At 37.8% G+C, this 72089-nt stretch overlaps 4 protein-coding genes across 11 annotated transcripts in view; 2 read left to right on the top strand and 2 right to left on the bottom strand.

The window, feature by feature from the left end:
- The window catches only part of pcxa (pyruvate carboxylase a), a 169513-nt gene extending 162717 nt beyond the window's left edge, over positions 1-6796 (top strand). For 2 of the 4 annotated variants that reach the window (XM_083564517.1, XM_083564516.1), the window contains exons 19-21: positions 2032-2280; positions 2366-2506; positions 3201-6796. In XM_083564517.1, the coding sequence (XP_083420643.1) occupies positions 2032-2280; positions 2366-2506; positions 3201-3452 (642 nt within the window). In that variant the 3' untranslated portion in view covers positions 3453-6796. The remainder of the gene's footprint in view (positions 1-2031; positions 2281-2365; positions 2507-3200) is intronic. The other 2 variants (XR_014537208.1, XR_014537209.1) reach the window with 2 other exon arrangements.
- Positions 6797-20863: 14067 nt separating this feature from the next.
- fkbp2 (FKBP prolyl isomerase 2) lies at positions 20864-27185 on the top strand. 2 transcript variants are annotated; one of them, XM_083564659.1, is made up of 6 exons: positions 20864-21005; positions 22570-22730; positions 23908-24020; positions 24300-24346; positions 26176-26211; positions 27010-27185. In XM_083564659.1, the coding sequence occupies exons 2-6, from the start codon at positions 22572-22574 to the stop codon at positions 27069-27071; spliced, it is 417 nt and encodes a 138-aa protein (XP_083420785.1). In that variant the 5' UTR covers positions 20864-21005; positions 22570-22571; the 3' UTR covers positions 27072-27185. The 2 variants fall into 2 exon arrangements, 1 of the variants encoding a protein (XP_083420785.1); XR_014537223.1 differs by lacking the exons at positions 26176-26211; positions 27010-27185 and adding an exon at positions 25116-26143 and having other exon boundaries at positions 20949-21005; positions 24300-25044.
- A 70-nt stretch (positions 27186-27255) lies between these two features.
- Positions 27256-38457, bottom strand: ppp1r14ba (protein phosphatase 1, regulatory (inhibitor) subunit 14Ba). Its single transcript, XM_083564662.1, has 4 exons — positions 37754-38457; positions 32062-32145; positions 29013-29045; positions 27256-28483 (listed from the first exon to the last, which is right to left on the bottom strand). The coding sequence occupies exons 1-4, from the start codon at positions 37943-37945 to the stop codon at positions 28400-28402; spliced, it is 393 nt and encodes a 130-aa protein (XP_083420788.1). The 5' UTR covers positions 37946-38457; the 3' UTR covers positions 27256-28399.
- A 15308-nt stretch (positions 38458-53765) lies between these two features.
- slc8a4a (solute carrier family 8 member 4a) overlaps positions 53766-72089 on the bottom strand; it is a 93069-nt gene continuing 74745 nt past the window's right edge. For all 4 annotated transcript variants that reach the window (XM_083564524.1, XM_083564521.1, XM_083564523.1 and 1 more), the window contains 5 exons: positions 68934-69040; positions 66295-66419; positions 65071-65170; positions 64096-64368; positions 53766-60852 (listed from right to left, as the gene is read on the bottom strand). In XM_083564524.1, coding sequence (XP_083420650.1) covers positions 60473-60852; positions 64096-64368; positions 65071-65170; positions 66295-66419; positions 68934-69040 — 985 coding nt within the window. In that variant the 3' untranslated portion in view covers positions 53766-60472. The remainder of the gene's footprint in view (positions 60853-64095; positions 64369-65070; positions 65171-66294; positions 66420-68933; positions 69041-72089) is intronic.

Genomic DNA, 72089 nt, shown 5'->3' on the forward strand with positions numbered 1-72089 from the left:
CACTACTTCAGCAGCGCTTTTTGATGCATTATTCGCGTTTATAAAAATGCTTCCAGGGCATTGTAACCAAATTACTCTAAATCATAAGGACATCCATAAAGCTTTATGAGTACAGACAGAACAGAAAGTGGTAGCCAAGTTTATTTCTGCTCTGTTGAGGCACTTTATCTAGTTAGGGAAATAGATTGTTGTTCTGAGTGGGCCTGTCTGACTCACACTCACATCAATGTGCCAAAAAACAACTTTTTTTTTCTTTCTTTCTGTTCCCTTCTTAGACGACTTTATCACTCTATCTTAGTCAATTCATCTTTGTCTGTTTTTCTCCCCTCGGTTTCAATAAAATCGTTCTGTTTATAGCCATCACTTGCCTCTTTTGCTAGTCATTACGAAGTGTCGAGAAAAAGCTCGTCCTCCCCGTTTGCCATCCATGCCCCAATTACAAGCCACCTCTTTTGTGCAAGATCGATTGTTTCCCAGACAAACGTGCGTCCCTTTTACAGTTTGCCTAATTTATAGTATGCGCTGGTTTTAAAATAAATAGGGCAGCCGCTTAGCATGCTTTATGGATGACAAATATGTGCTTCCTGTATTGCCCTACATTCTTAGCCTATAAATGAAATATTGTGCAATTAAAATCAGAGAATTGTGATTTGTATAGCTTTCTTTTTTTTTATTATTTAAACCATAGACATTGTCTCAAAGCAGCTTTACACAGATAAAGCGGTTATAAGGTTGTATAAAAGAATGTGCGAGTTTAGTGGCTTCCTTTTTTTTTTTTTTGCTCATAATTGTTTATCCATAATGAGTGAGTCAGTGGTGAAAGTCTCCTTTGAGAGGAACCAGACTGAAAAGGGGACCCGTCCTCATCTGGGTGTCAACGAATGTCCATTCAATACAATTCCATTGTTAAGGTTTGCGGTAATTGGTGCTTAAAGTTGTATCTAAATGCCGAACTGTGCATGCAACATGTGGTCCTGAGCCACTGTGGTAGACCGAGATTAATTACAATCCAAATCCACCCTCATTTTTTTTTTTGAGTTACTGATTTTAGATTTTATTTTAGTGTTCACCTGTAGATCTATACGGACCACTATATGGATAAAAGTATTGGGACGCCTCACCTTTCGAAACATGTGGTTTTTCCCCAAACTGTTACCGCAAAATTCGAGGCACAGAGGTGTACAGGATGTATTTGAATGATGTAGAATGAAATTTGCCCTTCACTTTAGCTAGGAGACGAAGGCAAAGTTTTTTTTTTTTTTTTTTTTTTTTTTTTTTTTGCGCTAAGCGAACTCCATAAATATATACTTTGTAAGAATTGGAGTGAAAAATCTTAAATGGCCTTCTATAAAGCTCTGTCTTCCAATATTGTATTCCTTGGTGATGAACTAAAACTGAAACATCTTTTCTGAAGAATGGAGGCTATTATAACAGCAAATAGGGACTAAATGTGGAATAGGATGTTCAAAAAGCACGCACAACTGTTATGGTTGGGTGTCCACAAACTTTTGTCCATATATGATATATGAGGACGTGGTTTATTTTAGCCCTCAGCATGTTTTCAGGGCATTTTTCCTCCAGCAGGAGTAAGGTCGAAGCAAAATCCACATCAAATATTGAAGTGTTATTTATGCTTGTAACCCGACACTGCTCAAATGGATGTCCTTAAGGTGTGCTAAACAGCTGATTTATCTGGCCTCACAGATGGAGAGGAAAAGAAGAATTTATTGGGTATGCTGTATCGACTATCTGTCTGCCTGTCTGTCTTTTTATATATAAATATATATATGTGTGTGTGTGTGTTTGTGTGTGTGTGTGTGTGTGTGTGTTTATAAAATATTTGTGTGCCAGGCTCTGGGGGATTATAGGTACTCATCTCCAGACATATATGTACATATGGGCCCTCTATGCATGAGTGCTTGGAGTGGAAAACTTACAGTCTCTCAAAAGGAAGCTTTAAACTCTATTACATTTGAGTTGCCAATGTTGGCGTTAATCCTGTAATCATGTAACGCATGGTGTCTGGTGCAGGTGTTGAAAACATTGCCTCGTGTGGAGGGCCGTCCAGGTGCTTCCCTCCCTCCGATGGACTTCAAGAGTTTGGAGAAGCAGCTGCGCGAGACCCATGGCGATGACATCACTCCAGAGGACGTGATGTCGGCCGCCATGTACCCCAAAGTTTTCCAGGAGTTCAAGGAGTTCACCACCACCTTCGGACCCGTCGACTGCCTCAACACCCGCCTCTTCTTGGACGGGCCAAAGATCGCAGAGGAGTTTGAGGTGCTGCTCGGTTTCATATCCACCATGCAACATTGGTTATGTCTTTTCCACCACATGCTAAGATCTGTTTTAATATTTCATCCAGGTGGAGCTGGAGAGAGGGAAGACCCTCCATATTAAAGCTCTGGCACTGGGGGATCTGAATAAGGCCGGTCAGAGAGAGGTCTTCTTCGAGCTCAATGGTCAGCTGAGATCGGTGCTGGTCAAAGACACCGTGGCCTTGAAGGTATAAATAGCTTCATTAATCGACTAATATTTGACCACAGACTCGAATTCATGTTTAGTGCGTTGCTATTCTGTAGTCATGTCTAAAAGTAGTTAATACCTTATAGACCATGAATCCCACAATGTAATAGGTTTGCGTACCCTAGCTCTGACTCTATTTCCCTATAGAGCGACAATGAAGGGGAAAAGCCCAGATTTCATTTAAAAATCCATTACATAATTTAAAATTATATCAATTATTTAGTTACATAGTAATTAATCAGTATTATAAATTACTTCAAATTACTTAAATTGGCAGCTTAGTGGTTAAGACATTGGACTTTGGATCTGAAGGTTGTGTGTTCTAATCCCAGCCAAGTCAAACTGCTATTCCTGGGCTTCTTAAATGAAATAAATGTAAGTCGCTCTGGATAACGGCGTCATTGAACCTGACTTTACTAACACCCTTGAGTCTGTGTGAATGAGCATAAATCTCCACACGCACACTCCAAAATCTAGTGGAACATCTTCCCAGAAGAGTAGAGGGAATTATAAGAGCAAATTGGGACTAAATGTGGAATGCGAAGTGCAAAAAAGCACATACCGTACTTATGACCAGAAGGGTGCAAACTTTTAAAAATATAGTGTACGTCTCCTTGCATTTATACCCTTTCTCCTTCTAAAATGAAACTCCCTTGCTTTGTGTAATCCTGCAGGAGATGCACTTCCACCCCAAGGCTCTGAAGGACGTCCGGGGCCAGGTTGGAGCTCCCATGCCAGGCAAAGTGGTCGAGGTCAAGGTCAAGGAGGGCCAGAAGGTGGAGAAAGGCCAGCCTCTGTGCGTCCTCAGCGCCATGAAGATGGAGACGGTGGTGAACTCGCCGCTTTCCGGCACTGTCGCAAAAGTTTACGTCAAAGTCGACAGCAACCTGGAGGGTGACGACCTCATTCTGGAGATCAGCGAGTAAAGTCACCAAAACATATCCAGGGCACAGCTTGGAAATTGCTATCAGCTCCTGTATGGGGTTTTACACAAACACAGCCACATATACATATATACACACACATATACATATATACATACACACACACAAAACAAAAGCACACACACATTTCTAAAGCAGATGTATGCACAGATTTTGGAACTGACAGAGGTTCATTACTTAGTCTTAAACGATCCTCCACATAGTTATTACCGAATGTAACTGGAAACGAGTGTTTGTGCTCTGGGTGCGGAAGAATTCTTGTTTTTGTGTCATCTGAATCTATTTTACATAATCACCTGTCATGTTTAATCACGAGAGCTAATGATCCATGAGCTGGAAACTAGTGTTACATTAACATTGAGTGTCTGTGTTAATGTGGATGTCATTAGATCTTAGAAACGTGTAGAAATTGGATTGTGGCAGTAAGGAGATGTTTAATTATGGAGGGGAAAAAAGTATCGAGCAATAAATGAAAAGAGTACAATTATGAAATTACGCCTCTCACAGAAACAATTCGGAAAAACTATTAAACGAGTATCGGATTTCTTGTAGCATAACCTTTTGGATGTTGCCTTTTAATCATGCGGAAACCAAAAGAAAAAAAAAAGAATGTGACATGACCATGTAACTTCTGCACCTTTTTTTTTTTTCCTTTTTTTTTTGCATTCTGCCTTTGAGAGATACTGTTGAGACTTGTTATTGTTTGTGTAACGCCATTTCGGACATTGACTAAATATCCATTTCAAAAGTGAAATAATAGTGTCATGCCGAATGTGATGTATCGCCTTGTTAGCACCAAAAGCCTGAGAGCTCTGCTGTGGTTTACCCACAATGCATTAGTCAGAGTTAAAGACTTGACTGGCTAGCCTCTGATGCATTCTTGGCTGAGTTTCAGTTATTCACAATGAACACTGACGATGAGATGAAGTCCAGTGATACCCTAGAGCCCTCGGCGCTCATGAAGAATGCAGAGTTAGCAAGAACCTCGTTCCTAGACGCTGATCTCAAATTATTGTTCCAATTTGCCCCTGAATGTGAATATCACACCAGTCCTGTTACATTCCTCCTGGGACCAGGAGCACCATGTTTTGGCCTGCAGATCTGCTATCGCTGGCATTTTATTATTATTTTTTTTTTCTTCTTCTCCTCTGTTGCTACAGCAATACAGTACTACAGCACTGCCACTGGAGGTTTCTCATTTGAAGTGTTATCTTTTGTAGCTGGAAATCGAATGTGAGGTTCGTAAAAGAGCCTTCCATGGAGAGCACTCAACAACCGAGCGTTCGTACACTTGAATAGTGCCGAATCGGTAATCCATTAGGCAACACCTGGAGTGCCTCAGCTTGGGCTGTGGAGTACCTTTAAATTAGGGGCCGACGTTTGATCGGTATTGCTGTCTTTTAACCTCCTAACATTAACATCTCCACGCTGTTCAAGAGGTCTGCAGAAGCCATAGTGTAACCATGCTAATTTTAGTCGGAATCACTTGCTACAACTGGAAATTGATGTTGTCGAAGGAAAGGGCTTTATCCTGTCGTACGCTAGTTTAAAAAAAAACAATAATAATAATAAAATAAAAAAGTCAAGAAATGTTCACCTGTATGGTCCCACTAGAGCATCTGCAAAGCCTGTGTAGCGCTTACAAAGAAGAATTTAACACCGTTTCCCCTGTGCTGAGAAATCCACAGTCTAAAATCTAAATGCATTTCTATCGCACAATTTCACGAGTACAAAAAGAACAACCATTACACCAGCAATAAAGGTGCATTTATAAGACTTGGGTCAGGGAAGTCATAGCAAAGCTGTTTGCATGTGGATTTGTATACAGTTGGACAACACAGCAGGAAGATCATCATTTGTGGTATCTGTAAGCAGTCTCTTGAAAATAAGAATGGAAACTATTCTAGAAATGCGTTATAGAAGCAAAACCATTAAAAAACTAAGTCCACTTGTTTTACTAAACTTATTACAGCAGTAGGAAATTGTATACAGTTATTTTGGCGAAATGGTGGCATAGCAGGTTCCAGGGTCACAGTTCCACATTTTCTCTACATGCTCTCTACATGGGTTTACTCTGGGTTCACTGGTTTCCTCCTAACATCATCTCCAAATCTCTCAAAATCATGACATTAGTTGGTTTGGCTGCACTAAATTGTCTTCAGGTGTGCATTTATGTGAGTTCCTGGTATTCCATAACAAAGTGTATTTTCATGGATAGACCCTAGATTCACCGTGGACCCCATACTTACTTGAATTACACATACTGTTAATAATTCTTTAAAAAATTATTAACTGCCCCAAAAGCTACCCTTAGACTCCCATGGGTGTAGAGTTTTTTCCAAACTCTGTGGAAAAACATTTTGCGTTTGTTACTGTGTTGAGTAAACATTAACTTTAGAACAAAACCTGTACACCTGCTCTCATTCATGCAACTCTCCAGTCGCCGTCTCTCGGCTCTTCATCTGTCCAATTCCAGGCATAACCTCAAGATTCCTGTTCTTTGCTGACAGGCATGAAAATAAAAAAATGAAATGAAAATTGTGTATTTTGAGATGCTTTTCTGCTCATCGTGTTTAAGTGCAGTTATTTGAGTTACCGTGGACTTCCTGTCCGGCCAGTCATAGAAGCGCTTTGCATTTGATGCACTGCTGTCACATGATCGGCTGATTGGTTAATGGTTGCATGAATGGAGGAAGTTTAAGGTCAGGTATGTGGTAGATGAAGATTGGGGTGAACATTTTATATCTAACAATTTCAGCAGTAAAACTGACATACTAACAATAATGTTATACATAAATATACACACCTGAATGTGTTCAATGATATTCCTGAGGTGAAATGCTGAGGTGAAATGATATTCCTGAGGTGAAAAAATGCTACTTTATACATTAGAGAAAATCTTGACTGCTCTAACAGATGTTTTTATGAATAGGGTTTATGCGGCCAAAAGAACTATCATGTTTTAGGCAATCTATAAAGAGTTACTGAACAAATAATGTTTACTTACTGGTAAATGAGGGTTTTTATTGTAACATATAAAAACATGTTACTAAATTCTTGCACTTGTTTCAAATAGAAATTCAGCTTGCTAAATTATAGATATGTCAGCAATTATAATCAGGATCACGCTCTAGGGGAGTGGAACTAATCGTACAGGCTTGTTGGGAATGATCGATTTAATAGTGTTTGTTGTCTTGATGTGCATCTCTTTCCCTTCCATTTGTTATGTTAATGAATTGTAAGAGTTTATGCAAATTCTAGTTCACCACAACCTTTTGATCTATGTAGAAAGCAAAAAAAAAATCATAAATAAAAATTATAACAGACTAATGGCTTGTTTCTTATTTGATATATACATAGTGTAATAAGTTTGAATTCTGAAGCTGCATCCTTGATATTATGCACGAAAAGTATTCTAGCGCAACACTGTTATTGGAACACCTGATTTTTCCAGCCATATGTGGTTCTTCCCCAAACTGCTACCACAAAATTAGATATGAACAATTTTATACAATATCTTTTGATGTGATCACATGACATTTTTCCTTCACTTAGCACTAACATGGCAAAGCCAGCTCCATGAACATATGGTTTATGAGATGGAGTGGAAGACCTTAAGTGTCCTACTATAAAGCCCTGACCACAACCCTACTGAAAACTCTTGGGGAATAATCGACTTCACCACAGGTCTCCTTACCTCACCTACACCAGTACCTGACTTTACTAACTCTTTTGTATCTGAATGAGCATTAATTCAATTCAAAAAGCTTTACACAGATAATGTAGTAAGAAACAGTGCATAAGTCTGTTACTTTTAAGTGTAAGTTTGTCCCTAATGAGCGAGCCGGTAGCGACTGTAGCAAAGAAAAACTCCTCTAGTTGACATGGGGAAGAAACCTTGAGAAGAACCTGACTTAAAACGGAACCCATCTTCATCTGGGTGCCACCGAATGTCCATTTATTACAGTTAAACAATGTTGAGGTGTGTAGTGATGATCGAATCCAAACGTCCAGAGTCATTGTAGCAGACTGTTGACGTTAAGTCAAATCCAAATCCATCCTTAAAGTTCCTGTGTCAGAGAGTGGCCTCCAATTGAAGAGAACCGCATTCAGAGGCAGTCCGGGATGAAGTGGGCAGATCCAAGAAGGGGAGAGGAGCAGGAACACTGGTCACTGGTACCTCAGGAGGATGTTTAACTCAACCGAGAGAGACAACTGGTGAGAACGTGAGGGAGAGATGATTATTAAATTTCCTTGTTGTTGAATAAAAGGTAAAGACACTGTGCAGTTGGGGGACTGGCAAAACTCGCTATGGCAGCATAACTAAGAGAGAGCCAGAAGGGAACACAGAAATGAGGGATCACTGGGATAAGAGACGGCCCACCACATCACGGTCAACAAACCTGAGTGAACGTGTGAAATAGAGCGGACGACAGCATACACATATCTCAGTTCACTAAACACTATATACATGATTCCTCAAGATCTTCTCCTTTATCTAAAAAAAAAAACCTTGACTAAATATGTTTTCAGCCTTGACTTGAACGATGAGACTCAGAGTCCAGAACATTAATTGGAAGGTTGTTCCATAACTGTGGGGCTTGATAAGAGAAATAGCTACAAACAAATAGACTGCACCTTTTGGTCTAAGGTGTGAGGGATCATAATGGTATAGATGTTCACTAATATTACAAGACTTGGGAGCAAGTGTAGACTGATTAAAACAGGGGTGATGTGGTCATATTTTCTAGATATAGTAAGGACTCGCTGCTGCATTCTGTACTTATTGAAGCTTATTTATGCACTTATTTGAACATCCAAACAGTAAAGTGTTACAGTAGTCTAATGTAGATGTAACAAAAGCATCAACTAGTTTTTCTGCATCCTGCAATGACGAATCTCCACAAACAAACTCCAAAATCTAGTGGAACATTTTCCCAAAATAGAGTGGAGGGTATTATAAGAGCAACTTGGGACCAAATGTGGAATGGGATGTTCAGAAAGCACATAAATCTTGTCTTATCTAGTCTTGTCTAGTGAGGTGTCCACAAACCTTTGTCCATATAGTGTACTAAGACATCAGGTTACTCACATTGCCACCACAGATAAACCCCTGGTCGCAATTAATCTTTTTTTTAATTAATTATTATTTATACAAATTATACTATATAAATGACATGGTTCCCTGGTGGTCTAGTGGTTAGGATGCGGCGGGAGGGTTGCGTTAGGAAGGGCATCCAGCGTAAAAACGTGCCAAATCAAACATGCGGATGATCCGCTGTGGCGACCCCTAAAAGGAGAAGCCGAAAGAAATACTATATAAATGACACTTCCCTTAATTTATGTTTTCACAATTCATATGCACCTGTCTAAAATCCTCCTGTGAAGCAAAACAGTCGAAAAACTCCTGCTGCCCCATGCACAGCGTTGTGGGTCATATTAGCTAAACAAAAGAAAAAAAAAGGTTTCCGTGGATCCATGATTGAAAAATCGACCTGAAATTGTTCTGGTATATTTATTTCAACATACAGTACTACAATGTGGGACATTAAGTCTTATCTTCGAAAGTGACACACTTTATGGTGGATAGTGGGGGAACTGGGATGCAGCAGGAGACCATTTTGTATTCGTTTGAAGCTTGGATTTGTATAACTGACATGAATTTGAGATCGTCCCTCTTTTGCATTAAAGACTCCGTGTGCACTCAAACTGATATAAACAACGAAGAAGCAAGGATAAGACTCCAGGAGGTTAACAATGTTTTCGTTATTGTTTTAAAGTGTGTTGATTTAGGCTTCTTAAAACTTGTTTGTTTTAGTGTGATTTGGTAGCTCAGTGGTTAAGGCTCTGGGTTACTGATTGGCATGTCTGGGATTCAAGCCCTGTTGTTGCCAAGCCGCCACTCTTCGGACCCCTGCGCAAGGTGCTTAACCCTCCTTGCTCCAGGGGTGCTGTAACATGGCTGACCCCAGCCTTAACAGAGTTAACAGAGTTGATTATTACGCCCCAACTAACCCATTGTTTATTAAAATGAATGCATTGAAATTACAGGATTTGGTTGATCTAAGCACAGCTGTAATGATGTATAAGGTTCACAATCTTAAGATCCCAGTCTGTATTCAGGAGAGGTTTAAGCCAAGAGAGACTCGATATAATTTGAGAGGAATCGGGGTCTATCAAAAAAATAAAGTTAGGACCAATACTAAAGCGAGGTGTTTCTCAGTTAGAGGAGTCAATCTATGGAATAGTCTGGAGGACAAAATAAAACAATCTATATCAATAAAGGTGTTTAAAAAAATTAAATGTGATTGGTAGTTATATTGCATTAGAATGATATTGTTCAGTTTAGTTTAAAGATCATTAAAACTAGTAGAAGGCCGGTGTATTATGTAATGATATATGGCAGTATTAGGGTAATGGAATGTTTAGAGGATAATAGACAAGGTGATTTGTGTAATGTTATTAGTAATGGATTATATTTGAAAAATATTTGTATTAATATGTTATTTGTATGAGCTGTTCATATATAGCTGGTAATATTCTTATATCTGTTTTCACTTTGCTGCTTTCTGATTACTGTTGCCTCATGTTGGGTATTTAAAATTGGTTGTAAATAGGGTTAGGCATCAATAAGTGTTTTACTTCAGCCTAAACCCCTTCAGTCATTGCTGTACTATAAAAATTCTGTTTGTGTATGTTGTTATGTTTAAATGACTGAAGAAAAAATAAACTAACTAATTAACATTGCTGGGATAAGTGGTGGACAGTAACGAAGAAAATAAAATTACTGTACTTAAGTAGCTATTTCGTGTATTTCTACTTTACTGAAGTATTTCCATTTGGGTAGACTTTTACTTTAACTTCACTACATTTCATATACAAATATCTTACATTTTACTCAACTATATTTTGCGAAACCAGTCGTTTCTTTTTATTTATGAGTGAATAAAAACTTAACTGGTCAAACACACGGCAATCCACCAATTAGGGTCGAGCGCGTGCTCTGCTTTCAACTTGTTCTGATTGGCGCTTGGTGTATCTTCTTATCACCAACATACAGTTCAGTATCAGTTCAACAGCAAACAGAACATTTTGAGAGAAATAAATAATGGAAGAAACTTCAGACTCGAACTCACCACAACACCTTATAAAACCTGAGATTTATAAAAGTAGCTGAAAAGAAGGTTTTGGGCTCATGATCATTTTAATAAATATTAATCAATGAATCATTAATATCATTTTAATAATAGATGGATGTGCTAAGCGTAACGTTAGAATCTTTTCACATAAACCGAGTTAAGTAAAAGTCATATATAAAAATGATAAAAAAGATCAAAATGATAATAGGAACATTAAAGCCATAATAAATCATGATATGTCGGATACTTAAGTACATTTGAAGGCAAATACTTTTGTACTTTTATTTAAGTGAAAGGGAGCGCTTTTAATGAGGTAATATTTTACATACTGTATCTTGTTTCTCAATACATAGTTTGTGTACTTTATCCACCACTAGCTTGGAAATGCAAAGAAAGAATTTCGCTGTGCAGTACAGTACATGTGACAATTATAAAGCACGTTTGATTCTTTACTAAATTTTTTTACATTTGATGTAAAAGGTATGAGGAGTAGTCCTCAGGTAGGAATATTTGATGCAACATAGATGGGGACATAACAGGAAAAACATTCAGAAACATCGTAATGATGGTGCAGTTGCAAAAAGTGGGTGTTATTACTGCTTCGTTGACCAGCGTCCTTGTGGTCACATTATCTGTAACGGCTGAGGGGGGTTTATCGATCAATTGTCAGCCTGGTAGTCCCTTTAGCTGTGGAAATCTTGAAAAGTGAGAGCATATGAGAGAGAGTAAGGGAGAGATCGGGGCATAAATCACAGTGTATATTAGCAGGGGCGACCTTAAAAACATCAAAATGCACTGTGTGTGTGTGTGTGTGTGTGTGTGTGTGTGTGTGTGTGTGTGTGTGTGTGTGTGTGTGTGTGTGTGTGTGTGTGTGTGTGTGTGTGTGTGTGTGTGTGTGTGTGTGTGTGTGTGTGTGTGTGTGTGTGTGTGTGTGTAAGTGTGTGTGTGTAAGTGTGTGTGAGAATCAGAACGAGCCACTTCTGCTCAATTAGAAGTTCTTTATGATTGCCAGAGATGACTAAAATGATGCATCCAAGAGCGCAGTCTGACAGGAAGCGTGGGGTTTAGTTAGAAATGATGGATGGCTCCTCCAGTCACGGAATACCTGTGGGGGTCAGGCTGAGAAATCTATCTGGAAAACGAGTGCAGGTTTGATCTCAGGAACCTTCTCTTTCTTTTTTTTATTAAACAGAAGCTCCACAGCAAATATAGATTATGCAGATGAAATAAGAACGTGGCGGACAAATACAAAAGGGTGATTTTTTTGAGAGGTGTTTTTGTTTGTGTTTTTTATTAAAATAGCAGTTTTGTTTGAAATGAAAGCAGGTCAGGATTAAAAATAGAGTGTTTCAATGTAAATATGGGCAAAAAAAATGTATAGAATGACAGGAAAGAAGCAGATGCTGGAAAATTGAATGATCTGAACAAAAGCCCAAAAGGATTAGTCACCATTCCTCTATCATATACACTATTTGGAAAAACATTTGTGGACACATGAGCATTAGATTGGTATATGCTTTTTGGACATTCCATTCACACATTTAGTTCCACATTTAGACCCCTACTGATGTAGGTGAGGTGAGGAAGCTTGGGGTGCAGTCAGCTTTCCAGTTCAACCCAAAGATTTTCAATATGGTTGACATCAGCGCTCTACAGCAGAAGATCTTACACTCTCAATCTTTATGGACCTGGTTTGGTGCACATTATCATGCTGGAAAATGATTTGGGTCTTCTAGTTCAAGTGAGGGGAAAATTGAATGCATATAAGTAGTATACAAAATGTTCAAGTTCCAGTTTATTTCTATAGTGTTTTTTTTTATAATGAAATTGTCTCAAAGCAGCTTTACAGAATATAAGAGTAATTGTTTGAAAAAAGGTAAAAAATAAGTGAATTATGTGTATTTATCGCTGATGAGCAAGCCTGGGGCGACTGTGGCAAGGAAATACTCCCTTAGATGGTATGGGAAAGAAACCTTGAGAGGATCCAAACTAAAAAGGGGGGACCCCATCCTCATTTGGGTGATTGATTTGCATCCATGCTAATGAAATTCTGATATTAAGGGTTTTATAAAAAAGGGATTTATAAATAAAATATCTATAATTTATACATTGATTAATATGAATATGAGCTTTAAATATTGCACTATTATGTTTGTATATTCCGCTTGCTTTATTGAAGTCTAAAGTTCTGTTCGAATAATTAAAGCACAATGAGTAAAAGTGAAAAACGGAACTGTGTTGAGAAAAGAAACAATCCTCTTCTTATTTCATCCAGCGTAGCACATGGACGGGATTGTGGCCTAGCAACGTGACACATCCGAGTGTAAAACATGACTGTGTGATAAGTGATTATCTCTCTATCTGATTATCTCGCTCTGCTGTAACACTTGAGGATTAGAGCGAGTTGGTCTTTCGCCTTCGGCTGCTTCGTCAACCATATCAGCAGACGCTCACATCAATGCTCCTCACCCCAAGTTTGTCACTACAGATCAGCTATAATGATCCCATCCTGCTGTCTCTTGCTTTCATCTTTCAATGCCATCCGTTCTTCGTTATCCATTCTCTTTCCCCTCCTCTCTCTTTTTCTCCTCCCCCTCCTTCTCCCGAATCGTTCTAGCTCTGCAGGCCGCCGTCTTTCAGCTCTCATTAAGTATTCAAGGATGCTAAGGATTACTCGGCAGCACCTGTAGCTACAATGATGAATTAGATATGAATATTCAGAGTGTAACCCTGTCACTGTCTAATGACCCCGTTGTCGGTTATTCAAATATTTATGACCCCCAAGTAAGCCGAGCCGCACTTTCAGAGCGCCACGAGCCCCTGCTGCACGCTGCACTCGAGTAAAATCGATGAAAAATCGATTAAAGCCACAGTCGATAACTGCATGGCTCTGTGGCAATTCTCTTATAATAAAAGGCTTTTTAAATATGTGTTCCCTGTTGCGGTTACTTTTTAAATTTTGGGGAATTATGATGGACTCTTCTCTGGTTCACACAAAATGCTTAGGTCTCTACACCTAAGAGTAGTCTGCAATGGTTTACATGAACCACAGTCCATTTTATAGGGGTACGTGTACACAATCAGTTAAGACAATGGACTTTTCATCAAAAGTTTGAGAGTTCAAATCCCATGCACTGCCAAGCTGCCACTTCTGATCCCTTAAGCCAGGATTTCAGGGCCCCTAACCTTCAACTGCACAGTTATATAATAAAATAATTGTAAATCATTGTGGATAAGGGCACATAACAAACACCATATATGTAAATGTAAACTTATTTCCACCTCATGTTACTATGTATTAAACCATCCCCTACCCCTAACCAAACCACATCAACACTCAATCCTGTTCAACCCAAGACTCTAGGAGAAGAGTCACTTTCTCTAAAGTCACAGCTAAGCCATTTGCGAGCAAATAAGTTGTGAAAAATTTGCAACCACACAATTTTAAATCACAGTTGCGTGACATTAACTCGCATTTGTGCGCTTCACAATTACGCAATAAAAAAGGTAATTTGAGCATTTGAGCTGTAGTTTAGTAGTTAAGATGTTGGCCATCTAATAGTAAGATCATAAGATTAAGTCCCAGCACCACCAAGCTGCCACTGCTGGACCCCTGAGCAATGTGAATGTAAACTGAGTGATCTCTGCATTTGGTTCTTTTGTTTTGAGATTACTGTCAATACTGGAAACAGAAACAATTTTACAATTGTGTGATATTCACATTCACGACATCTTCATCTTCTTTTGGCTGCTCCCATTAGGGGTCGCCACAGTGGATCATTTGTCTCTATACTACTCTGTCTTCTACTTCTGCCTCTTTTCAAACCAACTACCTGCATGTCTTTCTGGTGTGAGAATTTACGGAATTTGGCAGATGTGCTTATCCAGAGCGACTTACAGTTATCTCATACATACAATTGAGCAGCTGAGGGTTAAGGACCCAGCAGTGGCAGCTTGGTGGTGTTGGGATTTGAACTTATGACCTTCAGATCATAAGTTCAACATCGCTGAGCTACAACTTTCCCATAACAAGTAACTGTGGAATAAAACGTTTGTGGACCTGACTGTTAGATTCATAAGTGCTTTTTGAACATCCCCTTCCACATGTAGTCTCCAGTCACTGTTAAAATAACCTCCACTTTTCTGAGAAGATGCTCTGCCAAATTTTGGAGTGTGCTTGTGAAGATTTGTGCTGATTCAATTAGAAGAGTGTTAGTAAAGTCAGGTAATGATGTAGGTGAGGAGGCCTGGGGTGCAGCGTTTTAATTTAAGCCAAAGATTTTCAGTAGGCTTGAGGTCAGAGCTCTATAGCAGGCCACTCAAGATCTTTCACTCCAACCAGTGGAAACCACATTTTTATGAAGCTGAGCACAAGGGCATTGTCATGCTGGAGCAGGTTTAGGTTTTGTAATTCAAATGAGGGGAAAATGTAATGCTAACACATTTAAAGACATCCTATACAATTGTGTGCCTCCTAAGAGTTTGGGAAACATTCACATATGGCTGGAAAAGTGGCCCAATAATTGATATCTTGCAATTTGCAAGATAAACAATGAAAATAGTAAAATATTACCTCACAGATATGGGATACTATAGTCACAACTGTATGATATCAAGAAGTAGTTGTGAGATATCAATTGTGCGACAAGTTTCTTTCTTTGTTTAATTGAAAATCAAATATATACAAAATATTAATTCACACCTGTAAAACACTTCGAGATTCACGATTTCTATTTGTTACAAACATTATTATCTTTATTTTCTCTAAATAAACTTTAAAGATAAAATCGTCATACTGATTCACGGTTGATGGCATCTATTGGGAGATATTTTCAACTGGCAGGAAAATAACTCGTAATTACGAGATAGGTAACAGTAACTGGGTGACGGTAACTCGCAATAGATAAACAGTCAATACAGCATTTGTAAGATAAATCTGTGTGAAAATGTTAGCCCAAAACAGGCTATTATCTACAAGCAAAATGTGTGTGTGTGTGCTGTGTTTATTTGTGTGGGCACACATGCAAGGACGAGATAATGCGATAATGTTTTTTTTTCCCCTCTTGCCCTCAAGGAAAGCTGGCTGCACTATTCAGTAATCCGTTGTGAGACAGACCTGCTCTCCTCCCATGCCCTATTTTTCTGGCTTGTCATTATTACATGCTTGACTCAAATTATTGTGGTGCAGCTCTGGTCAGTGGGCCATAGGGTTTTGTTTAGAAAAAAAAGAAGGAGGACCCAACTTAACAGCATGTGAGTGACCTGCTGGAGGAGGGCTAAAGGGCTAAAGAACCTGCGCTGTCTCACTGGAGGGCAAATACCTAATTTGCTTTATTTGTTTGCTTTCACTATGCACCCATTTGCTTAATTTTCATTTGTGACAGCCAATTTGTGAGCTTTGTTTTCATGCTTTCACATGCAAGCAGCTCTCTGTGTGCACCGGTGCTCAGATGGAAAAGGTCATGCTGTGCATTAACACTCTGGCTGAGGGCTGTGTGGAGACGAGTGGTGTAGGCGTGTTGGAGTTTTTTCTTTTTTATAACGACACATTTGATTGCTCAGAGCTCCCATACACATCTCTTTTGATTTCTTCACATAGCCACTCTTTTCCTGCATATGCAATTTTGTTCCTGATTTTTGAACCCAAGCGGTCAGGGGCAGAACTTTTTTTTCCGCTTTAGCAGCAATTTCGACGTAATTACTACCAAGTTGTTTTAAAGTCAGTCAAGCGGCCCTAGCTTAATTTGCAGATAATTGTTTGATTCTCACCTGCATATCATATTTATTACAAAGAAAAAGCTATGCTGTCTGGTGAACCCTAATCGTTGCGATTCAAGGCACGCTTGGCTCCAACGTTTAATTAGTCGTTTGCCATAAGATCTGCTGGAGTGCTAAGGGGAGGTCATCGTTCCAGACCTGCTCTTGAACATGAAGCGAGTGTTTGGGATAAGTGAGTATTAGAGTTAATTAAGTCTTCCAGAATAATACATCATCCTCATATTTATGACACACCATGCAACTCTGTGTTCTTCACCCTGATGTGGATTATTCCAAAATTTACCTTTCAGTTATAAGCTTGGTGGAAACACACAATGGAACACACAGTTGCTACTGTAGTATTGTCACTTGAGTCATAATAAAAGGAATCAAGAAATAAGTAACTTAGCAAAAAACCTATGGAGGTTTTTTTTCTTGGGGTACACATCTACAGCTGAAAGATTTTTTTTATATGGTTGCTGGTAGCAGAAATGCAGATTGTATCCCTGCGACACTGTCATCGGGCTTGACTGCTCTGTTCCATCCCTGTCCATTGGTGGTATCATTTGTAAAGCATTACCCTTGACAACTGCTCAACATTCGTTGGCATGACCCTTCAAAAGCGGTGCAGGTGGAACAGGTCATTGCTCTGTTTAGCCCCAACGTCACAAGATGGATGGATTGATGATTATGTACTATCTATGGAGGATCATGTACCAACTAAGGGCCTTAAATTGTGAATTATATGAATTGTGCAAACTTGTCAGGCAGAACCTTTGGTGGCATGAAAAGAAAAAATACAAGCTATTGGACAACAGAAAAGGGAAGATTTCATATAGCAGCTCCAGGTTAATTAAGGCTTAGTCTACACTAATCCAGATCAATTTTAAAATGGCGTTTTCATCTAAAAACGTTCTGCGTTCACACTTTCGTTGTTTTAATCGTTTCCCAAAAGATGCTCATCTACACTGAAATGTCTGAAAATGCTTACGTCAGTGAAAACATCGCTTTTTGAAAATGTACTCTTAAGTGGATTCATTTGAAAACGGCCACTTTTTGAACATTTTATTATACCACCAAATTTTCATACACCACATATCCATTCATTCATTCATTTTCTCCCAATCCAATTCAATTTTGCCCAATCCTCACAGCACCGTCCCTTACGGTCCCTCCTGCAGGTGGTGAGCCCACGGGAAGGCGGCCCCACGTCACGGACCTTGATATTTCCCTCGTAAGGGACCCCCGGAGCATAGAGGGTTAAGGGCCTTGCTCAAGGGCCCAAGAGTGGCAGCCTGGCGATACCGGGGCTCGAACCCCAGACCTTCCGATCGGCAACCCAGCGCCTTAACCGCTGAAGCCACCACTCCCCCTACACCACATATCACATTTTTAAATGTATCCACTTTGGAGAGCGTTTTCAAAAAGCTACATTTTCCTAAGACCAAAGAGCAAAGCAGATTGATAAATATGCGTTTTCAAATAAAAATGTATTAGTATGGACATAGCCTGAGAGTTGCCTCATATTCTGACCAAGGTCTTTAATTGATAGGAGAACTCTTATGGTGTTCATCTGGTCTCCCACAGTTCAATGGGCTGATGATTTATTCAAAAAGAAATACACTTGAGACTGGGTAGAACTACGCAAATGAGGGCAAAGAAATTTGCTCAAGAGCCCACCAATGCCTACTTGGATGCTGGAACTTTCTGAGCAGTTGCCCAGTGCCAGACCCAAAGAGCCAGCAATGCCCACAGAAGTTAAAAAGCTAACATACTACCTTTGAGTACTACAAACACAATGCAGCCTCACAAGTGCTCAGTAGAACATGAATTGTGTGTCTACATTTAGCACTTAGGCAGCACCAATCTGGACATAGTGCTTTGTTGACTGGTGTTATTCTCTGGCCTTTGAGTCACAACCAGCATTATTGCCTTCTTCTCCTCAGTGCTGGTGTAGTATCTGACACCCTGCAGCTCAATTCAGTTTATTAGTTTTACAGCCAAGTGCAGGAAGTCTGATTTGCGCCGGCATCAGCCCATTATCTTTTGCACGCATTGTTCTCCGAGGTTGCAGGTGTCTAAAAATAGTCAGCACCTCGAGTTAATCGTGATTAATATCTGCGAGGTCTTTTTTGTGTGAAAATTACTAATTTTCTCTTACTGTATCAAGGGGAAACGTGCAGCAGAGCCTTGGTTTAGAGAAGGACAGAGCGAGATTGTGTCTTTCTTTGGTCACCCACAGCAACAGGAGCGTTTGTATTGCAGCCACGTACCTTACAATCCCACATTACAATGACTTATGAGATTTAAATGAAGAAAAAAAAACGGTTCAGGAAGAATGGAAGGATTAGAGTTATGAGCTGCTGTTCCACGTCCTTTCGCATGGCTTTATAATAATGTGCTACTGTGGAGGAGGGGAGAGGGTTACATCCTCGGTATCTTTAATAAATCCTCATTAGGCTGGCTGGATAAGAGGTTCTAATGGGGATGGGTTAGAGTTTATGTTTGTGAGCACTACGTTTTTGCACTGTTCCATTGTTCATGAATTGAAAAAAAAAAATTCCCATCACTGGTTTTAGCCCTTTTTTGTTTTGCCATGACCACAAACAGCCAACTCAGGAGTGCAAAACATGAGTAGCACAGCAGCTCCTCCAGGTGGTTACCTCCAATCTACACTTTTGTAAAAAGCTTTTGGAAGCTTCCCACAATGCTGAGCTAATTAGGTGCTGCCATCTTAGATAGGTCAACTATGCAGGTTTGAAAGCATTGGTGACGGCTTGACATGTTTTAGCATTAGTTGGATACAATTTGATCCAAGTTCTTGGACAGTAATTTTTTATTTGGTACTTGAAGTTCATTTTGTGGATTTATTTCTGCATAGCATTACTGCACTGTGAAATCAAGTAGGCTTTATTGTCATTCCAACCATGACCAACCAAACATTCCCCCAGGTCCGAGGTCATAACACAAGTAGACGCAGTTATTGTCAAAAACAGTAAACACAGCATCACTGTAGCACTGATCAGTACAGTACAGAAGGTTGTGCATGTGGATTGTCTGATTAGGAATAAAAAGTTGTACAAAAACAAATACTACATTACATTCAGCAGGTGTGCAAACAGCAATTTTGTGCAAACAATTTTTTCTTTTTTTTGCTGTTTATATATGTGTGTGTATGTGTGTATCAGTCCAGCTCCTTTCATGTTGAGAAGTCTGATGGCTTGTAGAAAGTAACTGGTACCCAATCTGTACGGGAGGGCACGAACGCTTCAGTAGCTTTTTCCAGATGTGTTTGTAAGAAGTGTGTGTAGTCAGCCGCAATGCTGGTGGCTTTACTGTGTGTTGTAGATGTCCATGATGGACGGAAGTGGGACCCTGATTATCTGCTCAGCCGTCTTCATCCGCTGTAGCCTCTTGTGATCCGAGACACTGCAATTCCCAAATCAGGCAGCGATGCACCCTGGACACAACATCTTTCAACTCCTCCCATCTAGCAGGCGCTACAGAACTACCAGACACAGTTTCTTTCCCCAAGCAAAGACCCTCAGTAACAACTGACCTTATTACATGCCCTGCTTCATATCTATAAGTACTGCATTATCAGTACAGCTAGTCATCACATCATCCCCATATGTTACACACACTATATTTGTGTTTTGTGTATTGTCTTGCACTGTCCTGTGTTGTGTCTGCACTGTCCTGTGTTGTCTCTGCACTGTCTTCTGTTATCTCTGCACTGTCCTGTGTTGTCTCTGCACTGTCTTGTGTTGTCTTGAACTGTCTTGTGTGGTTGCACTGTTTGCACCAGGTTGCACACATGCACTTTATGTGGCGAGGACACTTACTAGTCCTTAGCCCTGTGTTTTCTATTTCTGTGATTGTTGTTGTATGTAGCATCAGGGTTCTGTAGGAACGTTGTTTCATTTCACTGTGTACTGCGTCAGCTATATATGATAGAAAAATGACAATAATAGCTTCTTGACTTTTGACACTATTGCTGCTGTATATTGTACGAAAGGTAAAAAGTAACCTCTTTATCTTACAATACTGCTATTTGCACTACCGTGCACTCACACTTTATGTACATTATTGATCTGTAATATACTCTGTATATTGTGTTATTTATTCTGTATTGTCTTGTATAGTCTAAGATAAATGTATCGTATTTATGTCTGTACTTTGGAGAGTCACCAACAACTGGAACCCAATTCCTTGTGTGCGTGTGTGAACACACTTGGCCAATAAACCTGATTCTGATTGACCTCGAGCTTCAATTTTAAATTCTACAGACCCTCCCAATATGGCGAATGTATTGACGTATCCCAGTCGCTAGACGTAGCAATGGCGTCGACCGGGTCATATGATTTGCTTGTCATAAAAAAAGTCTCCTAGTGGCACATCCTTTATTACATTAAACAAAAACAGCGGAAACGAAACACAGAGCACGTAAATATCGTTATATACCAAAGGAAAAGTATTAATATTAAGTTTTATTAATATTTAAGTCGATAGTGTACGTTTTTATTTTAAATCTGAAATGTCTGATTATTAAAATGTCTGGCTTCACAACAGAGTTCGCCACTTCCCTCTGTGGTGTAAGGAAACTGATCGGAAGACTGAAGTTTCATCCCTATTACAGGTAATGCGTGAATAAAATGATTGTTTTCTCCTCCGCATTCTTTTTTATAATATACAGAATAAAAAGACATTTATAGCCGAATTTCGATCTTTCAGGTTCGCTAGGAAGTCAGCATTATCACAACCGTCCGAGTGTCTCTACTTGTGCATATTACCAATCATTTTTTAATTAAATAAAACTGCAGACTGGTTCCTTGTTTGCTTTTAATAAATAATTAACATGCAGGGGACTGGGTTTAGAAACCAGCTTTACTATTAAATTCTTTACCGTAAATTCTATACGGTGTAGATACCGAGCTAGTGGCTAAACTCGCTGTAGAATAAATACAACGATGAACATAACCGATTTACTTAAATAGTTAATTAATGTATATATATATATATATATATATATATATATATATATATATATATATATATATATATATATTACTGAAATAATTTAATAATCGTGATTCTCTTTTAACGCTAATCATCGCGCATGCTAATTCATTTGTTTATGATAACGTGTCCTAAGATTGCGCATGCGCATTGCATTCTCTTGATTAAAACTTTTTTGTAGTCTTTTTTGGACAGGGATACTGCGCATGTGCCTCGCGTCATCGGCATCATCCATGCGCATGCGCAATATCCCTGTCAGGAAGGCTACAGAAAGTAGTTTACAAATCGCTTCAGTGGATCGCAGACAGACACAACCGCCTTCGATTGAGCCCAAAATAAGCCCTGAGATATTAATGGCATTGATTCCACAAGATGTTGGAAATGTTTATTTTGAGTTTCTTTGAATCTTTAGTTCTACCACAAAGGTGGTGTCCTGGATTCAGAGCCAGTAACTGGCACAGTCAATACACTCACAGATGATATTTGCCTTGTTATCTATCTCTGTCTGTCTGTCTGTCTGTCTGTCTGTCTGTCTGTCAAAAAAGGTCGGTTGTGGGCATGCACATGGTCAGCAACAACACTCAAACAGTCTGTGACGTTCAACCAATAATTGACTGGCATTTACAAACCCAAATTGTATCAAAAAAACATTCCTCACACCATTACACCACCTCCCCCAGGCAGGACTGTGGACTGTTCACACTGGGACACACTGGGTCTATCGATTCATTCAAATTCAGACCATAACGTCCTTGTTGACATTCATCACACCAGGATAGAGTTTTCCTGGTCTTCAGCTGTCTGGGTTTGATGAGTCTGTTTCAACTTCTACCTCTGTTCTTGGCTGATGGAAGTGGAACCTGATGTAGTCTTTGGTGTTTCATGTGTTGTGCATTCTGAGAGGCTTTTCAGCTCAACACAGTTGTACAGAGTGGTTATCTGAGTTACTGTATCTTTTCTGTGAGCTCATACAAGCTTCCAAGAAATCCAGGAAAGACCCTTTTCTCTGTCATGTTTGTCTGCAGTCCTTCCCACTCATTTGAGTGACATGAACACCGTTTTATAGCCTAAAAAAAACCCTCAGAATCTGTCAAATTAATATGTAGACTTTTTTTTATTTATTTATTTGTTAAAGGCTTTGTGCCCCCTAATTTTTACTGTAGCCCTGTACTTTTCTTTTCCAGATATGAGGCTGTATTTGTTTCTAGTCTTGACCCTGATGAGCCTTCTCACAGAGGTGGTCTACGGTGCTGACAAGAAGAAGCTCCAAATTGGGATAAAGAAGAGAGTGGAAAACTGCCCCATCAAGTCCCGGAAAGGGGACGTACTGAACATGCATTACACTGTAGGTTTCCTACGTACTGTACACTATCTGTCTTCAGAACATACTTATGGATGAATGTGGGATTTCTTATTTACTTCCAATCAGAACCCTTACATGCATTATAATTTTTGTTATAATATACAACCAAAACCTTCTAAAAACCCGAATCGTTTTTGAAACGTTACGTTTATGGCATTTTGGTGGATGCCCTTATCCAGAGCAACTTACATTATCTAATTTATATAACTGAGCAGTTGAGGGTAAAGGGACTTGCTCGAGGGCCCAGGGGTGGTAGTTGATTGCTGGAACTATCAGCTATCTGCAAAAAAACATACTGATAGTTTTTCCGGGTTGCATTATACAGTACGAGAGTGGCCTCTAGTGGTAAATCACTGATGCTACGTGCTGTTTATTTTGAAGTGTCGTTTTTCATTTTGGATTTCACTTTGTATGTTCTTATTTATTTGATGTAACTCTTTGTTTTGTTGAGTTTTCTTCAGTCTTTTATTTTCTTTTAATATTAATTAATGTCATTTAATATATGCATATTTATTTCATTTAGCACATTTTCATAAATCAATACTGCTGTTTTTTTTTTTTTGTTTGTTTGTTTGTTTGTTTTTTGTAATAAAAGTTCAGTAGCATTTTACATGTGATGGTGGAACAGGTTCGGAAGTCTTAGTTCCAATGAAGGGAAAATTGAACACAACAAAATATCAAGACTTTCTCTACAATTGTGTGCTTTCAGCTCTGTGGGTGTAATGGTCAGGTGTCCACGTGTTGTTTTTCTTGTATCCCTATAATTGAACACTTGCTTTTTCCTTAAGGTTGAAGTAAGGACCCGTACACGACAGGGTGCATTATGATAGAAAAATAACCATTAGTGTTAGCAATTTCGGTTTGTGTTGGATCACCTGTCACTCTAAAGTTGATAATTTTCCTATCATGACATGTCAAGTGCTTACCACATTACTATATGGCGATACTAGAAAACTTTATGGTTGTGCAAAGTCTGCAAGACATTAGTTTTTAGTATTGCTTGCATTACTGCATAGCAACCACCAAACTCTACTATTAATGGCGCGTCTGCCAAGCAAACCCACTGTAAATAAGCTGTTGGTGTATATGGTATAATAGAACGCCATTACTTGTGCAATATCTCATACTTGATTTTCTGAATAAATAAATTTTTTTTAAGGGAAAGCTGGAGGACCAGACTGAATTTGACAGCAGCATACCGAGGAATCAGCCGTTCACCTTCACCCTGGGAACCGGGCAGGTGATAAAAGGCTGGGACCAGGGACTGCTAGGGTGAGACTGACTGCACGTCTGGCATTCGGCAGATGCCCTCATCTAGAGGGACTTAGATTTGATCTCATTCATTCAACTGAGCAACTATGAGTTTAAGGGCATTGCTCAGGGGCCCAGGAGTGGCAGCTTGGTGCTCATTACTGCTGTATGTGTTGGGATTTGGCTTGATGTTCAGTCCTAGCAAGAGTTAGAGTCACTGATCTGAAGTCTAGAGGTTTTAAATGTCTAGCTATGTGTGTGATACCTCTTACACTTTCTCTCACTCTTTCTTTTCTGCAGTATGTGTGAGGGAGAGAAGAGGAAGCTGGTCATCCCGTCCGAGCTTGGTCAGTATATTACACTTTTTTTCTAAACAGATTCATGGTCCTAAATGGCCACCTTTTACCTAAGAGCAGGGGTCCGTAACCACTGGGCTACTGATCTTTTAGTAGCGGGTTGCAGGGATAAAATAAAACATTTAACATTTTTATTTCATTTATTAGTGGTCGACTGATTTTACCGATACCGATAGCTAGACTGGATTGTATATGCTGATAACCGATTAATCAACCAATATTTATTTTAATAAATACTGAAAAAAACACACACTCCATGTAAAATAGTACTGAACTCAATGTACTAAATGAAATAAATATGATTATAACAATTAATAAATAGAATTGTATAAACAAATTATAAATAATAAATATAGCACTTTCCGTGCAGCGCTCCATCTCGCGTGTAAAAACAAACTGCACGTAATGTCAGCGATTCACCTCTAGAGGCCGCTCTCATAATGACAGCAAACCAGAAGCCTGAAATTTATTTTTGCCATGGATAGTTCCAGCAATGGTGGAGATTATCGGTGCAGATTATTTGGCAAAACGGATTAATTAGTCGATCTCTCATTTTCATTTGATTGACTTTTGCGGTCTGAAGGGTAAAATAACCATTTCCGCCTACGCTATTTCCTGCACTTGTTTTAGTCGCAGTTTTTTCCTTTGCATCGATAATTTAAGCTCCCACTGATTCCGCATTATAGCAGGCTGTTAGATTTTCATCATCTATATAATCATTCATCATACAATATGTACAATAGTAATATAATATGCGAAGTGATATAATATGAGACAACCTCCTTCTTCTGTCCATGGAAAAATTGTATTGAAAGAACCTGGTCCATGGTGCAAAAAAAAAAATGTTGAGGACCACTGCCTTAGAGGCTTGAAATCGATGTATTCCAGTTGCTCGATCAGTCTGTAACCTGGTTTTTGAATGCACGTGGCACTTTCCAGAAGGTTGTTAGAATTCCAGCACATTTACAGGAAGATCTTGAAATGTGTCTGCAGCTGAGAAGCTGAATTTGATCAGGATGATCGCCATCTTAGTTGAGAAGAGATCAGATTTTCATGGTTTTTGAACAGTTTCCTCTTCTTAAAATGCTCATTTTATTCCTCATCAACCTCAGTAATGCTTATATTTATTATCATTTTAACGTTTTAAACTTATTTGTAGTTACATGTAATATTGTAGAAACTATTTTGTTCCTGTTACATTTTGCTGTTAAGGATTTCATGGTCAAATGAAAACTAGTCAGCAAATGAGCAAGAATACAACAAATAGTGTGGATCTTTTCTTTCCATGACTTGTTTCAGGCACGTTTTGATGACATTTTGTACACACAGACACACACGTATATTGTCTTGGTACATTTCAAGCATTCTAATGATGATCTTAACGATTGAGACCGTCAAAGTGAATTTCGTTGGTTCCTGCTTTTTTTCTTTTCTTTTTTCCCTCCATTCACACACACACCACTGCAGCAAAAGCTAACGAGAAAATGATGTCAAATGAAAGTCTCAGGAGTGCATTGCTTCGGTGTTTCATTCTTGGTCGTTTTCTGATCTGCCCATTAAAAGCTTTATATTTGCACCCCCCCCCCCCCCCCCCCCCGCCACTTTAACTCTATTGTTAAAGATTTATTTTTTCAAATCCTTTTACTTGTTATCTTTTCACGCTGTCCTGTTTTGTATTTTGGCTCGATGATACATTTAGACTCTGACCTACTAAACTATCCCGAGGCTCTGCAGTCCTATAAAGCATGCTGGATTACTTCTCTCATATCGAGGGTATATTCGCCTGTATTTTTGACTAATTATGTTCTGTATTTTGTTAGGGTATGGAGAGCGTGGCGCACCACCCAAAATCCCAGGTAATTATAAATATATACACAATCTATAAAGGGTCTGTAAGCTAAAAAAAAAAAAGTTTGTGGACACCTGACCATAAGATAAAAAAAAACTCATTCCACATTTAGTCCCAATTCAATGTTATAATAACCTCCACTCTTCTGGGAAGATGTTCCACTAGATTTTGTTTAGAAAGATTTGTGTGTGTTCAGACACAAGGCTGTTGGTTAAGTCAGATGTAGGTGAAGTGAGAAGGCCTGGGGTGCAGTTCGTTTCCAATTTATCCCTCAGGTGTTCAAAAGGGTTGAGGTCAGAGCTCTGTAGCAGGAAGATCTTCCCATGCAGAGCATATCTTCATGGCGCTTGCTTTGTGCATGGAAGCATTGTCATGCTGGTATAGGTTTGGGTCTCCTAGTTCAAGTCAGCATTCACATTTATTTAAAAAAAAAAAAAAAAGGTGTTCAATAGGGTTGAGGTCAGAGCTATATAACAGGCCACTCAAGATCTTCCCAATACTTTTGCCCATATAGTGTATTATTATAGTCTATAGTGTTTTTTTTAAACAAGGTTTCTGCAGGTTTTTAAATGTAAGATTATTTTAAGACCATCAAGATTAAAATTAAGACCTACATCACCACATCAAAACACGAATAATTGAGCAACTGGCCTTATCCGAGCCCTAAACGAGCATTAAAGGTAGCATTACGTGGACATTACGTGGACAACTTTTGACCCGTTTGAAATTATTTAAGCATCGCACAGTGAATTTGACTTTAAGACCGTGTGGAAACCCTGACAAATATACCTTTTCCATCCTCTAGGTGGCGCCACTCTCATCTTCGAGGTCGAACTGTTGAGCATTGAAAGAAGGTCTGATTTATAGTGCACAAAACCCAAAGCCCTGAATTTAGACCGTACCTGCACTGAAGATAGCCGCTCGCTGCTGCTCTGGAGATGAGAATCAGAAACCAGATTTTTTTTGTTTTTGTTTTGGTTTTTTTTCCAAAGAAAAAAATCTCACATTAAATAAAATTTGACATGATATAAATAATCGCAGTAGCCGGGTGTTTTCAGCACCATTCTTTATTTTCTTAACAATCTTACTACACACACTTGGATGTGAGAGTGCATACAGTACAGGACTTCATTCCAGCACACAGGGATTGCGTTTACTTCTTTACTGTCTAAAAAAACGTTTGGAGTTTAAATTGTTGAGTCGAATAAAAATTTTATGTACAAAAAAAGTGTCTTTTTTTTTTTTTTCCTATTGGGGATCTATGACTTATTTACTAGTGCTGTCCAAACATTTCACTCTGGTATCATTGAAGAAACGGTTCAAGCTGCATTTATATATATATATATATATATATATATATATATATATATATATATATATATATATATATATATATATATATAAATAAAATGCACATGGCGGCTGGTTGAAAACCATAACACAAAAAAAGCACTCTTGAATGTATTGCTACAGTTCGGATTGAATTTGTTGATCTAGACATTGATCTTCTGGTTTAAAAAAGCACCCAGAAAGCAACAAAGTTTACAAAGCGAAGAGATTCGTGGTTCTTGTCCTAAACTCCTACAAAAATGGGGGGAAAAAAAATCTCAAACACGCAAAAGCCCTGTTTTTCCCTTGTTCCCCTGTTTGCTTCGAAATACGTCGCAACCCAAGAAGCTTCGTTTGATTTAAAACAACGTCACTCTCTCATTGTTGTGTCCAATAGCTGCCGTAGCCCGAGTGTTATTTATGAAGGAACAAGAGTTAGAAAAAAGGGAAAAATAAACCCAAAGACGTCCGATGAGAGCTACAGGGATGGGAATAAAAAAAGCCGTAACCTAATTTTCTACTCAATTACAGATGCACTTAGTGTATAAGCGTACAAAAATTGATTAACACTAACCATTTCACAACACGTCCTGCCCCTTCCAGTACGTATAAGCTAATAAAGGGACACTAGCACACACTGTATGGGAATAATATAGTAAGGAAACGGTAATTAAAACAAAGTAAGACAGGTGGCGTGATTAACCTGCAGCTGAGATTGGCTTGGCTGAGCTCCTCGCTCATTTCCATTTGACACACCGGAGAGGAATAGTACGGTCCGTGTGTCCTTCTCCACCGTGCATGGTTGGAGGAACAGAGTAACGGTGGTGGTGGTGGTGGTGTTTGTAGTGGAGGAGCTTCTGGATGCTTCATGGGGTTATGTCCCCCTTCTTCTGTGGGGTGTTGAGCTTCTGCATGCCTCGCACTTTCTCCAACAGCGCAGCCACAAAGTCCTGCAGGAACGCAGGGGGGTTTACAGGTAGTACCAAAAACAACACACGTTAGCAAGTGTTCGATTTTTTGAGTGCGTGGTTTTGGCATGCAGTTTTCATGCTCTGTTGTCATTACTTGTTAGCCATAGATATATACAATAATAAAGACAAATCAGTTCCACCATTTCAGGTTTAGGAACAGTATTGAAAAGTGTTCAGGAACTGCTTGCTGGTAAATGAGTAATTAATAATTACTCATTATGAGTAAAATATAAGTCAAAAAAACATTCTTGTGACATTTTGATCGTATCTGAGCTGCTAACCAGCAAAGGAATAAACAAATTTGATCACTTTCGATTCATCACCAGTAACAATCATGTTTATTCGAAAGTGACCCTGTTTTTAAATTACTGTATATTTACATATGATAAACGTGTCTACTGTTAGATTAACATATTCATTGAAATATTAAAAACTCAAAGCTTTCTCCAGTCCCATGACAGATAGTGTTTATGGAGAAAATAAACAAAAATCCGATCTAAGCACTTACATCATTAGGTTTGTAACAGTCAACAAGCAGCATCTGGAATAAAAAAAAAGAAAAAACATTTTTTAAAGTCTGTTAAAAAACAATTGTGATAGAAATGGTAAAGACATTATTCTGCAAATCAACGTTCTGCTGCTACTATAATCATAAAGACTATAATCCCAGGACTACAGGAACTCTTCATCCCCAGGACATTAGAATAAGTACACAGGGGTCAGGAAATTAAATGTAGTGAGGGTTTAATACAGAAATTGAACAGATCCGAATTCAGACCAGCCAATTTCTCTCCACTGCTTCTCTTTCTCTCCCCATTCCGAGGCTTCCTGAGGTTTGGCCAGCTCCAGTCACGTCCCACCTCATGAAGATTATGGACCTTTGAAGAAGTAGATGCTCGCAAACATCCCGAAACATCTAGAGACCTACCAGTGCCAATTGGATCCCACTACATGTGTGGAGTTTTGACATTGGACCTCCTGGAGTGTTTAAAGGCTCTGGCATGGAGAAGCTGTTGCTGGATTTGTGATGATCACAAATGTTGAGCTCAGTAGCTCCTAGTTTTATAACCATAAATACTGTAGAAGGAACATTACTTATAATCTTATACTCCAGTACTCATGTTAGTTCTCTCTCTCCAGTGTTCTGTATTGTTGAAAGATTTATGATCAAACTCTTGATGTCACCCAAATGAGGATGGGTTCCCCTTTTGAGTCTGGTTCCCCCCAAGGTTTCTTCCTCATTACATCTAAGGGAGTTTTTCCTTGCCACAGTCGCCATGGCTGCTCATCAGGGATAAACACACACCATTCACCTTAACTGGTGATTTCTGTAAAGCTGTTTTAAGACAATTTCTGTTGTGAAAAGCGCTATAGAAATAAATTTGACTTGACTTGACCTTAATCTTAATCTTAATCAGGTTTTGTGTGTGTGCGGAAGTCTGAATGTAACGTAGGCATGTCTCAGTTACAGACTATTCTGTAATTAGACTGGGTGTTGAATATTCTCCAGCATCACTGTCTGAGAGTTTGATGTGATGCATAATGTCACACTGACATTTAATTAAATTTAATATTTGAACACTTTCAACAATGGACAATGTCACAAAGCAGCTTTACGGAAATTCACTGGTACAGAGGATTTACACCAAAGGCTCTAGCTGTGAGGAAAAACTCCTGGAGACGACACGGGGAAGAAACCTTGAGAGGAACCACATGCAAAAAGGATATCTGTCCTCATCTGGGTGTCACTGATTATAAATGCGATCGTACAACCCTGATTAAAAAGTCGGGACGCTGTGATAAAACAAAATAAAAACTGAATGCAATGATTTCAAAACCTCATAAGCGCATATTATTCTCATGATTGAACATAGAAGATGTATTAAATGTTTAAACTAAGGAAATGTACCATTTTAAGAAAAATAATTCAGGCACGAGATTTTGAAGTTGGGGTTGCAGATAAATCCCTTCTAACTGCGTATGTGATCAAAAACTGAAATTGTGCAAACAGGAAATTTATTATAGCTTTAACATGGATGGAAAACTGTAACAACTGCAGTTTTTAACTATTGTATTAAAACTGTTATTCATATTCATGGTTTCTAAGTGATCGATTTCCACAGTAATCTCATGTATCATCAAGCTGTCCACATTCATCATACTCAGTATAAGCCAGTACTTCCCAAGTGATGATTACTCCAAACATTCAAATTTAAGTTTATGGCTAATTAACTACACTAATTAACTACTGAATACCATTAGCCAACAATATATACATGAATATGACCCTATTTATTAACAATGCCTTTCCACACAGAGGACATTAGAGGAGATAGCATCTTAAGACATTATAAGTAGAGGTTGACAGATTCGTCAGTTTTGCTAATTAATTGTCTCGATAGATGAAAACTGTTAGACTTATCCATACCCACAGTTTTTCCGGGTCGCGTCTCTGGCTGGAGTGGCTGAAAAGGTCCGCTGTCATTATACAGTACAAGAGTGCCCTCTATAGGTGAATTCACTGACTTGATCACTGACATGCCTTTTGTTGGTGGTTTTTTATTTTGATTTTTTAAATTGTAACTGGTTTTAGATATTTGGAAAGTAACTTTTTGTTTCAGTTTGAATGCATGTCTTTTATTTTCCTGAATATTTATTGATATAGTTCATATATTCATATTTATTTAATTTAACATGTTTTCATGATTTAGTACTGTTTTATTATTTTTGTAATACAGTACAGTAACTATTTTACATGAAGTGTGTTTTTTTTTTTTTTCTATGTGTTTATATCTAGCATCCATTAAAAAAAACAGTTGATTAATCGTTTATAGTCAAGTAGGATCCAACCTAGCTATGGATATTGGTACCTCTCGTGACCTCAATCACTTTTTACATATAATTCATTAGCATTATCGGAAAACCTAATTCTATTTGAACAGCTTTGCAGTAATCAAGATGGAGCTTTAGATCCGAAGAAAAGTTGTATGAAACTATAATAATATGATTTGCATTTCTGCATGAGGAAATCAAAAATTCAGAAAAAGCTGAACTTTTCTGGTGTTTATACTGACCTATTGCGAAGACGCCACAATATGTTCACTTTGAACTTTCTTCAAATAATAAGTACACTTTGTCCTCACTTCTCACACCTGAGCATTGTGATTGGTTGAGAAGAGCCACGGTTTCTTTTTGAGGTTGGTTGCCTGCATGTGGCTCAATGCAAATTTGCTTAGTGATAACATGTATTGTTTACAACATAAATAAAACAGAATTGGCTTATTCAGGACTGATTTGGACATTAACATTTTGTTCCCAGGTTTGGACCTCAGTTTGAATTAGAAACAGCGGCATTCTGTAGTCATGCAAAATAAAAAATTCCTAAATGCTGCGTGGAACAATATCTTTCAGACCCTGAAGGCAGGAATAATGTCATGGTGGGTGGGTGGTATTTTTCTACATTAAGCAAGACAAAATGTCAAATTAGCATAGGTATGCATGCATTATTCAGCAAGATCTTTGAAGCTTAAGACGATAAATATCTCAAAGGCTTGAACCTTTACTCTGATGGCTCTCTCGACGTCACTGGCCAGGTCCAGCAGCTCGTCCACATCAATCTCCAGCTCAGGAACTTCGTCTTCCTGCAGTGAGAGAGAAAAGAACTGCTGAGGAAGGTTGGAGAAACAACAATGGAGCAGGATGGAAAAAAAGGTGCTCAGCAATTATAAGGATATAATTTGGGGAGTAGGAGTGCAGAGTCTGCCATGATACATCACCCCTGGACCATAGAGGGCTACAGGCCTTGCTAAAGAAGCCAACAGTGGGCTTGAACCCCAAAACTTTTCATCAGTAAAACAGAGCCTTGAAATTAAATCCACTAGCACTCCTAAAACATATGGTCAAACAAAGGCAGCAGGAACCCTCACTGTATCCTCAGTAACCCAGAGCCACTGAACCACTCGTGCCCTACTGTTACTGCTGCTGTTGAAGCTTCTAATCCAAATTCACTCAGAGTGTTCCCTTGACAAGAATATAAGTATAAGACTTAAAGTTCTTTGTTTGTATTACATATGAAGGAAAATGTTGACATTATAACTGGCTAGCATCTTTATTTTTATGTTTAGGTTTAACAGTTAGAGGAAATATTTACTATTTTAGTTGAAATTTTCAGATATAATGCCTTTTTCCTTAGTCCAAAAATGTGTTTATAATTAATTGCGGCATTTGGCAGACGCTTTTACCAGAGCAACTTAAAATGATCTCATTTACAACTGAGCAGTTGAGGGTTAAGATCTTGCTCAAGGGCCAAGACGTGGGAGTTTGGCAGTTAGACACCTGCACTGGATGGATTTTTTCAGACCCGCTTTCGCAAAAATTGTATTTTCTCCCACAAAACTTTTATTTTCTCCCACAAAAAATAAAAAATAAAAAAATTCTCCCGCAAAAATTTTTATTTTCTCCTGCAAAAATAATTTATTTTCTCCCGCAAAAAAAAAAAGATTTTCTCCTGCTCCCACCGCAATTTTTAAGTTTAGTTCCGCTCCCTATCTTTTATTTCCAGTGTATTGACTGCTTCTTCCCGCTACTCTGCTTTTTTTGTGTTTGTTTCATTTGCTTCCTTTTTGAATACGGATAAAGAAAGGAACGAAAAATGAACAACTAAGTTAAATTTGAGTTTGACTTTGTGTAAATGATGAACATGGACATTAACAAGAACCTTTTCAGAACATCAACTCATATGATATAAAAACAAGCCAAGGTTGTGTTGTGTTGTTTGTTCCTTTCTTTAATAATGAAGTGATATCTGTAGCACTCGGTGATTCATCTTTGTCCTGCGCTTCAGACGTTTGGACGTTGCAGAAGACTTTATGTTTATATGCCAACATGCTTCATATCAAGTCAGCTGAGAGAAGTGGTTATTTTGCACAATATCTAACTAACCAGACGGGGACTATTTAAACGCATCAAAATAGAGCACCACAAAAAACATTTTTGACAAATACAGCTTTTATGACATCTGCAGTAAGAAGTAATTTGCTTTTTGCGATTTAAATTGGACCCTCTTGCTCAGTGGCCTCAAGTGCGGCAGCTTTGGCAATACCCGGGGTTCTTCCGAGCTGTAACGCAGAGTCTTAACCACTGACCTTCACCTCCTCCATGCGATTCTCCTCGGACCCGTTGCCATAAATGTGTAAGAACACTGAAGATTTGTACATTTGTAAGAACATAAATTCTTCATGATGTAGAATTACAATTTCCCTTGAGTAAAATGAAACAGCTCAAGCCTGTCCCAGAACGACAGGGTCCCAGTGCACAAAGCGAGCTCTATGGTTTAAGAATAAGGTTGTGTGAGAGTAAAAGAACCTGACTGTCCTACAGAGCCCTGACCTCACCCCACTGGACACCTTTGGGATAAACTGGAATGCTGACTGCACACCGGTCCTCTTCTAATATTCTTGTTGAAGAATTAACACAAATCCCCAGAGGGACACCCAGCTGAAAGGCTTTCCAGAAGTCTGGAGCGTATTAATATACCAAAGGGACTGAATATGGCCTGGGATCTTTAGAAAGCACAAACATTTGACCAAACTATAACAAAACAAGTGTGTGTTTTGTCTATATATGGCCTATGAGATCAAATCTTAAATTTAGCTCGTCCCATCCCTTCTTCCTTTCATAAGATTACAAAATTACCTTTACAGATGGCTAACACAGGCATGAATAACCCAACTTTCTACAGTCTTTGTCCCTGATTTCCTCCTAACACAAAACAGGATGAGCTAAATCCACGGTATTCGAGAGTGTCAAAGTCTGCATAAACAAGGACACAATGTGTCCGCGTGTCCCTGCTTTCTGCAAACCCAGTTGAATGAACCCTCTCTCTTCTTTACTGCAACAGCACACTTCAGCGGAACTTTCTCTTACAGCGAAACTGTTATTGCTAATATAATGATGCCACATATCCAGTCATTAGCCGTTTCCGCCATCTCGGCCTTGCTCTTTTTTTTTGTTGAATGCGAGAGCTCTTTTAGATCTGTGCCATTTCCTTTCCCTCTGCTTCATAATCTTCACAGCTTTCAAGGACAGCTGTCATTGCACCTGGCTTTAAATAACTATTGCTGTCCATCACACATGAAGACACACATGTTCACAATGCTGTGCTACTGGGCAATGTTCAGTTCAGTGTACAGTACATGCAGAAAGAGACAAAAATGCAACTTCCTGGGCAAGAAAAATATAGATTATTGTACAGCCAGCATTCCACTACAACAAGCAACATGTATATATACGTATATATACACACACACATATATATATATATATATATATATATATATATATATATATATATATATATATATATATATATATATATATATATATATATATATGAGCATGATTTTATCAGTCAACTCGTGCATAATCGCAACTTTATCACACATTTTTATCTTTTCTAAATGTAGCTTAAATTAATACCTTTCAAGTTTTTAAAACTCTAATCAACATGGGCATGGACAAAAATGTTTTATGTAAATTTATGTTTATTTTTAGTGAAACCAAAATGAAGCATGAAGACAAAATTTTCTTGTAAGTGTTTAAAAGTAATTATGGTGTTTTAAATCATCTCAAAGGTGTTTAATAGGTTTGAGGTCTATAGCAGGATACTCGATATCTTCAACTCCAACCCATGTGAATCATTAAACTCACTTCATGCACAGGGGCATTGTCATGTTGGAACAGGTTCGGGTCTCCCACTTCAACTGAAGAAAGACTTTTATGCTACCACATACAATAACACCCTAAAAAGCTTTTTGTACAGTATATGGCTCAAAACATCAGGTGTCCCAATGCTTTTGTACAGACACCGATCAGGCATAACATTATGACAGTATAACATTATGCCCAGTGAAGTGAATAACACTGATTATCTCTTCATCATGGCACCTGTTAGTGTGTGGGATTTATTAGGAAGCAAGTAAATATTTTGTCCTCAAAGTTGATGTGTTAGGATCAGGAAAAATGTTTTGACAGGTCAGAACTGTTTTGGCAGCAAAAAGGGTCCAACACAATATTAGGCAGGTGGCCATATAAAAAAAGCCTATAGTGTGAACGTAATTATTTATTACTGTGTTTTAAACACAGGAAGTTGTAATACTGTAGAGAAAAGAAATCATAAGGTTGACTGTAGAAGTAAAATAACATCCAGAAAAAAAATCTAATTATAAGCTGCCTAGTTCTTCTCACCTCAGGATCACGTTCGTGATGATAATCAGTACACGAGAGCAGTCAGTGAGAAATCAGAAACGTGACCATGTGAGTGCAGAAGTTTGAATTAATTCATGCTGAGCACCAACACCACGTTGATTTTGGGCCAACGTAATGAAGCTCACATCCTGCCTTTAAAAGTGACTGACTCTGTGGGAAACTCTTTATCCCTAATGATCACTTAACAGCCATAAACATTATTAGAGGTGTTATTCTCCTAGCAACGTAATAAAACTCATACACACTGAAGCATTACATTACATACTATTTATAGCACATGCATTTTGCACTACATACCGTATTCAAACTGTTTTAATAAAAAAAAAATTATGCACAATTTGAAGGTCAGTAAGTGCAACAGCGAGCTCTTCCCCATGACACCAATTTTGAAGGCATCTAATTTGCCGTACTGTGAAAAAGGAAATGAGTCATACCAGGCTACAGTGGTAATAAAGATTATAGTTATTTGCAGGCCAAACGATGGTCTTCTCCCAAACCTCTGAAGAGAAAAAAAACAAAACAAGTTCCGTATGATGTCACTGTGCAATTCTCTTTGTTGCACCTTCAGCTAGGCTACATTTGACATTAATTAGGGTTTTTGTTTGTTGTGATATAACGTTCATTCCCAAATGATGACTAAATTACAGAAAAAAATTTTTTTGGACAGGACCAATTTTCTGGATTTTTAAGAGATTATGACTACTAGAATACAAAAACAAAAAACAAATGGTCCTGATGTTTGTGCCATATAATTAGCTTTCTGATTGGCCAGTGTCTGATTAGTCCATGTACGATTACTTTTCCCATCCAAAAAAAGATGAGCAAATAATAATCAGTGAATGTCAGAGTTTATTGTGATTTCAGTATTTCATGTGTGACTCCTCGATCGCTGGTATGTTAAAGACGCGTCAGCCAAAATAGAGATAAAATCTAGAAAATGTATCAATAAACTGACATAACTGTTACATATATGCTGCATGTATCTACACTCTGGGCTGGAAAGAAATAAGCCCCAGCATCTTTCCTTACTTTTATGTGCTCTTCAATGCTGCTGCTGCTTTCAGTCACACAAAAGAGAATAAGACAAAAGAAAAAGGCGTCCCTGAATGTTACAGTATGTGGGGGGAATGACCCCTACGCTGAATCCAATAAGAAAAAATTATTTCTAATGTATTCTATGCTAAAAGATCTGGCGTTTACCTGGGACAGGTAGTCAGATGAGGACAAAGGGCTAAGACAACGTGGCATGGTTTTGAGGTCTTACACTGCGTAACAAAAACGAAACAAACTAATAAATAAATCCCAGTTCAAGAAGTGCAGAATGAGAGAACAATGCTCCTGTGTTCATGCCAATAATCTGGGTCGGAGTTGTTCACCCACTATTTCCAGCAGGCTTTGCATTTTCCGATCAGATGACATCACCTCTGGATGAAGGAGGCTTTTTCTGAATCAGTTTCTTGCACACAAGCAGGACATTTAGCTTCACATGTAATGATTATCAGTCGGATAGATACGTAGGGAGATGGAGATAAGGGAGATAAGATGACTGCTTTTTGATTATTGGGCATGTTGTATTTATCTAAAAAAAATTGTTTAACAGTGTAGATAGCATTGTAATGTAATGATAATTTAAGGTTTGGACCTGAATCGAATGATCAGGATGAATACTGAGCGGAAGCGAAAGCTGGTGTCATGCTTTCCATCATCACCTGCATGGTCACCTTTGTTTTATGGCTTTGTCTGGAGTTGGATGTGGCCACACCCTTCCATGAAGATCCAGAGCAAAAAATAAAAAAAAAGTCACATATGGGATCAATTAAATTGCAATATTAAGGTACATATAAAATAAATAAAAAAACATATAAAGCCTAACATTTTGGATATAAATTAGATTGGGGAAAATGAGAAAAGACAGGACTCTCTACAACAAAGGATTCCCACAGTGCCAAAGCAAAGTGATGCTGATGCTGAACCGGTTCCTACCTCACAGTCGTATAAATTCATTAATTGGCTCACTATCCATTCTTCCAGATTCAGCCTCCTCCGGAGCTCCTTTCGGTCATATTTCACCGTCACTCGTCCTTGCTTCTGGGGAACTTCTTCTTCGGTACCGGGAGGCGTCTGGAAGTAGACGCGGGGTTGAGCGCTCGATTCCGGGCTCGTTACCGCCGCCATTGTCCGGTCCGTCGGAGCTCGATTAAGCAACCAAAACTCACGGTTTATTCAATAATTTTTTTGTTAATATCGTTTTTTATTTCGCGTTCACGTCAGTTTAAAACATCAAGCAAATCAATTAATCAATCAATTAAACCAATTACTTAAAACCAGTCAATCGATTTCACTTCGCTTCTTCTGCCCTGCGCATCGCCTCCATTCGTGGCTTCCTGTTAAGAAGCGTATTGTGTCCGCTGACTGTCCACAGTACGATATAGAAACGCGATCAACTCGCCGGCGATGTTCTCGCCATGTGAAAGTCCATCTTGCAGCATCCGGCTCGAGGCGTCACTCAGCTCGCGGCTTGTGGGCGCCTCCAAGTGACGGTGGACACAAAGACACCACAAAATCAATAAAACTAACGTTCACATGGTTTCACTGAATGATGTACATTCTTTTGTTGATCCGTCATAAATATTTGACTGATATTTTCCACGAACACGTATTATTTTATTTAATAATTAAAGCGTGATCCCGCATCCCCCCTCTGCCGGGTCCCGTTTGGTCTCTTCCACCAAATCGAATCTTTCCCCGTCTGCTCTTCTGCACGGCGGCGCGCGCTGCTAAACCCGAATTAGCTTCTATTCACATTCAGGTTTTATTTACATTCATTTCACATGACACACTATATGCATACAGCATGCAGTAAAATGCCTTTTATTTCTAATCATTTAAAGTTGAAGAATAAAAATGCATTATAATAGAAACAAATAATATGGTTACAAATAGAAATAAAAATGTGTGCACATCATATATTGAATATCTAATATTATATGCATATATAATTATAACATTAACCGTTTAACAAATAACATTCTACATATGCAGTTTCTCCATCACTGAACATTTAAAGGCTCTGGAATGGAGAAGTTGTTGTTGGATCTATAATGATTTGAGATGTTGAGCTATTTTATGAGTTGCTCAGTTCCACAACTTCAGCTGACTGTATTAGACTGTAGAAAGGACATTACCTTTATAGTCACACTTCTCTCTTTCCGGTGTTTTGTATTGTTTTTAAGATTTATAATCACACCCTTGATATCACCCAAATGAGGATGGGTTTCCCGTTTAAGTCTGGTTCCTCTCAATGTTTCTTCCTCATACCATCTTAGATTTTCCTTGCCAAAGTCTGCATAGTTCTGCATAATTCACTTATATTTAGAAGCCATTATGTCCATTATAAATAGAAATATATAGAAATAAACTTGAACATATTGGAACGACCCCAAACACACTGTCAAGATGACAACTGCTTTGCTGAGGAAGGTGAAGGTGAATATGATGGAGTGGCCAAGTATGTCTCCAGACCTGAACCCTGTTGAGCACCTGTGGTGCCTCCTCAGCAAAAGGTGGTGATGCACAATGTGTCCAGCAGCTTTGTGATGTCATTATGGAGGGGTGGAAGAGGTTCCCAGCAACAACCTGTGCAGCTCTGGTAAATTCCATGCCCAGGAGGATTAAGGCAGTGCTGGATAACAATAGTGCTCACACAAAATAATGACATTTTGGACACAGTTTTGACATGTTCACATAGGGTGTACTCACTTATGTTTGCAGCTATTTAGACAGCTGTATGTTGAGTTATTTTCAGAGGACAGTAAATATGTACTGCTATACAAACTACATAGCTCTCTGACCATCCAATCAAAGGATGTGAAATCCAAACAATACTGTACGCCTGCAAGATGGCCCTGGTGTCGCCAATTCAAAATCTGATTGGTTAAAGCAACATAAAGGATTCGCAGCAGATTCTTTTGACCCTGGTGACATGTGAAATAATGGCTGAAATATGATTGGATAGAAACTCGAAAATATACATGCACTACTTGAAGCAGCGCAACCGAAAGAAAAGCTATAAAATTTAGAGAACAGACTATTCTGAATAATTTACATGTCATTTACATATTCATGAAAACATTTCTTATATTTGCAACCTTTTTTTCTGTCTTTCTATTCTTTTACATAAACATAATTTTATTGTTATATTCTATTTTTAATTTTACTTTAAATTTTGAAATGTAAACACTACATGTTGTGCTGTATATGGTATTATACATGTATATAAATCTGAATCTGTATAGACGCTAATACATATAAAGGCATATAAAGTGTAAAATTTAGTAACCTAATAAAGTGCAACTGTATAAAATGTGCAGTTTGAATTTGATGGGTGTGCAAAAGGCAGGATGAGGTGATGTGCATTTGAGTCAGGCCATTTATGTTCTCCTGGTTGCGAGTTTGAATTGCCTGCAGGAAGAAGCTCCTCCTAGTTCTCTCTGTGCTGGCTTTCAGGGAGCGGAAACAGTTTCCTGACCTCAACAGGGAGAACAGTCCATTTTAATCACATTTCCATTGTGTAAGCAGGTTCAACCTAATTTAACTCACTTAGCAGATAAATAACCTCATTACTTTCTCTTGTTCTTTTCACTAGCATGTGATGAAGAATTACTGTTTTGGACATTTAAATGTAGTGTTCTCTGTCTGTGTATGTTGATTTTGAAAGCTCAGCATTCCTTATGAAGCTGTTTGGGTGTGAAACATAATACATGAAATCTGAAATATCATAAATTCCTTTAACTTCAGCCAAATAATAGATCTTTGACCTTTACTGTAAAAAAAATCAACAATATCTCACTATAAGACTCTGCACACGAAGGAGTATTTTTGAACAGAACTGTAGATATCACAGTCAAGCTTTGTCAATGAATTGCTGATTTCCTCGCAGGAACTTTTTGCATTGAATTTTTAAATTGCATTTATTCATGCAAATGTGGCTTTTCTAATTAAAAATGCATAAATCTGCATAGTTAATACACCAGACAATCTAGCTGTTGAATTATGTTACAACTGAAATCCTAATGTCTTTGTGCACACATTTATCAGAGACAGAATTTTTACACAACAACTTGCTGGTTTTTTATTCATTTTCCCTTTGAACATTTGTGCCATGTGCCATTTCCCCCTAAAAACAGAAATAGATGACATTGTGAGAAAATAACATCGTGAGAAATCCCCACCACTTGAAGCTTCTAAATAAGCGTTTATGTAAGAAAATCACGAATGCAGATGATTAGAACAAAGAAAACTAAATTGATTATATAAAAAGAAATACAATTAAATGTAGTTCTATAGTAGTAAGTATGGTTTTATAAGGTTTATAAAAGAAACTAGTAAATGTCATCACATATCAAGAGCACTTACTTTAGATCGGATGTTTTTAATACAGCGCATTGACTAAGTCTCGGCTAAGTGGGGCTGAGGATAACATCTGTCAACATTTCTAATGCTACAACCTGGAACTAAAATGGACTTCTAGTTGTTTCTCTAAATAATCTTTTCTTCATCCATTCTTGGAGTTTTTGCTGGTGTCTTGCCCTTGTTACAACTCTGTACAATTCCTAATAATGAATTTGATAATATTAAAAGATTCGAATATTCTGTATAACCAAACAATAACTGACACTTTGTAGTCAGCTCCACAACACCCACTGTATTTATATTGAGATCCTGTGGCAGTCTAATTACCAACAGGTCATATCATTCAACTAATTATAATTATAGACTTCTAAGAACTAATTAAAGCAGTTTCACAGCAAGTGGGGGTGAATACTTATGCAATCATGACTGAGCATTTCAATTTCCTTGGTAGACAACTAAACAAAGTTATATAGAGCCCACGATTACCTTTGTAATGTGGCATATTCAGTGTACATTCTAGAAATTATAACTTATTATTATTTTGTATTTAATTGTGGGGTTTGACAACAAGTGGGGAAGAGGAATATTCTCCTAACAGTGACTTGCCATGTTTTCTTTTTTTTAAAAGATTTTTTATCTGGAGCCAGTCCCAGGAAACGTAGAAAAACATAGCAACATCTGACACACACACACACACACACACACACACACACACACACACACACACACACACACACACACACACACACACACACACACACACAATTATTAAAATACATTGCAGTGGCTCCCTGGATTCTTCTTCTGGTACTGTATATATTACTTTGGGGGCGATATATTTTCCAAAGACCAAAACATTTCTTACTCGTCAAGTGCAATGTTGATTGCATGGGTCAGTGGAGTAGCAATGACAAACAAGTTAAAATAATCAGTCAAAACAATATTGGTGAAGTAAAACAATAGAAAAAATGTACTGCCAGAATAAGTAGTAGAGCCTAAATAATATTCACATCAAGGTTCACATGATGTGCAAAAATCCCAGTGTAGTTGTTTAAGAGCTTTGGGAGAGAGCAATATTGCTTTCAAACATAATTTCCTTCAAACCATGATGGTGGAGGAATTGATATTGCATAAAGCAGAACATTTGGCCACGTGTGTGTACGTCTATCTACACTCAATATTCAGTCACTGTCTATGAGAGATGAACAGACAAAGATCTTTTTGCATGTGAGAGAAGAGATTTGCTGTTTTTTATTTTCAGATTTGGCTGACCATCTGAGCCTGAAGCATACATTCTTCATAACCGGGTTCCCCGTGGGGAGGAGCTCTTCTCCCGCAGTCATCATGTCTGGCACATTGCGAGCTGAAAGGAACATTTTTTAATCAAGTGTGCAAGCTGGAATGTGGTCCTGGAGGGAATGCGTTTCTATTTTGTAGGCTACTACAGTTGTATTGACAGTCTTGCCTAGAAAATGACAACCCTTGAGAAACATGTTCCTGGGATAGAAACCAACTGTTAAAGACTTGAGGGAATTTATGTGGCATTCATCAAACTTGCCAGATACCATTTCCTGGAGTGCTAGTCTCAAAAAACAACCTGGTTTCTCTACTACAGCCTCAAGGTACTACAACCAAACTGCTCCACTGAAACAGTACAGATGCTCAAGTCTGTTAACCCGCTAAGCTTAAATGAAAAACATGGGGATATAACTAATGAAGGATGTAATGAAAATGTTGCCCTACAGTGAAATGGCGTGGTCAAATGTGCTGTTTAGAGTGTAATCACTGGAAAACACCAACACATTGTCTAAAAGCAATTCTTATTTTTTTATTTCATTTGCATCATTTACAAATCACATTAAAAATGTTCATGGAAAATAAACATTCAACTTCATTGTTGTCTATTTAGTCGACAGATTAGTGTTTGCACTTACATTCATTTATGTTCTTTTACAAATTAAATGTGTGACATACACGATATGGGCAAAGGTTTCACACCTGACTATAGGATTGGATTTCACATTTAGTCTCCATTTGCTGTTATAATAACCTCCACACTTTTGGGTAGATGTTCCACTAGATTTTGTATTTTACTTGTGGGGATTTGTGGCCATTCAACCACAAAGGTGTTTTTTATATATATATATATATATATATATATATATATATATATATATATATATATATATATATATATATATATATATACCTTGGTACTGATGTAGGTGAGGTGAGGAGGCCTGGGGTGCAGTCAGCGTTCCAATTTAAGAGGGTTCAATAGGGTTAAAGTCAGAGCCCTTTAGCAGACCACTTAAGATCTTCCACACACATCCAACCCATGTAAAGCATATCTTCTAGGAGTTTCATGCTGGTACAGGTTTGTATCTTCTAGTTTGAGTGAAGGGAAAATGTAATCTTACCACATCTGAAGACATTCTATAAAATTGTGTGATTCCAACTTTGTGATAACAGTTTGGGGAAGAGCCACATATAGCTTTAAATGTCAGGTGTCCCAATATATTTGTTCATGTAGTGAATATATAGTGGTAATTTTATTGTTCATAAACAGAATGATATCATCTATTCATTTCCTTATGTCAAAAATCCAAAAACCTGGCATTAATTGTGCTAAAAAAGTAATTATAAACATGTATACATACATCAGACTGAATCTTTTCCAGCTATTTAAAACAAATCTTATTTACATTTACATTTACAGCCCTTATCCAGAGCGATGTACAAAAATGCTTTAAAGTCTTTATGATTGAATACATCAAGATTGGATCATCAGGTTGCAGGCTTAGGATACCATCAATCTATAGCACACTTAAAAAAAAGGCATAAAACAAACAAGAAAAATACATGCTAGCTCAAATGTTTCAGGTAGGGCAAAGAAGATAGGCAGTGACTTCGCTGTTTGGACATCTAGGGCAAGTTCAACCCACCACTTCGATGCCACAACAAAAAAAAAGAGTTGTGTACAGTATACCTACCTATTATCCTGAGAAATGGTGGAACTGGTAGAGCAGTGCTAGAGTTTATATATGATTTACCCTACATGATGTCTGCAAGGTTGGGTTCTACTCCATGTTGATAGGTTTCTACCTTGTTTTATTAAAAATGAGCTGTTAAAGTATGTTAAATATATTTTTCCGACTGGCATTCTTGGATTTATGCTTGATTTGGTCAAAGTTACTTCCAATGGGGTTTCCCAGGGGTCAGGGGAGAAATGACATGAATTTGCTTTTGTGCTTTAGTGGGTGTCCTTCAGGTACTCTAGTTTTCTCCTCCAGTCCAAAGAAATGCACTGGAAGTTGACTGGTGTGTGTGTGTGTGTGTGTGTGTGTGTGTGTGTGTGTGTGTGTGTGTGTGTGTCACCCTCCTTGTGCTAGGCTTCTCTGCAACCCTGTGTAAGATAGCTGGTATGGAAAATAGATGGATAAACAAAATAATTTAAATAAATTGAAATTGTTTACTTCTTTTTGTTCTCCATTCTTTCATTGCCAATTTATTTTGGAAGACCAGGTTTGATGGCATGACTAACAAAAGCGAAAGTGCTTTGTTTTCTTTTTCCATTTTTTTTTGCAGTGCAGAAGATGGAAAATGTGGGAAACAGTGTGTTCACGTGAGATTTTGAGATTTAATACTTATAATACCAGTTTGATATTATGGAGTTAATTAAGATCAGCTGAATTAATGAGAAATGATATATGAAAGACAATAAGACGAATAGAAGAAAATAATGAATAAATGTAGGTCTTTGAACAAAAGCAATTGCCAAATGCCATAATTGTAAAAATACATGCTTTCTTGCTATGACTCGTAGTGGCCATGTGATGGCACTCTGGACTCACCTGTAAAATCATGAAGCACGAAAGGTTTTGGTTCAGGTTAGAATCCAACATTTTATTGTATTATGAATATGAATTATCCCCAGCTGAAAAATATTTTAAATGAAGTTAAACACTAAGCTGGAAGCACTGGTGCCTTAGTGTATAGCAAATTTGCCTTTAAGTTGTGGGTATGTGCAGAGTTTGGATTCCCCCCCAATGGGCTTCCTCCAGGTACTCTAGTTTAGTCCCCAAACCCAGAGAAATCCATTTTAGGCTGACTGGCATTTTTAAGTTGTCCATATTGTGTGAGAGTGGTTGTGCCCTGGGATGTGCCCTGTTGAGGATTCCCCTCTCCTTGTGTCAGGGTGCATTAGATAAGTGGTTTAGAAAATTAATGGATAAACACTAAGCAAAGAAATATACATGTAGCAAGCTGTAAAACTTTGATTAAAAAGTTAGACTAGAAAAAATACTGCTGCATTTCAAACTTGAAAGCCTGAAAATTAATATAATTTGATGCAACATCAAATCATATGTGATGTAAATAATATGTGAAAATAAAACAACTCAAGTATGTCTGGGGAAACAGCAGGATATATATACAGTATATATATATATATATATATATATATATATATATATATATATATATATATATATATATATATATATATATATATATATATATATATATACAGTACAGACCAAAAGTTTGGACACACCTTCTCATTCAAAGAGTTTTCTTTATTTTCATGACTATGAAAATTGTAGATTCACACTGAAGGCATCAAAACTATGAATTAACACATGTGGAATTATATATGGAATTATATACATAACAAAAAAGTGTGAAACAACTGAAAAATGTCATATTCTAGGTTCTTCAAAGTAGCCACCTTTTGCTTTGATTACTGCTTTGCACACTCTTGGCATTCTCTTGATGAGCTTCAAGAGTTAGTCACCTGAAATGGTCTTTCAACAGTCTTGAAGGAGTTCCCCGAGAGATGCTTGGCACTTGTTGGCCCTTTTGCCTTCACTCTGCGGTCCAGCTCACCCCTAAACCATCTCGATTGGGTTCAGGTCCGGTGACTGTGGAGGCCAGGTCATCTGGCGCAGCACCCCATCACTCTCCTTCTTGGTCAAATAGCCCTTCATGCCTTCAGTGTGACTCTACAATTTTCATAGTCATGAAAATAAAGAAAACTCTTTGAATGAGAAGGTGTGTCCAAACTTTTGGTCTGTACTGTATATACAGTATATATATATTCCCCATTGCACTCCCCTTGGTGTCAAGTGTGAATTACTTTACAAGACCAAAACATTGGATAATGATTTCTCATTTTGTTTATTTAAACAAAAGGCCATATGTTTGATTTGATATAAAAAATGATATTAGTTACTACTGTACATTTGAACTTGCCTGAATCACTAGCTCAGTGTTGTACCAGCAGATGGCAGGCTATAATCAGTACATCTTTAATAGCCTGCGGAATTTTTCCCCCTTTTTTTCACGTTTTTAGGATACTATAATACAATTCATTGTAGATCTGGAAAACAGTAAAAAAGCTTTTATATTAAATAAAAAACGTACGCATATAAAAAAAAAAAACATTGAATGGAGTGTAGCTAAATATAATTACTTATGCTTCAGAAAAGATAATTAAACTAATGTATTCTATTAATTGGATCTGAATTAGTACCTCTATGTACCACAGTCGTTAAATGATTGTGTGTTACGGCAGCACTGCAATGATCAGACGCAACTATATAATGCACAAATATGGTTTCCGGTTTCTTTCTGACCCCTCATTACGTTGTGTTAGCAATAGGTTATGCTCTTTTGTAGCAGATGCCACGTTGGCAAAAAAAAAACAAAAGACTGCTAATGTGGCATGTAATTTGCCCGATGGCCCTTGTGTGTCATTCGGCGTCTTCAGATTACGAGCTCTGTGCCTTGGAGCGCTCTTCATCCTGCTTTCTTCCTCTTTGCTTCTGAAAACTGAGTACTGAGTACTCGAGATATGGACTGTTTATTAATATTTTTTTGATGGATCGAACTCTAAAGAAGAGGTTGGTCCTAGAGAATTCTAAACAATAACAAATCCAAAAGCATCCCCCAGAGGATAAATCTGCAATCCAACTATTTAGCGAGAGTGTATAATGTTTAGGATGTGCACTGGAGTGGCTTTAAAGTGTAGATTAAGGTAATATAGAGTATTGAGGCAGCCATCTTAAACAACAGCCTGATCTATCTTTATAGCAGCGTAAAACAGAAGAGGAGCTTGATGAAGTAATAAATCTACCAAAGCCTTTTAACGTTGGTCTATCTTTTTGTTTAGCCATTAAGAGATCTCCGAGGCTAATTTTCCAGTCTTGGCAGTCTGTCGAGAGTCCGAAAAAAGGGCCTGTTTGCAGGGATGTAATTGCAAGAAAATTATGATAAATTATAAACAGCAGGAGTGCTTACTAACGGTTCTCCAGATCGACATATTTTCCTTTCGGCTGAAGTCTGGCTTACGATATACTGGATACAAATATACAGTGATAGCCCACAAGCACCAAACCGGTCACAAAGCTCCAAAAGAACATGGAGTTAAACCTCTGGTATTGGTTTGCAGGGCACCTGATTCATTTCCACCCTGAAGTGACACTATGTGATGAGTAACTCGCTTTCCGCTAGTGATTCATGAAAACAAGCGTCCATTTTCCACCTTTCCTCCCACTCCATGTTATTTTCTCCATCGCTTTTTAATTCCTCTTCGGCTTTTCTTGCTTCGATGTTTCCCCACGACCTGACAGGCATGAAGAGATACGCGTACAGGTTTTTTCCACACCCTTTTCTCGAAACATTTCTGCTACACTAATACCCCAAAAAAACAATGAAAAAGGAGCCATTTAATATTTATATGAAATGCGCTTCTAAATCTTTAATTAGGTCACACGACGGTGCATTAATATTCCAGATGGTGGAAAAGATAATGCTCACCACGAGAACATTACGATGTACCTCAGGCCTTTCTGTAATAAGAAACATAAGAGGTGTTGTGTTCTTTTAATTTATGTAACGCAAGACACAGTGTCAATGTCCTGCCGCATAATCGTACGTGCCAGTGCCAATGATGCCACGTGCCAGTCAAGACCTTTTCACAAGTCCCAAGCTCAGCGTTGGTGTCTAACATATGAGGCATGACAGCGGTAATTTGCGGCGAGCAAAACCGATAGCTGGTGACAGCTAAGTCTGTGTGAGAGTACACTCTTTGCAAGCTGACCCTTCAAACCGAGGTTCTGCTGATTGACGACACTAAATTGCAGTTACAATGTCTATCAGCACAGCTTTTTTCTTTTCTTTTTTTCCCTTCCTGATCTGAAAATAGAGCTGGCAATTGCTCAGCTCTCCCAGGGCAAAAACAATCGCCTTCTAATTTGTTATCTTTCAAGTGCCTTCTACTTGAATGTCTCTACCCTCGAGTGAGTCAGATGTTTCCAGGAAAATAGGGAGACATAAGAATAGGATTTAACTCTTACTCAGGTCAATCTGGAAAAAAAAGTCTACGTTTCCTTTATTTAAGAGTTATTATAAATACCACAGTTTTGTTGGATCCATACTGGGGGAGGAGGTGGTAGCTCACAGGTTACGGCTCTGGGATTCTCATATAAAGGTCATTGTTCTAGCTTTGGCATCGCCAAGCTGCCACTCTTGGGCCCTTTAGCAAGGCCCTAACCCCTCAGTGCTCCATGGGTGCTGTATTATGGCTGCACCCTGAGTCCAGCTCCTAAAAACGGCAGAATATGTAAAGGAAAAATTTCACTGTGCTATAAAGCAGCGGTCCCCAATCTTTTTTGCTCCACGGACCGGTTTAATGTCAGACAATATTTTTTACAGACTGGCCTATAAGGTATAAATACAACAAGGTATAAATACAACAAATAAAATGATACGACTGGCATAAAAAACTAGTATTTTCTTAATATAATAATAAAATGAATCCACTGTGTTGTTTTTGTTCATTTTGCTAGCTTGGGGGGTTCAATTCAGCAGTAATGTGTATTATGTGTTAGCGGCCGGAGCAGCCCCTTTAAGAAGGTAGCGGATGTAGGTAAGACATGTGACCGAGGCAAGTGAGGGGGTTTTGGGACCACTGCTTTATAGTACATGTGACAAGTAAAGGGCACCTTTTCTAACTGATTGCTCAGAGGGTATTAAGGTATCAGGTCATTTTCTACAGCATGAGCTTGGACACATTTATATAAATGTTCTCATTTTAATAGGTCATTAATTCTATCTATCTATCTATCTATCTATCTATCTATCTATCTATCTATCTATCTATCTATCTATCTATCTATCTATCTATCTATCTATCTATCTATCTATCTTTCTTTCTTTCTTTCTTTCTTTCTTTCTTTCTTTCTTTCTTTCTTTCTTTCTTTCTTTCTTTCTTTCCCGATAATGTTGAGAAAGCACAACAAAAATTTCAAACTTTGGGGATTTGGTGCTGTTGTGTTTGTTTTACAGTTCAGTAGTATGGCTTTCTTGGCGAGGGTTCTAGCTTTATAGTTGTAAATCTACACAAGGTGCCAGCAATAAAAATAGCTCAAGCAAACCACTGGGTAAAGCCCAGATACCCCGCAGCCAAAGAAGAACCACTGAAAGGAAAATAATCTACTCAGTGAAATCTGAAAAAAAAAAAGGCTGTAAGACAAAGTAATTTGCTTGAATTATGAATCAAGCTCTTAAAGCAGGATGCTTCCGTAAATGATGGAAAAGGAAAAGGATGAAGAGAATACAGGGTGTATTGTGCATCAGTTAGTACCGGATCCTGTCAGGATCGACAGGAATCGACAGCGCTTACATTATCCATCATGTACATTGTTTAACATCTGTTTATTTTTGTGTGTGTTGAACCTTTATTTCTGCTCCTCCTATAAAGGTCAAGAATTCACTGTGTCCTCCTGTTAGGAATAAGATAGATAGTCCCTGCGCAGAACCTTAGGAAATTTATAGGGATGAATGTGAGCTACGGATTTAAAACCTGCCCATATTTTTCCTTTTCTTTCATCATTACTGCTGTGTTCTGTGTAAACCCCTATAAAGCTATACTAAAACCTTTACTGTGAAAGGGCACCTTGTGGTAATGGAGGTATTAAACACTATTTCAGTGCAATAAATGTTTGGCCCCCTGACTATCGCTCAAAGCTATGAATCTTTCGTTCATCCCGAGATGTAGTGAGAATAAAGGAGAGAACGTTTCATCAGCTTTATGTCTTACATCTTCACTATCACATATTCACACATATTTACTTAGGCATTTCTGCCTAACGTTATTAAGGATTATTCTAAAGACACCCCCCCTCCCCCCCGTGCTCCCTTCCTATTTCTTGCTCTATCTCTATCACATTTCTCTCTCCCTCTTTCTCTATCTCATCTGCTTCTGTCTCTTCCTTCTGCTATCCTTTACTCTCTCTCTCTCTTTTTCCTTCTCTATTTCTATCACTATCTCTCTCTCTCTCTCTCTCTCTCTCTCTATCATTCTCTCTCCTTCATTCTCTCATCTCTCTCCACCTCTGTTTCTCTCTCTCTTTCCATCCTTTTCTCTTTATTGCTATTTCATCTCTCTCCTCTCTTTCCCTCTATATATCATTTCTCTCTCCCTCTCTCTATCACATCTTTCTGTCCTCAGTTCCTTCTCTCTCTCTCTCTCTCTCTCTCTCTCTCTCTCTCTCTCTCTCTCTCTCTCTCTCTCTCTCTCTCTCTCTCTCTCTCTCTCTCTCTCTCTCAATCTATCCCCCTTTCCTTTTCTTTCTGTCTTTCACTCTCTCTGTCTGTTGTGTGCATTGCTATTTTAAATTTGGAAAAAGAGTAACCTCCTCTTTTTCTCTTTCTTGAGCCTCATATTGAGTCTACATCAGTATCAGCATCATCATCATTTCTCTGTCTCTCTCTCTCTCTCTCTCTCTCTCTCTCTCTCTCTCTCTCTCTCTCTCTCTCTCTCTCTCTCTCTCTCTCTCTCTCTCTCTCTCTCCGTCTCTCTCTCTCTCTCACTCACTTATTCACTACACTCCTAAGATTTGTGTGCTTTGCTGTTTTTTTATTTTTATTTTGATAAGATGTAGATGTATACAGATGAGATTCTGTATAGTTTAATTTATGTCTGTACTTTGACAGAAACCAACAGCTGGAACTAAAATCCTCGTGTGTGCACGCGGCTCTCCAACTCATCAGTCTTGGGGGAAATAAAACCAAGTGGGGAGACCAATCTGGACCAAACCAATCTGTCAAACATTAGTTTCATAAGATCTTCTTGTGTTTTCTTTTTGGTCCTCCTTTCAAATCTTTAAAAAACAAATCTCCGGAGGTGAAAACCTTCTTTTAAAACCTCAGACTCAACAAACTTCAAGCATCGGGTCAGCAATATTCAAACAATGTTCTGCTAACATTGTAGCAGTTGCAAAAAAATACTTTTACTATATAAAATATATTTTCTGTTGATCCACCCTGTACAGGGAAGAAAATAAACCAACCATGTTGACCACTGTCATCCAACCAACCAGAATAATGAGGTGTCTCTACATGCCTGTCATTTATGTTGCCTGTTACCTCCTGACTTTGCATTAATGAACCCAAAAAGTATTTGAAGTAAAGCATATGAACGTATGAAAATTGCGTCATTCAAAAACAATGAATCACAAAATATTTGGGTTCCTCTAGCAGATCCTCGGTTATTCAAACCAGTCAAGAAGCTTTTATTGTCATTTTAACCATCTATATATTTATATACATATACAGCAGCTGAAGCAGTACACAGTGAAATGAGACAATGTTTCTCCAGAACCCTGGTGCTATATAAAACAACATAGAACTACATCACACAACATAAAGCTCCATACAGAACACAGCTCAGCGTTGTGTGCTGTTAAAGTCCTCACCAAATAAAGTGCATAGTTTGCAGCCTATTGCAAACAGTGCTGACCAGTAAACCTACTGTATATGTTATACAGTACAATGTGCATGCATTTATGTCAACAATCCAGCAGTTATTATGGAAGTAGTACTATATTACAAGTAATGGAAGAGTTACTAGTTACAGGCTTAGTAATGAAAGAGATTTTACACATTTTCATTCAAGAGTTCATTTCATCTACCTTCTCTGAGCTGATCTCTCTGAATTGACATAATGGTTTGTTGAAAAATGGACCATAATAAAATAAACAGAATGTAATATTTGTTCAATTTCCTCATTTCAAACTCACACAGATTGTGTATCATCTGTTCTAGGGTTTATAGACCCAATAAAAAAACCAAAACTTACTCTATGGAAATGTTCTTTTATGCTCCCTGATCTATTCTGGAGTTCTCTTCAACAAGAAATATTTTTCTGCAGCTCAGGATGGTTCCACATGAACCGCCTAAAGATCCATGAGGTTACTGTAAAGGGTTAAACTCAAGATGAATTTGGTCTGTAATATGCACTCAAGTGATAATCAGTAAACAGATGTTAAGCTCAACAATAATGGAACTATAATTAAAGGACATTCGGTGTCACCCAGATGAGGATGGGTTCCTTTTAAGGTTTGTTCCTGGTACCACCTCAGGGAGTTTTTTCCTCACAATCATCGCCACTGGCCAAATTTATCAGGGATACATGTATACGGATTAATTTATAGAGCTAGAACATTTTCACAATCTGTTTAAATTTTTTAAAGCTGCTTTGGCCATGTCCATTGTTAAAAGGGCTAAATTAGTAGTGTTAAATATTTGAGTAAATGTACTTCGTTATGGTACTTAAATAATTTTTTGGCTACTTTCTAGTTTTTCCGAGTATCAAAGATATAAGCAACTTGTACTTATAAGCAACTGGCCGCATTTTCAGTTCAAAAAGAGCTCGAATAAATTTCAAAAACTTCCAGCTTTTGTTCTGATGAATAATATTATTGCCGCTCCCTGAGACTGAGAGGGGCATCAAATTGCAGTCAGCTCTGAATAATTGGTTTTACTTTATCTATAATAATTTACTTTCATTTTATTTGTCCATTAAATACTAATTGTTCTTCTACTTTGTGACATGATACTGTAATTGTATTTGTTATAATAAGACACCCTTTTTGAAATGATTGCTTTACTACTTTGATCTTTGTTTTATTTTGGCAGGTTGAAGAAGCTGTTGTGTTGATGGTTAATGCAGTGTTGAGTTGTACAATTTGATTTTCATTTTAGGAAATAAAACTTTACAAATCAACAGTTTTTGGCTTATTACTAACATGTGTCTTGGTGTTGAGGACGAGTGCATCTTTGAACCTATGTTCAATATGAGTCAAATACTCAAATACTGTTGAAATCAGGTAAATCTTTAGCTCAGGTCATATTGGAATTGGTGACTTTTTACTTGTAATTGAGTCAGTTTTGCAGAAATATATACTTTTATTCAAGTATGATTTTCAGGTACTCTTTACAACCCTGGTTTGAATTGAATTGTTGATTGGAGTAATCTATTAATAATTAGCAGTCATACATAAAAAGATAATGGGTGTTGCTATGATGTCATGTTAGTTGCTTATCTGGACTTTTGTAAGCAAGGATTGTATATAGCGTTCAATATTGTTCAAATGTTGTGACTGTATTTTTTTCGCTCGTTACATCTTTACCGTTAATCATCTCAAGCAACTATGGAATAATTGTTACTTGGTTTCAGTCTTTAGTGACAAGATATGATAGAGTTATGCTTTCAAAGACAATAAGGAGAATTTGAAGGCTGTATAATATACAATTTATTTCCATAAATAAGAAACCAGTCATTGTGCACTACAAACAAAAGACTAATTTTTCATTCACCTTCACAGGACAACTTCAGTAAGTTGACGGAAATTCACACCATCCTTGCGCACACATACACACACACGCACACACACACACACACACACACACACACACACACACACACACACACACATACAAATTTGACATATACTGTTTTATAAGAGCAATGCCTGTAATTATATTTATAAATAAATATGTTTGTCTCCTGTGTAGGACCAATTAATCAACAGAGTTATATACTGGAATGAAGAACACTTGGCATTAAAAAACCCGAAAAAAAACAAAACAAAAAAAACCGAAAAAGGTCATTTAAAGCAGTAATTTTATCAAATAGTAATACCTAAAAAACCCCAACACGTAATTATCACTTGTTTATTTGTAAATATTTCAGTTTTGTGCTTAAAGAAACGAAGCCGAAGTCGACGAAACAAGCACTTACGCACATACAGACATGCTTTAGATTCGAGGATCACGACGGCACGTGTGACAGACTGAAATACGCACAGCACGTTAGCGAACCGACGCACGGCGATGAAACAAGCATGCAAGGAAAGCACAACACCTGTCCTCCTTATACTCGAAGGATTCGTATGCCTGTGATGAGTACGACTATTGTGAACCTGTGTGGCATGTGAGGCCTGGAAACATGCTTTTTTGCGCAAAATAATGTGCATTGCTTTGTGCTTAGTCGGGGAGCTCAATACAAAAGATGGCTTTAGGCTGAAAGACGAAGCAGAACGGAAGATCAGAATATGTCCGATGTTCTTTTTCATCATTGTAATACCAGTCTTGATGCAGTGTATCTATTCCGAGTGTTCTCAACCCCTCTTCATACACCAGTGGTCAGAGACGGCATATCCGCTTAGACTACTTTTTACTGATCTACCTGCTGTTATATCTAATTAGATGAAACTCGTTTCACATCCTGAAGGAAGAAAAGATAGACTCTAGGAATAGACTCCTACTGAACTGCGTCACCAACAAATGTTTGATGAGGTAGCCTGACCGAGACAACTGTTTTACATTTGAAGAAATGAAAGCAGAGATATCCTTTATCACCCTTTTCCATAGTGGCTTACAATGTTCTTATTTACACATCTAAGAAGTTTGGGGGTAAGGGCAATGCTCAAGGGCCTGAAGGTGTCAGGTTGGTGTTGCTGGGACGCAAACAATCAGAAGCCCAAAGTTTTACCCATTGATCTACCACTTCCATGTGTTGAAGGATGAATTCTATTCTAGAAACCTTTTTTTTTTTTTTCCCGCATTTTCAATTTACGGACAAAAGTATTATAGTTAAAAAAATACAAATAAAAAGTTTATATGACTTTTCCAGCCATATTTGGTTCTTGCCCATGCTGTTACTATAAACAAGTGTATATAATGTTGACATTGGATGTGGCATAAATCTGTACTTGCAGATCCAGCACGACAATGTCCCTGTGCACAAAGCGAGCTTCATGAAAATCTGCTTTACCTGGGTTGGAGAGGAAGATCTTGAGTGGCCTGCGATAGAGCTCTGACCTCAACCCTATTGTAGGCCTCCTCACCTCACCTACATCAGTACCCGACTTTACCTAACACCCTTGTGGCTGAATGAGCACAAATCTCCAAAAGCACACTATAAAATCTAGTGGAACATCTTCCCAGAGGAGTGGAAGTTATTATAAGAGCAAATGTGGACTAAAAGTGTTATGGGATGTTCAAAAAGCACAAAACAAACTTATGCTCAGGTATCCACAAACATTTGTCCATAACAGTGTACACAATTAAACATTAAGGTGCCATTAAGCACCAAAAGGTTTGCAGTAAGCAAAAAGAAAGCAATAGAAGAACCATGTTTTCGCCCCCCCGCCAAAAGAAAGGTAGATTCAGTAGATTGTTCTTAAAATAAAAATTATTGTATACCACCTACTTTGTGGTAAGAGTTTGATCACATATGGTTCGAAAAGTGTCCCAATATTTTTGTCTATATAGTGTATACACCACAATAAATGGCAATTTATGGTTATTTTTCAGTGGAAGTATGGAGCAGAAAAAACAAAACAAAACACAAAGAAAGCATCATTTCTGTTTCTGAACAGTCAGTGCTCAAAATTTCACCCCTGTGCCATTCATTATTTTGCTTTGATGAATGTATGATCTTTACGTCATGTCAAAGCAATCATAATATACAGAAATGCCTGGGCAAAAGAAATGGGCCACGCCTTAAAAGGCATACATTAAATTTTATTGGACTAAACAACAAAATCATTGATCAGGAAATGAGCAGGAATTTAACAAATGCACTCCTGAGACTCTGTTGTATCACTGTTTGTTCTTTTACTTTTGCTCCAGCAAACAGAGAAAAATACAGTTTACACTTTATCCTGGTTAATCTCCTGACCAATCATTTGTTGTTAAGACCATTAAAAGCTTTCCATTTTACATTTTAGACTTTATGCGTTTTTTTTTTTTTTTTTTTTTTTTTTTTTTATATTTATATCAAAACTCCCAGTAGTTGAGGGAAAGGAAAAGGCTAGTAACTCCAACTACTTTTCTTTTTGTGGCTCTAAAATGACAAACTGCCTCTTTCAAACTCAAATTTCACTAATTATTTTTTCACTTCTATTTATTAAAAATTTTAAAAACGTACATTTAATGAACCCCTTTGTGACAAGACACAGACACTTGAAAATAAAGATAAATCCCAGCGATCCGGATTAGCGCTTTAGCATGCTGACATCAAACAACATGACTGAAAGACAATAGCTACGTTTACATGTACGATTTTTGCCATTCCGATTAAAATCATTCCGATTGAAAGACTGGGTGAATTGTTTACATGAGACGTTCGCTAATCCGATATGGTGTTTACATGTGCTAAAGCTCTCAATCAAAAACTTTGTGACATGTGCAATTAACCAATGTCCTGTCTTGCTCTTAATCAAAACAACAGCATGCATTTGTGGGCTCTGCTGGAAGGTATGAGGAAAAGACAGACACAGGAAGCTGAGCTTTTTGGTGTCTTGCCATCTCTAAGGAGCATCTCAATACCACCCCTCTATCCTCTGAAAAGCAGAAGCGTGTAGATAGTCCGTAGGATGGACTGGTGGGAGCAGGATGTATTGATGCAATTTAGTGACCTGGAATCGAAACTATACTTTCGCATTTAACGGCGGTCATTCACATTTGTGTGGACTGCTAGAAGGATTTATGGCCCGAGAAGAAGAGACCGTCAGAAATCCAATTCCCTAATTATGCGTGTCGTCGATGTTTTATACAAACTCAGAAGTTGTGCGTGTTGTGGCAAATCAATTCGGTGTTCACAAGAGCAGAGTATAAAGTTTGTGTGCTCTACATCTTCTACAAGAAATCGGTTTAAAGAGTTTACATGGCAGAATTTTTATTTTGTTGGTTTTAGAGAAAGTATTATCCCACCGATTACAAAATTTCATTCGGTTTGGGCTTTTTTATTCCGATTGAGGTGTTTATATGGCGCATTTTCATTTGGAGTGCTTCATGTAATCGTGCCTAATGATGCTGTGAAATGTTGCCCAGCAACAAGAAGCATTAAAACATTTTAATTCCTGATGCATTTCCATTTTTTTGTATTTTTTGCTCGGTATCATGTAAAAAGTCAGGAATTACAAATGCATGTTGTGCTAAAAATGTCAAACAAAGTTTAAGCATTCTGGGTTTTGGAGCTTGCACAGATGATCTGGGTTTTAAAAAATTGAAAAGATAAGCACTTTCTAGAATTCTCTCTCTCTCTCTCTCTCTCTCTCTCTCTCTCTCTCTCTCTCTTGCTTTCATCCTCACTCTAGTTCAGTCTGTCTTGCATCTCTGAAATGATGAAGCTAAAGGTTTAACACTTGGTTTCTTTCAACCCTTTTAATCAGCCTGAAGTAGATGAAAAAAATAACCTGCTCTATTGTGCCTGAAAACATAAAGAACTAGTCTAGTGACTAGCCAAAATTAGCAAAACATCCCAGCTTAAGCAATGAGCGTTATGCGGTGCAAAAATCCTCAATTACATTAGTATGCAATTAGCAATTACATCATACGATTGTAATTCTGAAAACTCATCATTGAGCCGAGATGAGTCACAGGAACTACGCATCCTGGGGTGAGAAAGAAGAAAAAACAACAACAGAGACTGCACCTGAGGCAGAGAAGAAGGCTCCTAGGGTACTGGAACCGTACCAAGTCTCATTACTTAAGAAACAGATGGAAGACACTGATTAGAGCATCGAAAAAAAACAACGATTTGAAATCCAATCCAAAATACATTAAGCAGGCGCATACATCAAAACGAAAAGGCGGTGATGCAATCTGGAAGAACCAGAGCTTTGTTAATCACAAACAGGGCTGGATTAATGGGGTGAAGATTCCAACTCCATGCTGCGAAGATTCAAAGAATCCAGCAACCATATTCCAAATTCATAATGATGCTTGCTATATTTAATACAAGTAGCAACCAACACGGAAGCTATTCACCTTTCAGATAGACCAGAGCAGAGTAGGGTCTTCTTTCTTAAAACAGACTCAGCTCTTGCACTTTAACATTTCTCAGTCATTTTATTGGGGGTGGGGGGGGGGGGTGTCATAGGAAGTTAAAGAGATTTTCGCTAAGGAGTTTGCTGTGTAAATGAATCGTCCACTAAATTGACAAAAGTATTGGGACACCTAACTTCTATCCATGAGTGCTTCTTCTCCAAACTGTTACCACCAAGTTGGAGGCACACAATTCTATAGGACGTATTTGGGTAGCATTGAATTTTCCCTTCACTTGAACTAGAAGACCAAAACCTGTTCCAACATGACAATGCTTTCGAAGATCTATGAAGATTTACTTTAAATGGATTGGATGTGTGTGGAAGATCTTGAGTGGCCTGCTACAGAGCTCTGACCTCTGAACACCTTTGGGATGAACTTGAATGTTGACTGCACCCCATGCCTCCTCACCTCACCTACATTAGTAACTGAATTTATTTGTAGCTGGATGTGCAGAAAGCTCTACAAACACACTAAAATCTAGTGGAACATCTTCCCAGAATAGTGGAGCTTTTTATAACAGCAAATAGGGACTAAGTCTGGAATATTATGTTCAAAAGGCACATACCAATCTGCTGGTCAGGTCTCTACAAACATTTGTCCATCTAATGTAGGTGAACACTATATCAGAACTGTGTTTGTTAAAAATTCCAAATTGTTTTTGTTCATGTTTGCAATGGCACATTCCATGCAATCGTGTGTGAATAGTGCCATAATCGAATGAATGTTAAAATAATTAAAAAATTATTTTGGAATTTTGGTCAACCCAAAAGATGACAGATTATGTATAGAATTTTGACAAACCCTAAAACATTTTACTTTTATTCCTGTCCCTTATCCGTCCACCTAGCCCTGCCCATTCACATTAAACTGCCAGTCTTAATGGTTGTTATATGAAGTCTGGCAAAACTGGGTTACGGTTCATAAAATTACGATCTAAGAATGTTTTAGGTATGAATTCTGGCAGAAAAACAGCTTCACTGTCATGTGCATGTGTTTGCATGTTTCTTTAGTTGGATCAGAGAGCAAACACACCAGTGACCATGCTTGGCATGCTGGTACTAAACACACTGGTGCCACAATGCTTGTCTAAAATACCATCTCTTTCTCTTTCTTTCTCACACACACCCAACCACACACCCACCCACACACACACACACACACCTGAACACATAATATACAGGCAAGGATAATAAATAGCAGTTATTATCTGGTGAATATACATCTATGATAGTTATATCTCTACATAATACAGCATATTTTGCTCTCTTGTGCTGGGTCTTTTTGGTGACCCCTTCTTTTCAGCAAAACTGGTAAACACATTCCATAGGTTTAGTTTCATTTTAGGAATAAATAATAATAATAATAATAATAATAATAATAATAATAATAATAATAATAATAATAATAATAATAATAATAATAATAATAATAATAATGATAAAAATTTCCCAACACTTGCACAAGACGGGCACTTAAAACAGTATAAATAGAGAGTAGGTGGAAGGGTTGGAAGCAGAAGATGCTGGTTTGTGCATGTGGGTCTGTGAGAATCTGCAGGGCAGGCCAAAGAGGAGGCTGGGAAGTCTGAAATGTTCTAAATAGACTCGGAAGCTATTAAGCACTTCTCCACCCCCGGGTCTGTAGCCCGGAAGCAGGATGTGGTGGAAGGTGTAAAATGAATGGCATAAAGAGTAAAATGGAAATCAAGACAGACCCAATATTGGATAAGCTGGACATGAGATTGCTTCGAATCCTATGTAGTGAAGAGTAGAAGGTGCTGGAACACCGCAAGTAGTAAACTGTGAAGCACGCGATGTCTCTGAGTTCCCTCCAGCTATCAAAAAAAATCTCAAGACCCTGCACAAGCACCGAGAATCCACCTCAGTGGGAGCAAGAAGGAACTGGTCCCATTCCAACAACACTAATTATGTGCAATAACAAATGTAAACATCAATTTGAACACTTTATAGATACAGTATGTCACAACAGTAGGGAGAATAATTATGTGGTTGCACAGGAAGGAAATCTCTTTCTTGGTCTCTCTCTCTCTCTTTTTTATTCTTCTTCTCTTTCGCTTTTTTCCTCCCATTTTCATCTCTGTGACTCTTAGAAGCCAGGCACCTGGCAGTAGGTCTCCAGCGAAGCCAGCAAGATGTAGATGAGCCACAGGGTGACGAAGAACAGAACGGTGAGGAGCTTGGCGGTCCGCGGCCCCCCGAGTTCTCCTCCAGAGACGGAGGCCCGACGGCGGTAAAGCAGTGTGAGCACGCAGAACAGCGCCAGTATGGTGAAGAGCGTCACAGAGAAGGCCAGCGAGCCGGGTGGCACATGGAACTGCTGGCCTTTGCTTTGCCAATAGACAGCGGCAATGGTCCACGCCACACCGATGCCCAGGAAGACGTTCACGGCATTGCTGCCCGTCACATTGCCGATGGATGCGTCGGCGTACTGGTCCTGGATGGCAGCCACTTTGCTGGCAAAGGTGTCTGAGAAGCACAAAGAAAATTTTGTTTGTGAAATGGTTTCCCAAAAAGCATGAGCATGACTGGTGTGGTCAGCTGACCATCGAATCTGTTTCAGAAAACTTGATTAACTTAACTCTTTATAATTGATCCTTTGTTTAAAATTTTAATATTACAATTATATTGAAATTCTAATGATGTACATGCGATTTAAATTTTCATATTTAAATGAAGCATTTATACACAAATAATTAAAAATAAAGGTAAACAATAAAATTTGACATCATCAATTGTGATGCCCTTCCCATGCCAATAAGATTACAAATTTGTAGGCTGGAAATAATATTTTTAATATAATAATTAAATATACTTTGTACAGAAAAAAAAGTTATTAAACAAGAATCTAAGATATTTGACCTTGTTGTGACCTATATCCTGTTTAAACCAATTACAAATTAGAATCAGTTTATCTGCAATATACAAAGACAATATAGACTAAAGAAATCCTAAAGTATTCCAGGTGGACATTCTGACAGATGAATATCAACATCCTTCAGATCATATTTTCAACACTGGCATCATGCCTGCAGTGTTACAGAGCATTAAAAGAATTTCACAAAATGATGTATTTGTCAATAAAATCTGACTGCCAAGAGTCCGCTGAAATGTTAATGTTATTCATTATATCTAACTCTTTCTATAAAACTCTTTTTGCTATTAAAATGAAATCTCTCTCAGTATGCAGTATGGACAAGCATTGCTTCCAGTGTGCATGTCACTGTATTGACTGGTGATAAGAAAAATCCCACTGACAAAAAACACTTTGAAAAGAGATGAGAATATCAGACTCTGGAGAAATCCATGAATAATACATCCAAGCATTTGATTTTATCCAATCTCAGAACAAAAAAAAAAAACTGAAGACATCATGGAAGAATGGCAGATAGTTTGAGAGGCACTTTAAAACTTCTTCGTTGTCTATGGTTAGTTGAAGTTTGCTGACAGCACTTAAAACTTATGTCTCCATGCCATGTGAAACAAACACAGATCCATGATATGGCTCTAGGAAAGAGCAACTGACAAAAAACAAAATAAAGTTTGTTGCGAAGCCGTCATATATAGCTCGCTAGCTGGCAAAACATGTGGCTACATTGCAGCTGACAGGAAATCTAATTGCTAACAGACTCAAATAATATCTTTTTTTTTTTACAATGTAAAAACAGAACAAAGCAGCTTATATCTAAATACTAGAAATGAGAAATACCACTTATTTATGTTTTAATCTGATACCAAGGGCTTTCAACACAAGTTTCAATACCAAAACCAGTACTTGTGGAAAGCCATCATCATTAATATTAAGTAGATGGCACTGGACTGAAATTTTTGTTCATTACATGTATTTAAAAAAAATACATACACTATAATGCCAAAAGTTTGCGGACACCTGGTAATTTTTGAGGATCGCATTCCACATTTAGTCCTAATTTGCTCTTATAATTCCCTCCACTCTTCTGGGAAGATGTGTCACAACATTTGGATTGTGTTTGTGGAAATTTTGTGTTTATCAGCCACGAGAGTATTACGAAAGGCAGGTACTGATGTATTTAGATCACTTTGTGTACAGTGGCATTGCCATGCTGGAACAGGTTCAGGTTTCCAAGTTCAAGTGAACGCAAAATTTTATTATAGCGCATCTAAAGACGTCCTGTACAACTGTGTTCCTCCAGCTTTATTGTAATAGTTTGGAGAAGAACCACATATGACAGGAAAGGTCAGTTGTCAGTTGTCATCACACATTTATACAAAAAATCCCACATACAGGTTTTTCTGAAGGAACAAGCAAATGTTGACATTTTCCTCCTTGAACCTGTTTATTTTTTCTCCTGCTTTCGAATAAAAATTCTCTCATCGGTCTCAACATACACTATACAGACAAAATATTGTAGACACCTGACCATCCCATTTCACATATAGTTCCCATTTATTGTTATAATAAGCTCCACACTTCTGGGAAGATGTTCCACTAGATTTTTTCGTGTACTTTTGGAGATTTGCCAAGATTAATTCAGGTTCAAGGGTGTTAGTAAAAACAGGTAACAATGTAGGTGAGATGAGAAGGCCTGGGGTGCAGTCAGCAAAACTAATTCATTTTAAAATGTGTTTAATAGATTTGAAGTGAGAGCTCTTTAGCAAGCCACTCAAGATCTTCAACTCAATTCGATTCATATCATCATAGGGTTTAGTTTGATTGTCCCTTGGTAGTATCTAATTATCACCAACATACAGTTGAGCATCAGTTCAACAGCAAGCAGAACATTTATAGTAATAAATAATGGAAGAAGCTCCTCACTGTAACTCGACACAACACCCGTGGCCTTATTAACATGCAAATATGCAAATAAGGCCACGGGTGTTGTGTCGAGTTTGGGATCGTGATCGTTTATGAAGATATCAATCAGTGTTTGACTCATTGATATCATTCTATTAATAGATTTTAAAATTTGATTATGAGTTGATTAAGCAACTTTTTAACAAAAATTATAACAGGAACAATATAGTTAGAATATATCAAGTCAAGTTTATTTCTGTAACGCTTTTCACAACAGACATTGTCTCACAGCAGCTTTACAGAATGTAACAGTTTCTATCAAAATAAATAAAATATCAATATAATATCAAATATATCCAAGTACTTTGGATACGTAAGTACAATCTGAAGGCAAATACTTTTGTTCTTTTAATCAAGTGAAAGTTTAAAGGGAGCACTTTTATTTTCACTGGAGTCATATTTTACCTACTGTATCTCTATTTTTACTCAAGTACATGGTTTGTGTACTTCGTCCAGCACTTTTGATTAGGCAGACTGTTTCACCTGTCCATGAGCAGTGATGTTAAATCCACATCCATTTTCACCCTCTTTGTAAGGAAGTTTAAGTTTGGTAAAATTTTTTTTTGAGTTTTCAGTATTTCCCTTACCAGATTCCTGTCAGAAACAGACAGGGATGCAGCAAAAGGATGTTGGGGCTAATACCATTATAATGGATAATTGTTAAATAATGTAAGCAAAACAAAGCAGCTTGGTTGATCATTTTGTTTCATTTCACTGCATCAATGATTAGTTCTGCTCTAAAAAAACATTACAATAACTAACATGGTCCTCTGAAGATGTGGGGACAGAGACTGAGGAAGTAACAGAGGAAAGAAAAGAGATAGAAAAAGTTATTTTTTCAGTCCCACAAAAGAATGTACACAGTGACACACACTCACCAGGTACCGATGTCCCGAGGGCAACAAACACCACAGCAGTGACTGAGTCCTTCAGGCCAATAGTGCAGCCGAAGTGAGACGCCAGGTCTCCGGTGACGGCGGTCAACACACCAATAAGCAGGATGGACACAAAGAAGCATGCCCAGCCGTTCCAGTACTCTGTGGGTGGAACGAAGGCGAAAAGAACCTTCCAGAAGACGGTCAGGAAGTGCATGATGTAATCAAAGCAAGAGGGCAAGCGCTCTTCACCACTTTCTTCTTCATCATCATCACCTAGAGGGGCAGCAGCAGAGACGTTTTTTTTATAGCCATCAGCGGGAGAAGTGATATAAGATAAAGGGTTGGAAAGACATGCTGCATTAAAGATGTAAAACTTCAATTAGAACAAATGATATTACACAGCTATTATTATGTAATCTTAGACATAATGTAACGCTATTATTATTTATAAAAAAAAGGTTGTAAATAATTTTTTTTTTTTGCTGTATTCAACTTCAGTAAGGAAACTTCCCCAAATCCTCCACAAATCTCCAAGATGTGTGCATGTTTGTGTTTGCAAACTCATCAGATGTGTCAGCAGATGTCAACCAAATAATGAAGCAGATGTGAACCAAATAATGAAGCAGATGTTTTTCGAAATAAAACCTAAAGCAATTAAACACTGATATATTGAATTCTAGGTGGAGAGAAAGGTGTGTGTGTGTGTGTGTGTGTGTGTGTGTGTGTGTGTGTGTGTGTTTGTGTGTGTGTGTGAGTGTGTGTGTTGAGACAGGTAGAAAAAAAAAAATGTTCTTGCTTAAGATTATGCTCTTAAATCTTATAGGGACAATTTTCCTTGAGGAAAATTTCCTTTAGCTAGGGTAGTAAAATGTGTGTGTGTGTGTGTGTGTGTGTGTGTATGTGTGTGTGTGTGTGTGTGTGTGTGTGTGTGTGTGTGTGTGTGTGTGTGTGTGTGTGTGTGTGAGCGACACTTACCTGCACTGACAGTGACAGCACTGACAAACTGTTCTCGCCAGCTACTGCTGCCCACTACCAATGCAAGGTTGGTCTTCTTTATCAGCTTATCCACTGTGTTCTGAAACACACATATACACACACACACACACACACACACACACACACACACACACACACACACACAGTGTAAAAGATGAAATAAACCTTTTAGTTACTCTACGCCTAGAGAAACCATGGTCAAACTCATATTGCGACAGTGTTGCAGGACATCAGAAAAAACTCATTCTATTAATTTGATCTGCTGCCACTGATCTGCTGTTGTCATTGTGTAATCTTGTGGAGTAATCTGTATCCTTATCTTACATCTCTCCTAAATCTCATGAGCTTTTCCAGGGGACAAATGAGAATCAATCCCAGCATCAAGAAAAAAAAAGGTTTGGACAAAAAAAACAAACAAAAACAAATCTAGTGTGACCCAGGAAATCCAGAGACACTGGAAACTTTAATATTTTGATCACATGGTTTGAAGTCATCATAAACATACTTTCAGATGAACCCCAATTTATAACCCATTAGTGGTATTGAGCATTGGCAACACGTGGCCCAAATTTGGCCAGAATGTTTTTTTACCACACGGTTTTATGGACTGCCATGGACATGAACCATGGACAGAAAAAGATACGGTTGAATAATAATTTATAGCAATATAGGCATTTATAGCCTTTGCACCTTCTGTGCTTGCCCCCCTAAAAAGATAATGCAAACACTGATCTTAGAGGGAGGAAGTGAAATATATCTATCAAAGCATTTCCTCAGCAGAATCTTGGCTCAGTTGCATGATGTTAACGTGATTGTTGAAGTTCTGGAAGCTAATCTGGACACACTAAAGGACTAAAGTGCTGCTGCATTGAGGTATTTGGGCAAAGATGAATAAAAAGCTAAATTCAACTGTTACTACTTTCAGCAGACAGAAATTCTGCTTTCTGGGTCATGTTTACCAATGTAAAAATGGAACATGATGATAAAATGCCTGAAAAAGTCAATACAAGATAAATCTCTTGAAAGTCACGTGTTAGTTATGATTAATGTGTATTAATAAGTAATGTGTTGATTTTTCTTATTGAGGGGTAGCTTTAGGTGTAGCCTTAACAATGAATAGAAGACAATTAATATAAAGGGTGAAATCTATGGTTATGCATACTGATATTATCCTATAGACAATTTAGCATTTTTAGGGGTTACCTTGAATTCATAGGACTCCTCAATCACCACTTCCAGCTTGGTGTGCTCTCCCAGACTCGGGCAGCCCATCTTAGCCACCTCTTCCTCCTCGATCCCTACTACTGGCTTGTTATCATTGGAATCTCCTGTTGGCAAAAGCACAAGTTCTGTAGATCTAAAAACAATGTACATTTTAGTTTAAAGGGACGGACACTAAGCTTTAAGGCGAGGCTTGAAGGATTGTCTCATTGTATATTTATTTTAAATAAATTCCTTGTCAAAGCACAAAACGTATTAGAGTGAAGATTATGGTAATCAAGCACCATTCTTATTATACACCTTGCCATTGTCTACACTTTTTAATAATCTTTTTTATAAATATATAAATATATAACCTAAACATGTCTGCATTGCTCAGATAAGACCCGGATAGCTTCTAGGACTGTGTTCCAAAAAACCCTATTTATTCTAATTTATGTTCACTGAGCAAAGAAGCCAGTGATCTGCCAAGTCACATTATTATTAATTTTATTGGAAAAGCCATAAACACTATGTGGAGCCCAGGACCTAAGACTGTTACATAATGTCTGCATTTCCAAAACACTTTATATTTGTACTGTGGTCTTGACTCAAATGGATTTTTCTGGTAAAAACTTTACGATAAACTCCAAAAGCTCCTTAACTAATGATTTCATAATAAAGATTAAATAAGTTCAATGATGCTCAACACATCAGGAAACATTGTTAGTAATGGTAGCTACATATTTTTCATAGCAACATTATTAAAAGTCATTGATTCTATTGATATTTCAGACCAGGGGACCCCAAACTTTGTCCCCAACAATATGGCTCTCTTAACAATTGCAGAGACATATTTTAAAAATGTAATTTTAAATATATGATTTACTCATATCATATCTGTATTTGATAATAAATGATGGCTTTCAAATTTCCCTTAGTTAATAATAGAGGTACAAATAGATTGTTGGAACTATTGGCTATCGGCAAACATCCATGCACATAATTTTCCCAACCTCCGTGCTACTGTCATTACAAGAGAAACATTTAGAGGTGAATCACTGATGCCACATGCAGTGTGGTTTTTTTTTTTACATGTTTGCTATGTCATCCACAAATGCAGGTTAAATCTTTATCATGCAAAATAGAATGAATGCGTGATCATGATCCAGAAATGTCACCACCCTCTCTGGGCCAAAGCTCTTTTAAAATGTACTGACACGATGTAAAAAACTGTTCTGTGGTCAGAACAATCGAAATTTGAATTTCTTTTTGAAAAACCATGGACACCACGTCTTCCAGACTAAAGAGGATAAGGACTATCTGGCTTGGTTTTTTTTTTGGTTTTTTTTAATTGTGAATAATAAATGTATTAATGATCATTGCATTCTGTTTTTATATATATTTTGCACATTGTCCCAATTTTTTTGGAATTGAGATTTGATCCCTATTGGGGAGATAGTAGCTTAATAGTTAAGGCATTGGCTCAGAATGTCATGAGTACAAATCCCTGCCACTCATGAGCTCTTTACTCCATAGCTGCTCAATTGTATGAATAAGATCAACATGTCACTAAGGGTGTCTGTCAAATGCCATTAATGTAAATGTATTGCAGTGGACAGTTGTATTTTATAATTCTTTTTTTGGAAACTCACATTTTCTATTTTTTAATTTTTATTTTATGTTTTTTCCATTGATAGTTTAAGTTTTCGTGATAAACTAAACTAAAACTTTTGTTAACGTTAATAACTTTGGCATGCTTGTTCCTTTTACCCCACATATTACCACCCTACCACTACCACCCCATCTTCCATAACTCAAATGTTCGCATATAGCTGCTGTAATTATCACTTTGTAAAAATTCCCATAAATCATTAAATACATTCTACTTTTAGAACCAAACACCCCCCCCCCCCGCGCAATTAAATTATTTTCAACAAATAGGTTCAAACCCAATTTCCCTGCACATGCTATAGCAAGTAATAACAGAGAAATAAATCTAGGTTTTCAAATTAAATCTTATATGACAGTAGGAACCGTGTTAATAGGATCCTACAACAGCTTGGTGAATTCAGTGGCAAAGAGCATTTAATTAGAGCAGTATAATTAATATGGAGCAATGGCCTGGAGATAATGATCCAACAAGGCCATGTGTTCTGAGACCAGTGATTACCCTTATTGTTGGGACTCTTATTCAGTGACTTTCCTGCACTAAATATTTATCAATCCATAAATTCTCATATTTCATATCTTCACAGAAAAGACTGTGTAAATAAATATACTTCATTTTAAAGTTTGTATTACTAAATTACTTTTCAGTGCTCATAATGTTAAATTGCCCCAATACACTTAAAATCTGGGGTGGGGGCATTTTATCATCTGACATATGTGGAACAGAAGAAATTATACCCAGACTCTTCTTCATATAATTCTATGTACTGATTCCACACAAATAAAAACAATTTAAATAGATCAAAAATAAACCCTCCATAAGACTTTTGAAAACAGAAAATCAGATGATGAAGCTGGCAAAACTCTAGACGTATGTATCTGTCTGTCTATTCTAACCATCACAGACTGGAGGGTTTTGCCCTGCTAGTGCATTTTGGGCATTTTTGGTGCATTGGTGCATTTTTCCTCACCGTGCTTCTGCCCGATTTCCAGCAGAATGGGTTCTCCCAGTTGAATGGTGAAGGTCTTGTTCTTCTCGTACTCCTCATCATCAATAATCTTCACCTCAAGTATCTTCCTGTAAAAAGAGAGAAAGAGAGAGAGGGTGTTATTAATAACTAAAGGGGTAGTGAGAAATCACGTTCAGAGAAGGTTTTTTTTTTCTATGTGATAAAATTAGTGTTGGATCGAATTATTGAAGATTATCAGACATCTTTACACCACATGTCTTTACTTGCATTACCTACATAATATCTACATGCTGTTGATTTCTCTTCAGGTGTGTTAATTGGATGTTCAATATGATTTGCTGCCAAATATGTCTAGGTATTTTAAAGGAATCTATATAGTAAACAGCCAGCTGAAGTTTTATATTATTGTTTAAATAAATTGCAACTAGCAGCCTGGTGATGCAGAAGGTAACATGGCTGACACACAGCTTTTGGGTTCATGTTTAGATCCGAAGCTTCGGGTTAATGTCTGCTATCTCAGTGTTTGTGTGGATTTTATTTAGGTTCTCTTGTTTCATTCCACTGTCCAGAAACCTGCAATTTTAAAAGTTTAAAAGTTTTCTAGCTGCATATTTGTTCTTTCAGGTGGTACCTATTAACCTGCTCAAGTATAGCATGTAACTGTATATAACAATAACTCTTTCGCAGTTACATTACTACTCTGTCTAAATCACATTAGCCTGTGCACAAGCTGACAGACGGTCACTCTCATCCACAGCAGGTGTACCTGGTAGGAGGTAAAGTCCAGAACTGATATTACACTATTACACCCTTACACTATGACAAGCCCAGATAACAGTGCCGGCTCTACAGGAATCTAGACTCGGTCTTTTCCCAGGTCAGGAAATATAACTCACTCTATGAGAGCATTGTATTCAGCATTATTTGCTTTGCACATTTTATATAAATTCCATCACCCAAAGACCCACTGTTATCTTCAATTTATCTGCAACATCACACCTTTGTTGTCACCTACAGCAGTAGTCCCTATTCTTTTTTATTTCAACACGGACCAGGTTCATGCAAGCCAATTTTGCCACAGAATGAACATAACTAAACAGAATAACGTGCATATTATATTACTATTAATTACATATACAATGTAATTCAACACACCATACTGCAGAATCAGTGGGAGCGCTGAGCCACATAATTTATATATATATATATATATATATATATATATATATATATATATATATATATATATATATATATATATATATATATATATATATATATATATATATATATATATATCAATTGTCATGCTGGAAATAGTTTGGGTTTTGAAAGGGGAAGATTCAATGCTGCTGCATCTAAATACATCCTGCACAAACTTTGTAGTAAGATATCCAAGCCTTGCTCATTGTTTTATTACTGTCAAAAACAACAAAAGATAGTTTTGGAAAATAAAAATTTCTACAGTACAACCATCTCTTGGACAAGCTTCAGCATAGTTACAAGTCCAGGCATTTAGCCAAATCCATCTTCTTGGCAGTCTTGGGAAGAATTTTTTTAGTCCTCATTCTCCTTCTCTGTCACCTTCATCAGGAAGCGTGTTTACACAGAAAAGGTGTATAATTAATTGATTCTTTCATCTTTAACAACTCTTTTATAACAGTCAGGGTGGATTCAGAATATATCCAGAGAGCATTAAGCATTAGGTGGGAATACACCCTGGATTGGTGCTCCAGCACACACAATCATTTACAACTAGGGGCAATTTAGCACAGCCTTTACACCTTCTGGCATGTTTTTGGAGAGTGGGAGGAAGCAGGATAGCTAGATGAAGCCTGGGCAATCACTGAAGACCATAAACAGAAATGCCACAAACTGGAGAGAAGGATAAGATGGAATAAAAGAAGGAAAAGATGAAGTGAATAGTGCTACGTTCACCACGGTGCTGTACGAAGTCAACTGGATGTGCTTTCCTACTACTGGTTGCCATAGTAACTTTTATCAGTGGGTGGCACAACTCGCATTCCATGTTTGACAACAAATTTGTTTTCTTGCAGCCAAAATGAAACATTCTGGCGGGAAAGCGTCTGCGTAAAAAAAAATTGCCAGCGCAGAATATGAGCTCTATTACCGATCATGTGCTCTCTTCATGCCCATTGGTGATGTCTGTACCAAGTCACTTTATTATTTCAGAAAGCACACATCCAATCTCACATCTAGCCAAACGATCGCTGCTGCTCATGTCAAAGAGAAATTCCAAATCTTATTGTAAATGAATAGACTATGGCCACTTTGTTGCTGCAAGTTACTGTATGTGTAAACATATGAGCCTAAAAAAGAAAGAAAGGGATAAACAAACAAACAAACAAAAGATTGAAGGAAAGATGGAAGGAAAGAAGGATAGAAGGGGGAAAACATTAAAGGAAGAAGGAAATGATAAAGGAAGGAAGGAAGGAAGGAAGGAAGGAAGGAAGGAAGGAAATGGAAGGAAATGGAAAGGAAGGAAGAAAAGGAAGGAAATGGAAAAGCAAAGAAAGAAAGAAAGAAAGAAAGAAAGAAAGAAAGAAAGAAAGAAAGAAAGAAAGAAAGAAAGAAAGAAAGAAAGAAAGAAAGAAAGAAAGAAAAAGAAAGAAAGAAAGAAAGAAAGAAAGGAAGGAAGGACGAAAGAAAGAAAGAAAGAAAGAAAGAAAGAAAGAAAGAAAGAAAGAAAGAAAGAAAGAAAGAAAGAAAGGAAGAAAGAAAGAAAGAAAGAAAGAAAGAAAGAAAGAAAGAAAGAAAGAAAGAAAGAAAGAAAGGAAAGAAAGAAAGGAAAGAAAGGAAAGAAGGAAGGAATTTAGAGTAGCAGAGAAAGAGAAAAGGAAGAAAAAAGGAAGGAAGGAGAGAAGAAAGGGAGGAAGGATGGAAGATGTGATAAAGCAGAAAATGGAAATGGAAAGGAAGAAGGTAGGAAAAAAAGATGGAAAGGAATACAGAAGAGATGAAGATGGTACAAAGAAACAGGAAGAAGAAACATTTATGCAAAAGATTCGAGCAGTTACTCCCAGAGGAACAAAATACTTTAATTTTTAATCTTTTAATTGGACTTATTTGTAATCATAGTCTTGAATCCAAAACATTTCAGTAGCAATAATAAAAATCTGATGGAAGATCTACACA

The sequence above is a fragment of the Silurus aristotelis genome, assembly GCF_946808225.1.
Source record: "Silurus aristotelis genome assembly, chromosome: 16".
Lineage (NCBI taxonomy): Eukaryota > Metazoa > Chordata > Actinopteri > Siluriformes > Siluridae > Silurus > Silurus aristotelis.

Excerpts from the sequence above, each read along its gene's own strand:
- ppp1r14ba (XM_083564662.1), bottom strand. The coding sequence starts at position 37,945 with ATGGCGGCGGTAACGAGCCCGGAATCGAGCGCTCAACCCCGCGTCTAC. Across the intron at positions 29,046-32,061 it reads AGAGAGCCATCAGAGTAAAG|ATGCTGCTTGTTGACTGTTA; the intron begins GTTCAAGCCTTT and ends TTTTTATTCCAG. Across the intron at positions 28,484-29,012 it reads ACTGTTACAAACCTAATGAT|GACTTTGTGGCTGCGCTGTT; the intron begins GTAAGTGCTTAG and ends GCGTTCCTGCAG.
- fkbp2 (XM_083564659.1), top strand. The coding sequence starts at position 22,572 with ATGAGGCTGTATTTGTTTCTAGTCTTGACCCTGATGAGCCTTCTCACA. Across the intron at positions 24,347-26,175 it reads GGTCATCCCGTCCGAGCTTG|GGTATGGAGAGCGTGGCGCA; the intron begins GTCAGTATATTA and ends GTATTTTGTTAG. Across the intron at positions 26,212-27,009 it reads CGCACCACCCAAAATCCCAG|GTGGCGCCACTCTCATCTTC; the intron begins GTAATTATAAAT and ends TCCATCCTCTAG.